Source organism: Mesoplodon mirus, assembly GCF_964341445.2.
Source record: "Mesoplodon mirus genome assembly, chromosome: 16".
Classification (NCBI taxonomy): domain Eukaryota; kingdom Metazoa; phylum Chordata; class Mammalia; order Artiodactyla; family Ziphiidae; genus Mesoplodon; species Mesoplodon mirus.
Window position 1 is genome coordinate 77,319,514 of NC_138992.1, and position 71,899 is coordinate 77,391,412.

General features: G+C 49.3%; 1 protein-coding gene across 1 annotated transcript; it reads left to right on the forward strand.

Moving 5' to 3' along the window:
* The first annotated feature begins 37,353 nt into the window (after positions 1-37,353).
* CLXN (calaxin) lies at positions 37,354-47,191 on the forward strand. The gene is made up of 6 exons (XM_082601515.1): positions 37,354-37,502; positions 41,557-41,715; positions 42,656-42,760; positions 43,413-43,558; positions 43,828-43,932; positions 46,579-47,191. Exons 1-6 carry the CDS (start codon positions 37,445-37,447, stop codon positions 46,636-46,638), a joined length of 633 nt encoding a protein of 210 aa, XP_082457641.1. The 5' UTR covers positions 37,354-37,444; the 3' UTR covers positions 46,639-47,191.
* The last annotated feature ends 24,708 nt before the right edge of the window (positions 47,192-71,899 follow it).

Sequence of the window (71,899 nt, forward strand, 5' to 3'; positions counted from 1 at the left end):
GAAGCCGCTAATTACTTTTCAGTAGGCTTCATCGGCATCTCAGGAGACGTTAGCTCGCTACCGAGTGCCTGTCACTCTTCCTCACCCGGCGGGTCTCCCCGCAGGTCCCCGTGCTCCCTGGAAGATGGTCATCCTTCCTTCTCCCCATGCGTGACAGGCTGACTCCAGGGCTGCACCGCTGGCATTGACCTCTGGGCAATTCCACACCGTGCCAGGCTCTCGGGGTTACTGGGGAGCCTGCCTCTGACCCCAGAGGAGCCTAGACCTGGCCTCTAAAGGAGGAAAAGAGAGGCTGCCAGCTCGTCCTACACACAGGACAGAACACCAGGGCTTTTCCACGGGCAGCATTGGTGGCATCGTCTGAGTAGTCTGCCTGCCTGCCTTCCTTCAGTGAAAACTCATTAACTGTTTACACGACGGCAGGTGCCTTCTAACAAAGTCATCACGGCTTGGTATATTCCGAGGAAACTGAGATTCTGCACAAAGACAGGCACACCGTCGCCACATGGGCAAGGGGGTGTGTGCGCAGTGAGGGTGGAATGGACTCGCTGGTGACGGGTGAGGGAGCGGGTAAGTGACCAGGAGAGGAGACGTCGGGGAGGCAGCCTCCCCTCAAGGTGCTGGGGGCAAAGCAGTGAATACAGTAGATGCCAGCCTTGACTCTGGATCATGTGGATTTGACAGACATGATATTTTGAGTTGCGTTGAGGGAAAAAAAATACAGTTTTTTAAAAAGAAAGCAGGATAAATAAAGTTGTATTTAGAGAAATATAATCAGGGTGATTTTTTCAGAGGAAGCAGGAACATAAGGATTTTCACCAAAAGGAGCAGCTTGGGGTCATGGAAGCACATGGAACGGGCATACACAGCCCAGACAGGAAAGCTATAAGGTCAGACCTCTCAGAATCTATAGCACAGGGAGTGATACTCAGTATTTTGCAATAACCTATTATGGAAAAGAATCTGAAAAAAAAATATATATGTATACCTGAATCACTCTGCTATACACCTGGAACTAACACAGCATTGTAAATCAATTCTACTTCAATAAAAACATTTTAATAAAATAAATAAATAAATAAAACTGTCACAATCTGATGAATTTTAGAAAAAGGAAAAGAATATCACGTCCTGGCCTCTGCTTATGACCCTGTTAGAGGGGCAACCAGCACTCCCAGACCTGCCCTAGTCAGCAACACGGAAGGAGAACATAACGGAAACAGGTCTGACGTTTCGCTTTGCCTCCAGTCCAAATCTCCCAGGCAGCCCAACGGCTGGCATCAGTGCTTGGGGGCGGGCTGAACTGGGTGAAAGGGAAGAAAACTGCCCAGCCCTGCAGGAGACCCCTCCCCATTGAATATTCTCGACATCTCTGTCAAACATCAGTTGACATGTACAGGCGGATCCATTCCTGAATTCTCTGTTCTCTTCACTGATCTATTGGTCTACTCTTAAGCCACATGCGCACCACCATGATTAATACAGAGCTATAGGAAAAATCATATCAGACAGTGTTAGCTCTTCCAATGGTTTTCATTTGTCAGCTTTGTGTTGATTTTCTTAGGTGCTTTGTTTTCCCAAATATATTTTAGAATCAGCTGATCTATTTCTTTTGAAAAGTGCCCCCTGAGATTTTGATTGTGATTGTGTGATCGCTACATCAACTTGAGGAAAATCAACAACAGAATGTCCTCCAATCAATGAACATGAGCATTATTCTCCATTTACTTAGGGCTTCTGTCATTTCTCTCAGCGGTGGATTCATGTGTGCCTTTTCCTAAACTTGTTCTTGTGTCGTATTTGGTGTGTTGCTGTTGTACACGGGATATTTGTGTTCTGTTTTCCAGTTCTTTGCTACTGGTATATAATGTAATTGATTTTTGAAAAGCAGGCATTGTGCTCTGCAGCCGCAGAGCACAGGGAGATCAGCTCGGTGCTTTGTGACCGCCTGGAGGGGTGGGATGGGGAGGGTGGGAGGGAGGGAGATGCATGAGGGAAGGGATGTGGGAACAGATGTATATGTATGACTGATTCACTTTGTTATAAAGCAGAAACTAATAAAAAAAATAAAAAATAAAAACAAAAAAAAAAGAAGAAAAGCAGGCATTATCCTGTGACCTTGCTGTATTCACTACGGGTTCCAGAGAAGTTTTAGCATATCTGTGTAAACCACCATCACATCACCTGCAAATGAAATAATTTTACGTCTTCCTTTCCAATCATACGCCTTATGTTTATATTTCTTGCTGCACTGGCTACAACCTCCAATAATATGTTGAATATAAGTAATGAGAGTAGATATCCTCATGTTAGTCTCAATCGTTGGGAGAAGGCGTTTAATGTTTCACCACTAAGTATGGTGTTAGTTGTAGCTTGTTTTTTTTTATGAATTTATTTATTTTATTTATTTTATTTTTGGCTGCATTGGGTCTTCATTGCCGCGCACGGGCTTTCTCTAGTTGCGGCGAGCGGGGGCTACTCTTCTTTGTGGTGCGCGGGCTTATTGCGGTGGCTTCTCTTATTGCAGAGCATGGGCTCTAGGCGCGCAGGCTTCAGCAGTTGTGGCACGTGGGCTCAGTAGCTGTGGCTCACGGGCTCTAGAGCACAGGCTCAGTAGTTGTGGCTCATGGGCTCAGTAGTTGTGGCTCACCGGCTCTAGAGTGCAGGCTCAGTAGTTGCGGCGCACGGGCTTAGTTGCTCCGCGGCATGTGGGATCTTCCAGGACCAGGGCTCGAACCCGTGTCCCCTGTATTGGCAGGCAGATTCTTAACCACTGCACCACCAGGGAAGCCCTGTAGCTTGTTTTTCAGTCGATATTTTTTACAGACTTGAGGGCTAAGACCCACGAGCTGAGGTAGATCTGCCAGGGGCCTGGGAAAGCAAGAGCCTCGGGCCACTGTAATTTGACCCTAATGGTACAACAATCTTATTCATTTGTTCGTTCTTAAATACGTATTGAGCACGATCTACGTGCCTAGCTCTGTGCTAAGTGCCAGAGATACAAGAGAGAGCAAAGCATCCTGCCTTCATGAGACTCGCATGCTAGTAAAATGGCATTATTCGAATAACACGGACCTCAGCGCATCACTGCAAAGTATGATCTGTGCTCTGCAGGAAAGCATCACAGCAGCTCCCGACCAGGCTGGGCAATGGGAGGGGAGGAAGTCTCTGGGGGAACCTGAAGGTGGCAGAGGGTTCGAGGACGCAGACGCCCAGGATGACCGCCAGGCTTGGTGGGGGGCTGCAGGGGTGACGTCCACACGCAGGGGCAGCAGGTGGACGGAGTGAAAGAGGGGCAGCCCGGCCGCTCCTTCCTTCCATCACTCGGTAAGTGTCTCATTCATGCTTGAAGGCATTAAGCCCTGTGCCAGGCAGGCCTCCAGGTCAAACCTTTTCATTCATATTTTAGGTTCCTTTTCATGCATAATCTTGAGATTCCAACAAAAGTAGCACATTTATACAAAGTACACCAGGAAGGCAGTAAAACTGCATCTTTCTAATTTTTGTCGCATGCAGTCAAGCTCAGCAGACGTGCTCTGGGCTAAACGCACAGCAACAGCTCCCTAAGTAACAGGTGGCGTTTTGTTCTCCGTCTGCCTGCTTTTCAGCTTTCTTTTGTTACATGTGTTTTTTGCTTTATTTTGTTTTAATGTCAGAAAGAAGCTGTTCAGCAAACACATAACTTAGAGGGTGTGGGTGTCTTTCTTGAATAACAGTCTCTATGTTTTTTATCCTGTGAGATTCTAGACCCTTGAAAATCATTTAATAAGTAGAACTGTTTTTCTTCCTGCAAATATACCCCCTTAACTGTTTATTCTAGCATAAAAGCTTTCCTATGTCATCAAATAAACACCACAGAAAAATTTCAATTGAAAACATAAATGCTTATGCTTTGTCTCATCCCCACCAGTGACTATATTTATTCATTTCATAAGTCCTTCTGAAGTGGTTCCTGTATGGTGAGGCAGACACTCTGATAACTTAGCTAAACAACTTTTACTGCCTTCAATTTATAAACGTGATTAGAAGATTCTTCTTCCTTGAAATTACACGCATGCAGATATTAACTCTATATACATACATGTACATATGTGCAACTATGCAGTTATAGACGATCACTTGTAGATTCTTAAAAAGTAATTACTTATTACACTGCATAGGATCTTCAATGAGTCTAGATAAGAGATGCAAGCGCTTTAGCAAGAAAAAGAACATAGTATCTGTTTTGCATATTGTATAATAAATTATCTCATGGAACTTTTACATGTGTTTCCCCTGAATTAAATCCACAATGTGAAAAAGCAGGAAAAAATACTGGGGAGAAAAGCGAAATCAATGTCTGAGCAGACTTTTCTCCCAGCCTGAGCTCCATGGTCCCATGGCTGGGAGACGGCGGCAGGTCACAGGGACTCAGTCCCTCTCCACCATGGCTGCTGCCATCTGCCAGGCTGGACTCGTTTTCTCATCACTGGCTTCTTAGGTTTGTGCCCTTTCGGTGGCTTCAGCCAAGAGTCCAGTCCAGCCCAGGTCTGAGAAGTGATCGCTAGTGAGCAGGGCACAAGAGGCCAGCCCATCGGGTCTCTCCACCTGCCCTGCCAAGGGCTGCCTGTCTGCCTTAGCCCCCACTGGAACCAGGTGAAATAATGAACCAACAACGAAATACCGCTGCCGCACAGGTGGCGGACAGGTAGAGGGAGAGTGAGCACCTGGGATGAATCCGGCTTCCCTGCCTGAGTCCACCTAAAACCAGAGCCCTCAGCCGGCGCCAAGTAAACCCCTGTGATACTCTCCAAGTCAGAGGCCTTTCCGGCAGCTCCCTCCGTGGCTATGAAAGCGATTTGCTTGTCTTGAAACGTTATGAGGAGCTTTGAACAAAGTCTGCCTTAGTGACTGAAAGAAATGGTTCCCTCAAAAATGTATAAAGAGCTTTGAGAAAATATATTTATGGAGACTCTTTCTTAAATGTTTGACCTGAAGTTTCTCAGACCTGGAGATTTTCAGGTTTTCTCTCCCGACGAGAAAGAGACGCTGCTCCAGGGCTACGAGCTGCACTTGAAGCAGGAGCGCACCACAGCGACGGTAAATGCGCCAGGTTTGCACACGCTCTCCTTTTCTAACATGATTTATTTGAGAAACACTAGAAACATCTGAGGAACAAAAGAGTAAGCCTGAAGAAAGTTCATAAAACTTGAATCAGGCAGGAAAGTACAACGTATTGCATGCGAAAGTAACAATGCACCACAGAGCGAAAGAGAGACTGCACGTGACATAGCAAAGTACAATCATCTCTGCCTGGGTCACTCTGGAGGCACCTTTTGGAAAAAAGAAAACAAGACCCTGGAAATGTGGTGATATTGAAGGAGGAAGGTGATGAACTTGTTTTCTTACAGCACCATAAAGCCTGTGAGCAGCTGAACTTCCATGAAGTCAGGGGATTATTGCAAATAATTTTAAGAAAAAAGGATTTGTTTTAATGGCTCAGGCAGCAAAAAGGCCAGAAGGGAATCTTCCAGTTCCATTCATTTGACCTCTGTTCATTCTTCTGGGTCCTAATTCCAAAAGTCACATGTCAGCAGTGTCTTTCTGTGACAAGGGGAGAAAATTTGCCTCTTTTTTTAAGTCTCCATAGAGAAGAAAACTGCTTTTGTAGCACCCCCCGCCCTGAGCGAGAAGATTCACGCACACCTGTCCTGGGATACAGGTTGAGGCTGCGATGCTGCCTTCCCTGGCCGAGAGCCTGAATTCACACTCAGAACGTGCAGGTCACATTTTCAACCCAGGCCCCCAGCCTCTGCCCATGTCATGGCTGTGACGTGCATGCTGTTTTCCTTATGACAATCCAGATCAGCTGCTTTCTCCTTTGCACATGTCCTTTGACTTTTAAATTTTCGAGTGCATGTTCCAAGGAGGATGTTGCTTTAAAACTAGCAGAACAAATATGAAGCAGGATGGATGGTCAACACACAGTGACTTGGAAGAGAGCCCTGGCATGAAAGCAACTCAGGGTTACGCTTACGATGCACACACTGCTGCCAGGCATTGCGTCCTTGAACGCTGCAAAGCCCTAAGTATGTGTCTATATCTGGGAAACAAGTAAAGTCTTCATTAATTTCTCTTGCCTCTTCCTGAAGACCGATTGTCTATGATTAGGACAGAAAATGTGGTATTTCGAAGATTATCTGGCTCTTTGGGCAAAAGAATAGTCTTTGTGTAAGCGGGAGTTTGTCAAATGAGAAATCTGGAGAGAACGCATAAGTCAACACATGATTCTGTGCGCAACTGCACTCCAGGCGCCAACACGCTAGGGAGGGATGGCCACGATTACATCAGGTCATTGCGAAAAGTCTCTGCGGACAGTAAGATGAGAAATCCTGAGCGTGAAATAAATGTGCTTCCCACTGTAAGAGGACTCGCCAGGCAAACCCCTAACTGTACGTTTCCTTTCTAGCTGAGATGCTTGTCCCCTCGAGCTGGCGAATCCTTTGGGCCCTGCTCCCGGAGCAGCAGAGCTGCCTTCCATCCAGGCCTCCACTCCCTTTGCTGTTTCACCTTCGAAGGACAGACATCGTGGCTCGGGAAAGGCCACAACTGCATGACTTAACCGAGCTCCTGGACCCCTTACCTTCCCTGGCAGCTGGGTCCCCCGGGGAGGTGGGGGCTTGGAGAAAAAGCGGGACCTGCTGCCCTCTTTCCCTGACCTCAGGGGGTTGGCAGCCTCCTTCACGCCCCGTAGCCACAGCCCAGCCCTCAGCGCCTCTGGCACCTGCCAGTACCATCCCGTCCACCAAACTGCCAGACTCCACAGCGCCTGGAGTCTCCTTATCCACCACCTGGAAAATCCAGACTACACTGAGAGCCACCCATCACCTCAGCAGATCTAATCTCAGCAAGAAAGCAGACCATCGGATTATTCCAAATGCGTACGTTCACTGTAAGAAAAGAGGCAGATGGACCGAATTACCAGGAACTCTGCCTGCTCCGGTGGTCAGGGCGGTGCTCCCAGCATCCTCCACGTGGGGCACTTTGGCTGCAGGGGCAGGGGCGCAGCTCCGCGGGACCAGGGGACCCCAGGCGGCCCGGCACAGCGTGGCCTGGGGAAGCCATGCCAGCTCGGAGCCGGAGCACAGCTGCAGGGAGCGGGCGGGCTGGGCAGGGGGAGCTTCCGAAGGGGACCCTGGGGGCTCCTGCCAGGCGCAGCAGTGGCAGCGCCAGGTGTGGGGTGTGGCCATGGGGAGCTTTTCTGATTTTGAGAGAGCAGCGGCTGTGAGGACGGCGGCTCCCAGGGCTCCCAGGGCCCCCTGGATTCATTCCAGGATTGAGAAAATGCAGGAGAAACTGTTCTGGGGGCGGCGGTGGCGACCGTAGAGGCCAGGGTGCCCGCTGCCGCAAGACAGGGCAGATGCGCAAAGGCGCACGGATACATGGAAAACTGGGAAGGGGCTCAGAGCCTCGGACAGCACTGTGACGCGCCCAAGCTCCCCCGGCAGAGACTCCATCCCCACCCCAGCTAGAGGGGAAACAGAGCCCCGAAGTGAAGACTTGGAATAGAAGAAAACAGTGGCCACATTTTACAAAACAGCTCAAAATTCTTGTTGAACTGATTGTATTACACAGAATAAACACATCAACTCCGTGGCTACGCTCCATGGCTCTTATTTTATGTTTCCCTTGCCGGAGACGGGATTCTGACCCAACAAACAGACCGTTATGAAATAGTGATCCACACCCTTTGTGGTTGAATAAGAGGAACGGTTAGACACAGTTTCCATTTCATAGTCCCCCCAAAACTAGACGTGAATTTTCCAGTATTTCTTCTGCCGCGTAGTAGAAGAGGTATATCTGAGGGCCCAGGCATTAAACACTGCCGCAGGAGCCCCGCCCGGGGCCACTCCTCAGCCGTTACAGGGGAACATTACATAGCATTTGAAAGATAAATGTCCATTTCCTTCAGTGCCTTGCAGACCACATGCCACTTAGACGGACTACGTTTTGAAAAACCAATCTATTGATTAATTTAAATTACATAAATTCAATTATAGTAACTGCACCTTAAACTTTTAAGGTAACAACAGAGTAGATTATGTTTTGAGGGTTTTTTTTAAATGAAAGATGCAAAATAACGTATCTGTGTTCTTTCTTCGAGTTCCTAGATTCTTGTTCCCAAGTCCAGGAGACAAAGGTCAACAGCAAAAAAAGCACAGAAGGTGACAAATTGTGGGAACTTGGTGAACTTGAGAAGGAAGGACACAGGGTTTAAAGTATTTACTGTAGCACTTGAAGAAAGAGAGAGAGGGTGACAGAGGTGAGAGAAACCAAAGTTTCCCGTGAATCTTGGGACCGAGCCGTGTCCAGGGAAGGCCTTCTCCTCCAGCCAGTCCCCAGGGCTGGTCTGTTCCCTGGTGCTCTTTACCGTGGTCGGTCCAGAGGACAGAGTTTTGAAACAAAGAGCAAAAACAACAAAGAAGACAATTTTTGGAATAATTGAAAGAGATGCCCCCTGCTTTAGCTGATGTTTACGAGCCATTCTGTAAAGTGAGGATCTCATGTAAAACATTGATTCTTTGAAGGAGCTTCAATACTGCTCATCTCTCTTTTGATGTTTAAACTTGTCTTTTTTAAAATTTCAGCTTTATTGAGGTACAATTAATACACTTGTAAGGTATTGAAAGTGTACACTGTGGTGATTTGATACACGTGTACACTGTGAAAGGACTTCCAGCACATGGTTAACCAACAAGCGTCACCTCATGTTTATCTTCGTGTGTGAGGACTTTTAGGTTCTGCTCTCTCAGCAAATTTCAATGATACAAAACCGTGATCAACGGTAGTCACCACACTTTACATTCAATCCTCAGAAATTATTCTGCTTGTAGCTGGAAGTTTATGCCCTTTACCAGCCTCTCTCTGTTCCCCTACTTTCCTGGTCCCTAGTAACCACCATTCTAGCTCTGTTTCTATGATAAACTCAAGTCTAAAATGGAAAGAAAATAACCCACAAAATGTAAACAACTTAAATGCTTGTCTTAAGACAAAGTATCTACAAGAAGCAGTTATACTTAGAGAGACCTGGTTATTAATAAAATCAAAAGTTCTCTTTACTAATAACGAACCACTCTAACTTTATGTATTATTATTATTATTTTTGGAATAGCCAGCCTTCATTTGATACTCCAGACCCTGTAAATTTCGGATGGGCTGGTAAATGCAATCCACCAGCTAAAACAATTATAATAATATAAACATTTCGTTGTATTTAGAAGTGACAGAGGCAGGATTTGAACCTGGATCTGATGCCCCAGCCTTTGCTGATTCCAGTAGAACCAGCTGTTTTTCTTAGCTGAGATGTTGAAACAAATTGATATACTCCAGTTACAATTTTCAAACTGTGCATTTCCTTGGTGCATTGCCCTGGGACCCTGGTAGGTTATGCTGGGGACCCTGGTGGGTCGCCCTGGGCCCCTGGAGGCCCTCAGTCCCTGCCCAGCTCAGCCCCACTGCCCACTTGCCCACCAGGAAGACACCCAGGCACTGAGAGCCCACGTCCTCGCCCTGCTGCTCTCAGGAGTGAAAAATTCTCCAGGCATGTTCTCAGCAACGGTCTGTGTAATAACCAGCCAGCACACAACCTTCTAAAGTAAATCAAGATCAAATGAAAGGCACTTTTAATGCTTATTGCCAGCTTTGCATTTTGCCTATATTATATTCATGAAATGTATTGTGAAAAATTAAAAATAGAACTACCATGTGATCTAGCAATCCCACTCCTGGGCATATATCTGGAGAAAACCATAATTCGAAATGATACATGCACCCCAATGTCCATAGCAGCACTATTTACAATAGCCAAGGCATGGAAGCAACCTAAATTTCCATCAACAGATGAATGGATAAAGAAGATATGGTACACATATACAATGGAATATTATTCACCCATAAAATAGAACGAAATAATGCCATTTGCAGCAACATGGATGGACCTAGAGATTATCATACTAAGTGAAGTAAAAAGAGAAAGACAAATATATGATATCACTTATATGTGGAATCTAAAAAAAAATGGTACAAATGAACTTATTTACAAAACATAAATCAAGTCACAGATGTAGAAAACAAACTTATGGTTACCAAAGGTGAAACGGGGTAGGGAAAAATAAGGAGATTGGGATTAACATATACACACTACTATATATAAAATAGGTAACTAATAAGGACCTACTGTAAAGCACAGGGAACTCTATTCAATACTCTGTAATAACCTACATGGGAAAAGAATCTAAAAAAGAATGGATATATGTTTATGTATAACTGACTCACTTTGCTGTACACCTGAAACTAACACAACATTGTAAATCAACTAAACTCCAATAAATAAATAAATAAATACTTACCAGCAAGGAAGAAAAAAGAAATGTGTTGTAAATTTGGGTGCAAAATAATTCCTTTAGAAACTAGTAATAAATTGCTGGTTAAAAACAATATTTAAGAGACATTATAAAAACAGACATGATGCTATTGATTAGCTTAATATGAAATTAACTGCATCAAATTAACTAAATTAAATGTTTGCTGTTGTGGACCACAGTGACAACATGTGAAATGAAAGGCTGGATGCTGGCTTTCCAGCCAAGTCAACGGCAAGAAAAATGGCAAAACATACCCAAAGATGGGAGGAAAAATACCTAGTCCTCGAGGCAATTTGTATTTTGAAAGTTTGCAAAATAGTTCCAGGGTATCTGCCTGGGGTATGTAAAAAGTTTTTAAAACACTTTTTTAATGTGCAAAGAAGACATGGCTTAATATTATCGAAAATGTATACAAAATTCAAACCTCGTCAAAATGAGTTTGTAGGATTGTTCAGATTGGCTGCATAGCCCTTAAGAAAGAAATGAGCAGGTTATAAAGAGCTTATTAAAGCTTCTACTGGGATGTTGTAATGAGTATAATGATGGATCAGATGGCTTACAAATGCAGTCAGAGTTCTGAAAAATCCAAAAGTTATAACACCTGTTGAGTTAGTTTGAGGTTTAAGCTCATGTGACATCTTTACAATTCAAAAGGGCACACACACACAGATGTCTCCTTCCTGGCATTTTTATACAAATTCACACACACACAAACCTGAATATGCATTATTTTGCTAAACTTCTGACATACATACAAGAGAAGAAACAATTTTAAGAATTTATGGTAATTTAGAAAACATCATCTATAAGTTGACAAAAACGTAGCTGATGAAGCCACATTAGGAAGAAACTAGTTATGGGTCCTATTAAAACCTCTAGGAAAATTGAGTTCTCTGTATATAGAAAGATATTTTAAACACTGACTGTTAAAATGATAGCATCTTTCGAAACTATTGAATAATGACATACAAATTGTCGTTTTTATTGGCTATGGTCTTTCAATTTCATACTTTTCCGTGTGTAATGTTTTTGTTTGGCAATAAAGAGGCTACTGATGCTGAGAAGTTTGAAAACGTTTAGAACTTGAATTGCATTATCTCTGGAATGGAATGTCACCGCCTGAAGCATTTCTTTTCGAGGTGAGCTGAGAGCCTCCAGGAGCGATGGGCTGTGTGTCAGTCACTCACTGGGCTCCAGGTCCTGTGCTGGTCACTCCGTGAGTGACCCCAAGTCTGAGGAGCTCCCCTGCTCTGCAGCTGAGGACTCGGGCAGGGAAGCTTCCACAGCAGCTCAGCCTTCCCGATGACAGAGGGCTCTGTGTGTCACAGCAGAAAAGCAGGCGGAACACAAGCAGGTGGGAGCCACTGGTGGCACAGATTCCCAGGTACTGGGTGGACGGGGCGGGCTGTGGACGGAAGCTGGTCACCTGGGCTCAGGCGGCAACTGAAGCCCAGGCTGTGCTCTGGGTGCAATGTGGGCCTTTTCAATAAATGCCCCTACGGTAGAAGTGACAGCTCTTAGGACAAAGTCAGGGACTCGGTATTCTACACAGAGGGTAGCAGACCTGAGGAAGTCAGGGTCCTGGCAGGTGCAGGTGGACACAGTCCCAGCGGCCGCCCCCTCAGGGCTGGTGCGGGTTTGACCTTCTACAAGTTACATGACATCACGCTGCCCACACTCTGTATTTGTAAAATGGAACCACTGTCCTTTTATAGATTAATTTAAAATTATTTTTAAATCTTAAAAACAATCACGTGTCTTTGAAAATACATACACATACCTTTTCTATTCTTTGACTAGAAACACTTCTTTGTGTAAAATTAGTCTTAGGCCACGATCCTGAAGTGTTTGAAGTGTTTGTCGTTCCTTGGTTTGCCTCAAGAATTACGCCCTGACAAGTCCCTTCCTGATAACACTGCTGGTTCTCATTTAAATAATTAAGGTGCTGATAAGAACCAACAGGACAAAGACAAAGGCCCCTGTGTGTTAACCTGAGAAGGAAGGAGAGGAGTGAAAAGATGAGAGAATCAGGCACATCGCCTGACCTGTAGCTTTGAAACGAGAAACAAGTTTTGAGGAGGGTGAAAATACTATTCAATGCCCATCAACAACATAGACACTTCACAGAGTGCACCATTTATTAAGAATCTTCTCCCACCATGAAATAACCCTCAGAGAAACACACTGGGCCTTCTTAGGAATTAGCCCAGTGCCTGAGGTCCCTGGAGCTATGAAATTCAAAACAAATAAATAAAACTGAAGAAATATATAATATGCTGGGCAACCTGGCTCAGCCTTAAACAACTTTTCCTTGTATGAAAACTTTCAGAAAGAAACTGCTGTGAAGTTGACGTGAGCGTTCGCCCTCTGGGTCGTGCTGTGATATTTGAATCACTAGGTACACGGAATGGTGACTGATCCAACGACAGAAAGTCTCGGGGCTGTCCTTTCCGCCCCTGCCTCAGGTGCACGCATGCACGCACAAGCTCACACACACACATGCACACGCACGTTATATTTATTTTTTAAAAACTGAAATGTATTTAGACACTGATGAGAATTTAGAAGCATCTCTCCTGCTCCTCTTGTATTTGAAGCTCTGATGCATGTTTTAAACCTACAATAGGCCCTGTTTAGGCTGGGCTGGCAGAGACCCACAGGGATTGGGGGCCCTGCCTGCAAACCTAAGATGGGGGAGAATTACAGATAAAATACGATTTCATCCAAACCCTTTCCCATAACAGATGCTGATGCCAAACCAGAACTGCTTTGAAGAGCATAATAAGAGAAAACTGGGTTAACTTTGGGTTTTGCTGCTTTTAAATGATGGTTAGTCTGCAGTGTCTGCACTTCTGAGTCCCCATAATAACTAGGTGCCATAAGAAAAATGCCAGGCCCACCCCCAAGCTGCCTGGCAAACATTTATTGAGTGCCTACTGCATACCATGAAAAAACCAACCGACCAGCAACTCCTCGGGGATCTCTAAGACAGGTAATGCTTGGGATACAGGTGGAATAAAATGCAATATTCTGCTTAACATGCAGTGTAAGGAAATGATTTTCACCACATTTCCCATGCTTCCCAGTTTTCTTTCTCTCTTACAGACAGGGGTCCTACAGCTTGGCATTCTTCTTTGAGAAATCTGTGACCACAGTTATAAATAACTAGCTATTTGCCCACAAAGGGACTTCTTTGTGGGAATCCGTGGGTGGTCAGGGCCCTGCCCACAAATCTCAAAGACCATGAGGGAAATGGAGATTCTGCAGAGCAGGTAGCCCCGGCCAGACTCCTGCCCCCGTGTCCATGCTACCGGGCTACTCACGGGCCAGAGGACAAGCCTGGGTTCAGAACAGCTGAGCGTCCCAGGACCCGGCCAGGCATCTGAACGCCATCCCAACTCCAGAGCAAGTAGTCCCACTGGCTGAAAGCCTTACCTTCCGTTAAATAATAAGTAACAAACAAACTAATTAATATAATAAAACAGCTACTTGGACAGTGCAGATCCACAAAATAACCCCTGTCAAAAGTGAAGCTTTTGAAAGCAAAGACGGTTCTGCTTTTAAATTCTCTTCAGACCCCAGCCCTGCACTCACTGGCCCCAGGAGGCTGTTGCATTACCCATGGTGACACTCACTCTCCTCCCTAAACTGGGCGGTCCACCTGCTCACCCACGAAGCTGCTGCAGGCCCAAAGGCAAGGCACTTCGCGCGCACAGGGGCCATGGCCGGGGAAGGCCCCTCTCTAGTCAAGCTCCTCCTTGGCCTACCCAGGAGGCACTTCTGACATCCACCCTCCTTCACACGGCCGCTGGCCTAATCCGGCAAGGGCTCGTGACCCCATAGCGGCCACTGGGTGGAGGTCGGGGGCAGCTTCTGGAAACAGAAGTTTGTCTCCTAAGAGAAAGACAAGGAGAGGGGGTATCAGCCCTCGACTCCCTCGGACCTGACAGCTCAGGAGGGACGCTGTCACATGGATGCTGAGAACGATCAGGGAGAAGGAAACAGCCTGGATACTGGTACACCTGCAGTGTCAGTGCAGCTGACCTCTGGAATGCTTATCGCATGAGGGTTGAATCAAGGGTTAACTTGCACACAAAAGCTCCCTAATGACTCAGAAAACATGCACTGTCCCTGCGGCCAAGGTCCCTGCACCGGACACGTGAGTCCAAGCTTCTCCAGAAGGCAGAGTTTGAAGGACTGGCACCGATCAGAATACCAGTTTTTGACTAAATGCCAATATTTATTTTGAAATAGGTGTCGATTCACAAGCAGTTCTGAGGAATAACGTGGAGGTTCTCATGCACCTTTAGGCAGTCGCTCCAATGCAACATCTTGGAAAACCAAAGCACAAAACCACCACTTTTTTCTAAATATATCAACTAATATATCACGTGATTTTCCTTCTTTAACCTGTTAATATGGTGTATAATCCAGATCTATTTTTGAATACTGAACCAGCTTTGCCTCTCCACTATGTTACGGTGTAAAATTCATTTTATGTAATTCTGATATTATTTACTACAATTTTGTTAAGGATTTTTGAGTCTGTATCCAAGAAGGATATGGGTCTGTAGTTTCCTTTTGTTGTACTGTTTTGTCTGGTTTTGATTTAAGTATGATGAATTGGGAAGAATTTTTTCCTCCTCTATTTTCCAGAATAGAGTTTAAACAATTAATGTTAATTCTTCTCTAAAGGTTTGGTAGCATTCCTCAGGGAAACTATTTATGCCTGAAGATTACCTTTTGGGGATGCTTTTAGTTAGAAATTGGATTTCTTTAATAGTTGAAAGGCTATTCAGATTCCGTATGTCATAAAGGGTAAGTTGTGGTCGTTTGTGCTTTTCAAGGAATCAGTCCATTCATCTACGTTGTCACATTTATGTGTGTAGACTTGTCCATGTTACTCCCTTATTATCATCCTGATGTCTGCAGGATCTGTAGTAATACCCCCATTTCATGCCTGATATTGGTAATTTGTGCCCTCTCTCTCTCTCTCTCTCTCTCTCTCTCTCTCTCTCTCTTTTTGGTAAGACTTATTAGAGGTTTGTCAGGATTCTTGATCTTTTCAAAGAAAAACCTTCTCATTTCATGGGTTTTCTTTATTGTTTTCGTGCTTCTAATTTCATTGGTTTCTGTCCTTTTCCTTCCATTTGCTTAGTTTACTTTGCCAGGTTCTCGAGGTGGAAGCTTAGATCATTGACTTGGAAATTTCCCTCTTTTCTGAGGTAAGCATTTAGTGCTATGAATGTCCCTCCCAGCGCTGCTTTAGCCACACCCCACACATTTTATTATGTGGCATTTTCATGCAGTTCAATGGACATTTTATTTCTCCTGAGACTTCCTCTTTGACCCATGGACTATTTGAAAGTACACTGGTTAGTTTCCAAGTGTTTGGAGGTTATTTTCCATTTTGGATTTCTAGTTTGGCTCCATTGTGGGCAGCAAGCATTCTGTATGATTTTAATTCTGTTAGATTTGTTGATTTTGTTTTCTGACCAAGATATGGTCTCTCTTGATGTGCTGAGTAGATCCTGTAGGTTGATGGTGCTGCTGAGTACTTCCATATTCTTGGTGGTTTTCTGAATAGCTGTTCCATCAAGTGCAGAGAGAGGCATGTTGAAGTCTCCAAATACAGTTGTGGGGTTGCTGTTTCTCCCTTCAGTTCTATCAGGTTTGTTTCACAAATTATGCAGCCCTGTTGTTTTGTGCTTACACGTTTGGAATTGCTGTGTCTTCTTGGTGGCCTGACCCTTTTATCATAGTGCACTATCTCTCTCTGTCACTGGTCATTTTCTTTGCTCTGACATCTCCATTAACTGATATGAATATAGCTTTGATAGCTCCTTTTGATTAATGTTTGCATGATACATCTTTTTTTCTTTCTATTTACCTATATCACCCATTTGAAATGAGTTTCTTGCAGGGATTATATAATTAGATCATTTAAAAATCACTGTGCCAGTCTCTTTTAATTCATGCACTTAGATCATTTAAATTGAATGCAATTATTGAATTGTTAAGCCTTAAGCCTGTCATTTTATTTCTTTCAGTTTATTCTGTTTTTCTTTTCTCTTTTTTCCCTTTTCTGCCTTCCTGTAGGTCACTTAAACCTAATTTTAGAATTCCAATGGGAGTGTATCCCTTTGTATGTCCTTCAGTGGTGGGCATATAGAAATTCCCGCAGTCTCCCGGGGTAGATGTTTTACTTTTGAGTGACGTGTAAAAAGGTCACATCATTTTTATATCCCCTTTCCTCCCTCACTAAAAATATAATCATCTTAAATATTTCTTCTTCTCACATTTAATGCCATATCCAGAAGTTTTATAACTTTTGCTTAGACTGTCAAATACAATTTGGAGAACTCAATAAGAGAAGGAAAACACACTGTATTTTCACATTTTCACTCTTTCTCCTCCATCCTGCCCTGCTTCCCAGTCCTCCTGGGACTTTGATGACTCAGAACTGGCCCCTCCAACTGGACACCCTCTTCAGCGTTTGCTGGTGTGTGTGAGTGTGGGCGGAATCAGTGGTTGTCCTCTAAAAGCTGTCTGTTCTGCAAGGCTCTCATCCCTGATCCTCATCTGCATCTCAGGTTCTGGATTATTCTGCCCCAGGTCTGGGATACAAGGAGAAGGGAAACCAGGGGCCCCTGCTCCGTGATGCTCTCAAGACTTGATGCCAAGTCCCTATCTGTCCACCCGCCTGTCTCCAACTTTCAGTCTCCCTTCATGTGTTAGACATTTAAAGCCCATCGATTTCAGCTGTATTTTGTGGGAGGAACAGGAAAAGTGTGTCTAATTTATCCTGAAAGCAAAAGCGCCTCCTCCTCTCTCCACACTTCTCCTCTGGTCACAATCAGGGCAGGTTTTTTTGATTGTTTGGTTTAGTTTGTTCTTTTGCAAACAAGAATCACAGCATTTCTGAGAAGTAAAGACTTAATATTTTCCCAGTTTCAGAATGAATTCCCAATTTTCTGAGTGAAGCAGAGAGGCATCATATAAATAAGCTAATAATTCAACCAATCTATCCCTAAATAAATAATTCGAATTCATTATTAGCTCAGCCCAACTCCCCTAAACAAACAAGTCACATAAGCAATACGCAAATAAACAAAGAGAAAATGAATAAATAAGTGAAACACTTGAGCCAAGATGCCCTAGGTCTAGGGTCCCCACGTACCAGTGGGCCTCACCAGTAACATGCCTGGTCAGGGCCACCTTTTCTGCCTCTTTTATTTTTGCCTGGGCATTCAAGGGCAGGTATAAATGACTCTGTTTCCCACTAAAATTTGACCAGTGAACATCATATGTGCTTATTCACATCCAACAACGAGGCTCCTGCCCAAGACACAACCTCATCTCCACGTGCAGGTAAGAGAAACATCCAGCACATGTGACGTGGGTGCCTCCCCAGAGCATGCGTGAATGAGATTAGGGGAAGAACTCAATTTAACAAAGGGGTTTTCAACACTCAAGGTGTCAGGCTCTGCAGAGAATTTTGGAATTTAGGTCTCTCAGGCTGGCAGGATAAAGACTCCTTGGGGTGCACTGTTAGCTGAGCCACGAAGGTGCTCAGCTCTCATGCTGAGGGTCCTGCCTCTGGTTCCTCCTCCGGCCTCAGGTCCAGACAGAGAGGGTCCCGTGGGAACGAAGGTCACACCCCGTGGGGCTCCGGTGTCGTCACAAGTAGGAAGACACAAGGCTGGACTCAGTATTCTTCTTCTGGCCCTTTCCTTCCCAGTCACCCATGTATCAGAGCCACACAGAACACTAGAATTCACCAAATAAATGCTTCCAGAACCACACCTGGAGTTTTCAAGACATGCCCTTCCCGAGGCTTCCCCAGCACCAGTGAGAGGCAGCTCCTGCCGGGTCAGGGCTTGGGGGCCTTGACGGTTCTAAGGAGCAAGGTAGGCTCTGATGCAGGTCCCACCAGCTCCTTAGAATCCGGGGAGCTGCCAGCTAAGCACCAGTGGCAGATCAGAGTCACAGCCATCGGGGTTGAGGTCAAGTCCCAGAGCTGGGCATCTGCAGAGGGGCTGGCGGGGCTTCATCGCCAGCCCCAGGCATGGAGATGGAGCAGGGCCACGTTCAGGGCCCACATCCCCGCATCCTTGTATCCCCCTATCCCCACAGCCCTGCATCCCTGCATCCATGCATCCCCGCATCCATGCATCCCCGCATCCTCACGCAGGTGGCCAGCCCTGGAAACCAGGCCGAGGCTCCGGGGTGGACCGTGCAGACCGAAGGTGAACAAGGCCCCACCGGCGCCCAGAGCCCCCAGCGAGGACAAGGCACGCGCACATTCCCCCAGCCACGGCCCCGCCTCTGGGTTCTGCTTCCACAGGCAGCTGGTTCAGGAGGAAGGCCCGCTGCTCCATCACTGCTCGGAGAGCCGTCAGGGAAGCACGCGTCCAGGGGCCGGGCTGCGTGTCCAATCAGGGAGGGAGTGAAAGCCCCTTTCTTCCTGCTCTGGGCTCACGAGTTGCCAGTTCAGCTCCCTAGCCAAGCAGGAGGGGCCTGGCAGCTGGGCCGGAGCAGCAGGAACTCCCCACGCAGACAGCCAGTCTGCGGCTGGTGGCCCACAGAAGGCCACTCTGTTCCCGGCCCCCAAGAGCACCCGCGCTGCACAGGCCGCAGGAGGAGGAGACTCTGAAAGGAGTGTTTTTTTCCTAGAATACACAGTGCTCTTATTTCCTTGGTGGGGGCGGGGTGGGCAGTAAAACTGAGCCACGACCAGGTTGCCAAATGCAGGGGGAGTCAGCAAGGACATATATCTCCTGGGCTGGAGTGGCTGGGACCCATCGCCAGGACAAACTTTGAACGCTTCAATAAATCATAATGAAATTAAAATAAGAAAGCATTTGCTAAACATGTCTGGTAGGAGGCTTTCATGCCGCTCTTTTTTTCCTACCAACTGCTGCTCGGAGAATCCACTGGGCTGTTGGAATTCAACAGAAGATGTGTATTTGTTTGAAGTGGGGAGGAAGAAAAGCAGTTCGTGCTCAGAGTCTTGGTTTACGTGGGTTTTTGAGGTCAAAGAAGATTCAACTGGTAAATCTCAGAGCATATGTTAAGTATAAAAAACAACAATTAAAAAAACCAACCAAGAATATATCTCCAGGATATGTGAATTCTTAACACGAAGGTCTATTGAAATGTACCATATCATTTGTTTTCTCTTTCATTAAAATGTAAGAATCGATTTCCTTAAAAATCTGTGAAAAGAAGCCATCATTCTTTCATGAAACAGTCTCGTGAGCGCTGCTGGACGGGCAAGGACTCCAGAAGCCCTCGCCGTAGTGCGGACACCCCCTGGGGGCTCAGCTCCCTTCTCTGGAGGTTAGAAGTCGTGGTTTGTTTGGAGCAGGAAGTGGAACCAAGTGAGAGCAGAGGCCCCTTCCAGCCTGAAATTCGCCCCTTCGTGACGACGGCCCGGCCTCCCTCGAGCCCCGGCCCTGACGGTCACCTCCGCCAGGAGCCTGTCTGCAGCCCGGGCCTGGCCGCCGCGTCCAGGTCAGGAGCAGTGGGCGGGCTGGGCTGAGGCTTTCCCTGTGCTGTCTGTGTTCCAGGCTCCCGTCAGGGGCCGAAGGGGGTGCCCTGGACACTCAGTGCTGAAGTCCTGACCCCAGGACCTCAAAGGGGATGACCTGGAGACGGGCCTTTGAAGAGATGATTAAGGTAGAGTGGGGTCACCGGGGTGGGTCCCGACACAACATGAACCGTGTCCTTGTAAGAAGACGAGATTCGGACCCAGACACACGGAGGGAGACGTGTGAACATGCAGGAGGACACGGCCGGCCACGAGCCCAGGAGAAACCTGCCCTGCCAACCCTTTATCTCAGACTCCCGCCTCCGGAACTGCGAGAAAACACACGTCTGTGACAATTGGTACAGCCTCCCGGCAAACAAACAGCCTCTCACGCTCCGTGATAACCAGCTCCTAGCTCGGGCAAAGGAGGACTCAAAATTTGCTTGTTGGTGACTCAGTTTGCTATACATAATACACAATAATGTAAATATATGTAATGGCATATATATTACATAAAATACATATAGATTATATAAAGTAATACAGCTATGTATTATATAATTAATGTATAACATATTATAATTATATATTATGTATTATAATGTATATAATACATTAAATTTATGTAATACATATAGAATAATACATTATGTAATATAATACTATATGCATTACATAGCATGATATTAAATATACACACAGAGGAAATATGGGTGTGAAAAAGAGAGCTGCCATTTTATGAAAACCACACAAATATACTGAGTCCTAAAAACTTTCTATAAGTAAGATGCTTGTAAAATTTTTAAAATAGAAACTAAAAGTCTAGCAGCCTTCCATTGGACTTCTGCTTCCAGAAAGATGTAATAGACATGTTTTTCCCTTTTCTTCCTGCTAAGTACAAATAAAAATAAACAGTATATACAACACAAACCTAAAGGTAGAGAGGAGAAAGTGGGCCGCTCAAGAACTCAGGACCCAAGGGAAACGGTGGCGAATTCCATGGGTTTCCTTTTTGCCTTGTATCCCAGCCCTGGAGCTGAAGAACCGGCCACCCAGAAGTGTGAACAGGCACAAACCACAAAAGCCCCAAGAAAAGCCTGCCATCTCCAGCCAAGGGGCTGGAAAAGGGGCAGCCTGTCAATAAGGAAAGTGTCTAGACAAGTGCTCCACTCTTGCCAAATGCCAGAGGAAAACTGTGGCCCCAACCCCACCAGTAAAGGCACAGGGAGGGGCCTGCTCCCCGTTCCATCCAAGTGTAATGAGATGCCCTAGACACCTTGCCACGGTGTGTCACAAAAGGCCGAGTAATGAGTGGGCTGGGAATTGCATCCTGAATGGGGGTATGAAGACCCCCCCACTCCCTAGTAGGGTGATGCCAGTGTAGCCAAGTGAGGAGCAGTAACAAGGTATCCTCAGCATCCAGGCCAGGCTGGTGTCGCTGGAGGCCTAGTGGGAGCCAGACTCCCACATTTAACCAGCTGTACAAGGAGCCCTTCCTCCCTTGGTGCCAGTGAAGGTGCCAGTGAAGGCCAAGGGGGGACACTGAACTTCTACCCTCATCTGGCAGGACCCAGGCAGAGGCCCCTTCCCCCTGTTGGAGTGATGCAGAGGAAGTCAGCTAAAATGGAAGGTTTAAATAAAATTCAGATCTCATAACATAATACCCAAAATGTCCAAATTTCAGTTGAAAATCACTCATTATACCAAGAATCAAGAAAATTTCAACCTGAAAAAAAAAGACAGTCAACAGACACCAACACCAACATGCCAAGATGTTAGAATTATCTGACAAAGATTTTTAAGCAGCCACCATAAACATGCTTCAATGAGCAAGTACAAACACACTGGAAACAAATGAAAGAACAGAAAGTCTTAGCAAATAGAAGATACAAAGTAAAACAAAAGGGAAATTTAGAAGAGAAAAATACAATAACTGAAAAAAAAATTTAACTCAGCACATGGACCCAACAACATGAGGACAAAGGAAGAATCCATTAACTGGACAGTAAACAACAGAAATTACCCAATCTGAACAATACCAAAAAAAGTAGAAAAAAGAAAAGAAAAAGATAAAAGAAAGATGAACAAAGTCACAGGGAACTGTAGGTGGATTTAAAAGAAAATTCTCACATTCATGGCATGAGTCCCTGAAAGAAAGGGGGAAGAAAGTGTCTGGAAAACTATTCAATGAAATAATGACTCCAAAATCTCCAAATTTGGCAAAAGACATAATCCTACAGATTCAAGAAGCTGAGAAAATCCCAAACAGGATAAGCCTTAAGTCATCCATTCCAAGAAACATCATATTCACATTACTAAAATGTGAAGACAAATTTAAAAATCTTGAAAATAGCAGGAGAAAGAACACTTTTTCTCTAGGGGAAAAACAATTTGAATGAGAGTGAAGTTCTCTCCAGAAATTAGAGTCCACAATATTTTTTAAGATGTAAAAGAACTATCAACCTAGATTCCTACACTCATAAAATACCCTTCAAGAATGAAGGGAATTCAAAGACGTTCTCAGAGGAAGAAAAAAATTGCTGCTAGCAGAACTAACCCAACAGAATAGCTAAGTGAAGTTCTCTAGACAGAAAGGAATTTCTGAAAGAGGGAAACTTGGAAGAGCAGGAAATGAGAACAATGCAAAGAGTAAAAATATGTATCTAGACAATACATATCCTTCTCCTACTGAGTTTTCTAAATTACCCTTGATGGTTAAAACAAAAAGTTCTAATACTTTCTGATGTGGCTCTAAAAGTATGTAGAGAAAATATATAATACAATTGTATTTTAAACGAGGTTATAAATGGATATAAAGGGAGGTAAAGTTTCCAAACTTTATTCAAACTGGAAAATATTGACACCAGTAGGCAGGGATTAAAACAACAATAACAACGACTTACAGAAAGCAATACATTTAAAAACACTGAGATAAACCAAAATGGAGCTCCAAAACGTGTTCAACCAACCCAGAGAAAGCCAGAAAAAATGACACAGAGAAAAGGAAAAATATACATAAGTAGAAAAGAAAAATGAAATGGTAGCTTTAAACCATAACAATTAATAATTACATTAAGTGAAATGATGTAAATATAGCACTTAAGAGGCAAAGTTTGGCCCAGTGGATTGAAAATTGTGACACAACTATATATTGCCTTCAAGAAACGATATAGAAAAAGATGTATCATGCAAACATTAATCAAAAGAAAGGAGCTATCAAAAGCTATATTCATATCAGCTAATGGAGATGTCAGAGCAAAGAAAATGACCAGTGACAGAGAGGAATAGTGCAATATGATAAAGGGGTCAGGCCTCCAAGAAGACACAGCAATCCCAAATGTGTATGCACCAAACAACAGGACTGCATAATTTGTGAAACAAACCTGATAGAACTGAAAGGAGAAAGAGCAAACCCACAACAGTATTTGGAGACTTCAACATGCCTCTCTCTGCACTTGATGGAACAGCTATTCAGAAAACCACCAAGAATATGGAAGTACTCAGCAGCACCATCAACCTACAGGATCTACTCAGCACATCAAGAGAGACCATATCTTGGTCAGAAAACAAAATCAACAAATCTAACAGAATTAAAATCATACAGAATGCTTGCTGCCCACAATGGAGCCAAACTAGAAATCCAAAATGGAAAATAACCTCCAAACACTTGGAAACTAACCAATGCACTTTTAAATAGTCCATGGGTCAAAGAGGAAGTCTCAGGAGAAATAAAATGTCCATTGAACTGCATGAAAATGCCACATAATAAAATGCGTGGGGTGTGGCTAAAGCAGCACTGGGAGGGACATTCATCGCACTAAATGCTTACCTCAGAAAAGAGGGAAATTTCCAAGTCAATGATCTAAGCTTCCACCTCGAGAACCTGGCAAAGTAAACTAAGCAAACGGAAGGAAAAGGACAGAAACCAATGAAATTAGAAGCACGAAAACAATAGAGAACACCCATGAAATAAGAAGTTTTTTTTTTTTAAAAAAAAGATCAACAACCCTGACAAACCTCCTATAAGACTTACAAAAAATAAAAGAGAGAGAGAGAGGTCACAAGTTACCAATCAGGCATGAAATGGGGATGTTACTACAGATCCTGCAGACATGAAAATGATAATAAGGGAGTAACATGGACAAGTCTACACACATAAATGTGACAACTTAGATGAGTGGACTGATTCCTTGAAAAGCACAAACGACCACAACTTACACTTTATGACATATGGAATTTGAGTAGCTTTTTAAGGAAACTATTCCTTAACTATTAAGGAAATCCAATTTGTAACTAAAAGCATCCCCAAAAGTTAATCTTCAGGCACAGATAGTTTCCCTGAGGAATGCTACCAAACCTTTATAGAAGAATTAACATAGATTGTATAAAATCTATTCTGGAAAATAGAAGCACCAAATTACACCTCCAGGCAGAATGAATAGCCAAGTCTGAGCAACTGCCACGGGCCAAGAAGATGCAGGATCCCTGAGTCCCCCAGCATCTGGAAGGACAGTTCAAGGCCTTTTGAATAACTGCCAGAATCACAGTGTTTATGAGAAAGCAGATAAAGAAGAAAATAATTAATACAGAATCTGATACGCATTCCAAAGCAGGCATATGAAGGGCACTGATGAGGCCACAGGCAGGGGTAAGATACAAAACACAAACATTTTGGATTATAATAAACTTTAAAGCGCCTTCCTGTCAGATCTTTCAGGAACTGCACAGGTAGTAATGTGAACCATTAAAAGGTTGGAGGATATTAATGGAGAACTAAGTCTGTGCTGTAATCAGCACATAGATTTGCACGTAAAGCATAACTGAGCACAGAAACGCATCTATGTAGCCCCAAGCCTTCGGTGTGTTATTCATTTTAAGCAAATAATTCTTCATATCTTTAGAAATTTAAATTGTAACTGCATAGGATATGTGACATGGGGCAGCCTGACTCGATGAGGTTTTGCTATAAACACCAATGAATTTTTGATCTGTTTGAAAAAAGAGGATTCCTTGCAATGAAGTGAGGTCAAGTCTAAGACATCATATAAAATGTGATAAAGCATACAAAGTAATCAACTATGCTCATGTACCCTCACAAATAGATGTTTACGTTTCAGATTCTGGTCTTTGCCTTGAACTTCTCTGGCAGGAAGGAGTCTGCTTGACAAGGCATATAATAACATAAACTAAATCTGCCCTCGGCCGAGAAGTCAAAGCCTCTACAGCGCAGCCTTGCAGCAGGACCCGAGCTGCATTGCGAGCTCCCACGCTGGAAACACTCCACAGTGCATCCTGTGGAGGCGGCATTCTCTACCCAGAAGGCACCATCCACCACGTCCGTCTTCCAGGGGAAAGGCTTTCCAGAGACCCCAGGCCAATAAGAAATGGCAAGTGACACACGAGGCCCCAGCGTCAGGGAACAAGTGGCCCCTGGGGACGGGAAATCCAGTGACACTGTGACTGCAGTCGTGCCGGCATATGCGTGCCCATCAAAAACATCGTACAAGTGTGCATCACGCACACACACACGCATCCACGTGCACACATGCACAGGTACAGGCGCGTGTGCACAGGAACAGCCACCAGTGCACTTGCAAAGGACTCAAAGCCACTGTGAGGTGAAGCTCACCCTTTGCCCCCAGCGTGAAGCAACCACACCTCTCCGGGCCTCAGCTTCCTCCAGTGCAGCTCAGAGGGGAAAACAACCTACCGCCCAGGGCTCACCTGAGGTCGGATGCTGTAAAACAGATAAAATGCCAAGAGTGCTGTCTGGCACACGGTCAGTACTGAATAACCGTGGCTTGTTCTTGAAAGCAAGATGTAGATGTTTCCTGCCACCTTTCTGGTGCTTACCCTCCACCTCCAGGCTTCTACCTGTTAAAACACGCTTCCCTGGTTATAAGTGCTGGAAAACTCCGATTAGTCAAGCTCAGAATTTGTTCTCAGGAAATCTTTATCCTTAACCGACTTGTCCAGGCCCTTGGCTGTGTTTCCAGATGCTCAACACCCTTGATTCCACCTCCAGGAGAGGAAGGGCTCTCCCTTCCTGCTGGTCCCTGTCCCCTGCCCCAGGCACAAATATCTGGGCAGCGCAGGGCAGGACCGAGGCAGCCCGGCCGGCCGCAGGAGCGATGCCTCACAGGCGAAGGGGACCGCTCTGCACCAAGGCTCCTCCTGGAAAAGCACCAGCTATTTTTGAAACAAAGTACTTCCTCAAGCCCGAGAAAGTCCACATTGGTAAAAGCACGGGGACCGCCTGCCGGCTCTCCCTCCGTGACCTCCCTCCCGGTTATTTTCAGCAGTTCCTCTCTCCGCACCAGCCCACAGAGGGAGGAACTGAGCATGTCCCCAGGGCGACGGTGTGACCTCACGGATCCTGCAGCCATACGGTCCCAGGGGGTCCCAGGGTGGCGTGGGAATCAGTCTCGCGCCCGGTGAGCGGGTCTGCGCCCCGGGACGCGGCCGAAAGGGTCTCAGCCCTGAACACGGTCCTGGGGAGGGCAGCCGCCCAGCGCCCCGTATGTAAGAGTCACCCAGGCCGCCTAGCGCCCCTCGCCCTCGGGGGTTTCCTAACGTGCGTGGCCGAGCCCCACGGGACCACATCCCGCGGGGTCCCTGGAAGCCACCAGCCTGCCTCCTCCCTCCCCGCAGGGCCAAGTCCCCTGGAAAGAGGTGCCACTTCTCCTCCGGGTCTGTGCTGTCGCGGACCTGCTGTGACAGGGTGGCCGGAGCTGGGGGTCGGGCCACGGCCTGGGGGCAGCGGTGCCCATTCCGGCTCTTCCGAACGAGGGAGGGTGCTGAGCTGAGCCGAGCCCAGATCACCAAACGCAGACCTGGGAGCTGACAGCTGGCTGTGGCTCTCAGCCATGGCGACGTGGGCAAGGTGTCGTGGGCACAGCTGGCCCAGCCCTGTTGTCACCCACGGCCCCCGGGCAGCGCTCCCTAGAGGCCTGGGCCTCGGCCGCTGCTGTCCCTCTCTGCAGTGTCCTCCAGATGCCTTCCCTGTTCCCTGGGGCCTCTTTTCCCAGGAGGCCTCTCCCCTGACCCCTGGTGCCCGTCAGGCTCTCACACGGCGCACGTGTGACTCGTGGCTGGTCTCCTGCAGGTCTTAGGGCACCACCCGCACGCTGAGCTGGCAGAGACCCAGAAACAACCCGCCGGGTTAAATCAGACACGGTGGCTTCCCTCGGATCCGAGGTGATATCCCAGCCGCGGGCAGCCCTGCTCCACGGGACCCTTCAGAGACTGAGACCCTCCGTCTGAATTCCCCTCCGTCCCCACAGAGCTGGGTCCGGGCAACAGGAAGACTCTCCATCCCAGCTCCTAGAAAAGGACACATGAACCCCCCGGGGCATCTTATGTCACAGACCCTGGGGCGACACAAATACGGCCGTTCCCACCCACAGGGGAGGCCGAGGCCTGGGGCTGGCCAGCAGCCTTGTGAGTTGCAAGCCTGTCACCATGGGGATGTCTCGAAGAGACCTGACCCCAATAGGAGACTCCGTCAGAGATGGACTGATTTCTCAGGAGTCATTCTTGAGGAACTTGTATCAAAATAACTGACGTCAGAACCAACAGTAAAGAGGAGAGACGGGTGCTGTGCATGCACCACTTTCTGGGGGGCCTCCCAGGCTCAGCTGAGCCGTGAAGGAGTGGCTGATGGGTCCACACCACCCAGGGGCCAGCTGAGGTCAGCAGAGGGGACGCGAGCCTCCGACCTTGCGTCCGGCAGGAAGTCGGGATGACAGAGCTGTGGCCCGAGGGACAGCAGAACGGATGCAGAGCAGTCCTGGCTCAGGTCCGACCCTGCCTCCGGTTGGCTGGTTTGTGCATTATTCTGATCATGGGCTTCTCCCCCCAGAAGATCAGGAAATGCTTCCGAGGGTACCGCTGAGGAGGGAATAAAGTAATGACTGGGAAGCAGACTGGGGTCCAGAGGCTGTAGGAACGTGGCTGTGACCCGGGCCAGACAAAGGAGGCACCAAGCCCCAGCTCAGGGCACACGGGTTGGGGGAAATCTGCGCTTCTCTGAGTGAGCCAAGCAGAAAAATAAACCTAGGCATTTCGTGACCATCTTAGAGGCAACATTGGGACTGTTTCACAGTTTCTCTCTTTCCAACGCTGCTGTAAATGTAAACACATCTGTGCGATGCCTCACAAAGACCCAGCAAGCTCAGAAGGCTGCGGCCTCAGAGGAAAAGGACCAGGGCCCGCGTCCAAGCAGTTCTGTCCCAGAGCTGACCCAGCAAGTCAGAGGTGGCAGGGGAAGGGGGGACCAGCCAGGTTCAACCCACCGCCCACTTGGAAGGAAAGCCGGGGCCCTGTCACGAGAGGGAGACGGTGAGGGCGCCCAGGGCCAGCTGGAGAGGACACCCCCTGGTGGGAGCGGAGACTGCCCTTTGCGGTTCTCATCAAAGGGCAAGTTTTCAGCAACTCTTAAGAGAATAACTCCGAAAGCGCCTCAAAATAGATGTGTTTATATGAAACTCACAGTTCTCCTACTAGAGCTGGCATTGTCTTCGCGGCAAAGCCTCACACCAGACCTTCTGCAAAGTCGGGACCAGGACCCTGGCATCACCAAGGGCGTTTCCGAGTCCCTTCCCTGCACTGCATTTCTCCATGACCTAGAGCTTTGCTCATAAAAAGGAAGTGGGGAAATGAACCATTTTTAAATCTAAATAAGGACTGACTTGACCCTCTATTACTGGATTATGTGGACACACACACGTAATGATAAACATCCACGACTGAAACAAGACTTTGAAACAGAGACATTTAAGAACTTGATTTCCAGAACAAGAAGAAACACTTCAGCATTGAATCAATGTACAAGGCTCTGCAAGCTGGCTCACTTTTGTTTATATGCAAGGTTCTCTGACCACTGAAGAGAGGCCACATCTCAGTCCTCAGGCTGAATGAGAAATGAATGTGCCAGAGCCCGGCCGATCCCTGAGGACCTCTTACTGAGCAGCCCTCCACCAACCGCAAGGAGACAACCTGAATCGCTCTCTTTCTTCTGAGATTGACGTCTCCTCTCATCTCCCCAGTTCCTGCTGGTCCCATCCCATCCCTAATCTCAGCAGCATCCACACTTCCAGCCACAAAGCCGGCTTCTCAAAGGCAGCATTGCCTTCCTCAGAAAACCAGTCCATCAGTGCCACGGTGATGATAAGACAATGCTGCTTAGTCGGGGATTTAGCCTGTCTCTCCTAAGACAGTCGTCTCATTGACCGCATGCTCTAAGATCAGTGTTAGTCACACTTCGTTTCCTAGGCTCCCAGGTCTGAACTGAATGGTTCTGTTTCAGGGGAATCCAAAAAGGTACAACAGTCGTGAAGTCTCACTGACATGGAGTCAGTTGATAGGCGAATGCTGGAGACTCTGGGGAAAAGGAGCAGAAGCAACACCAGGCTTGGTCCTTGAGCCCTTTGCCTACAGCGAGTCCCAAACAGTCGCGTGAGCTCCAGGAGACCTGCCGGGGCAGAACTTGACCTCAGTCAGGAGCTGATTTCACCAGGGACGAACAAAGGAGAAGGAGGAGGAGAAGGGTGTATTTGATTCCTCCTAAGCGCTCCCTGAACAAAGTGGATTCAAATGTGTAAAATCTTATTAAAGGAAAGAATCCGTTGGCTCTAACCCTCCGAGTGTAGCCAACTGTGCTATTTCTACTCGGTGTAAAACCCACTGTGGGATGTAAAAGAGAAAGTGAAGGTTCTTCTCATCTTGAGGCTGAACGCCACTGAGCCCTAAAAAGTGATGACGAACAGCCAGAAAATTGTAGGAAACTAATTATCTACAAACTCGAACCAAACTCTGACATGTCGAATGATGTCATTATAACTGAAGCTCTAGCTGGGACTCTTTATTGTTTAAGTGGATCACTCTTCAGCACAGGATGTGATATCACCTCACAGAATACAATACGGTTCAAGGTAGGCAGATGCTCAAAAACAATGGGGATGAAAAAAATAGAAAACCTATTTCCAAAGTTTCAAGGATGTCATTGAAAAGGACACGTGAGTTTAAGCTAAAAAAACTGAAGGGAATTTGGTGTGCTTTTTGGAAACATTATAAAGATTCCTCTTCTTGTTCGAGAGAAAACACTTCCTCTGCTGACACAGGAAGGAAGGGTAGGTGGACTCCCTGACGGTCGCTGGGGAAGAGGTGAAAATTTAGAAGGTTCGTGAAGGATGACCTCTGTTTTCTGTCTGAAGTAACAGGCGAGGCCACATGCTCAGGTGTGACACTCAGAGCATCGAGAGGAACAAAGAAAAGTAGCAGCAGCTCTCACAAATCACTGAGAGAAACAACTGTCTCACCGTGAGTTATTATTAGAATGAGTTTTTGTTGCTGTTGTTTAAGTGACAACGTGTATTCCAGGGCAGGCTCTCAAGGCCATGTGCTCTCCTGTTTGGAGGACAGTCACATGCGTGTCCTAAGAGCAGTATTCTGAGATGTGCGGGAGAGGATGTGACCCTTTATTCGTTTCTCTGCTTCCAGAGTGTCATGGGCATTGCCCTTAAACGTGTGCCTGGTTAAGCGGAGTTTGGGATGAAATTCTCTGGTTTTGACTGAACTAGCCCTGAAAGGAAGGACAAGTAGGTTGAAATCGTTCCTTCGCAGAAACCCCGATTTGAGGGTAACAGTACCACAAAAGGCACAAGCCACGAGCAGGGAACAGAGGAGCCCGGCCCCTCCCGTGGAGTTCTCCCACCGAGGGTAGGACCGTCTAGTCAGACCTGCAAGAAGCTGGCCACAAAGAAACACACATTTATAAACTAGAAAGATGATCCCATTTATGAGATGACAAATGAATCACTGGAGAGGAAGCTTGAACTGAGAGTGCACTGTGATTTACAATATAAACTAATGACAGCATGAGCAGTAAGACAATTAAAAATAAGCACGTACCATGGAGAGAATAATATTTACAATTTTTTAAGATACTTAAGGGTCGGGAATACTCAACATAGTACTTTATTTTTAATTAACTTAATGAGAAATATTTGTAAATCTCACTTGGGGTCTATTGCTTCATAGTAAGAGAAAAAAAGCCAAATAGCTTTGGGGCAACACTTGCTCTTTCTGGAGACAGTATGTCAAGATTATAAATCATTCATTCTTCAGCAAACGCAACTGGAAGATGCACATAAAATAGCTATGTTCGTTTGAGGCATTAAAGACAGAGTGTACCCTGTTCCAGTCGGGGGACTGGCTGCCCCACTTTGCTGGATGGTATGTATTGCTCAGGGTAGGCGATCTGTAACATGCGACCCCAAGCTCCAATGCTATAGAGCAGTGAAGATCTTCCACTCACTCAGTGTCCACACAAGGTGCCCCTGACCAGGACGCTCTAAGGAGTGTCTGTCCTCCAAGCATTTACCGCGGAGCCCCAGGCTCCTGCAACGTGTACCCCACCCCCTGCCCAGCTGCTCGAAGGGGACCACGCAGAGATCAGTGGTGTGGCCAGGCCGGGCCAGCCCCTCTCACTTCTGCCCGCATCCCGCTGGCCAGGACCCAGTGATATGGTCCTGTCTTGATGCGAAGGGCTGAGGAGGGTGGTCTCCCCACAGGACCAGGAGGAATATTAAGGGTACGCTGCTAACCATCACCCTGTATGTCTAACACGTCTAAGCTTATGGTGCTTGATCAACTGTGTTTCAAGAGCAAAATGCTGAGTCCCTAAATAATAGAGATGCCAAAGAAAGTATATTCTCACACAAAAGGAAGTAATAAATAAAAAGACTGTTCTACTGAAAATAAAGTGTGAAGCTGTGAAGCTCTGACCACAGTGAAAAAACAAAACAAAAACCCCTGAGTAAGGCTATAGAGATAGCACCAGACAATTAAGTAAGTCATTTGTAGGCTTCAGTGAGGAAGTTAATTCAAAGTGATCAAAGTCAGTAGTGTAGTCAACTCTATAAAAACGGAGACTTAAAATGCTATGGAACTTTGACAATAATTCACAACGAGGGAGGGTGGGGACACGTGGACCCTTTTGTGCTGCACTGATGCTTACTGTTCAGAACACCGCAGAGAATGCAAACACTCTCAAGGCCCAGGATGAGCTGTGAGTCATCTATTTTCCTCAAAGACAGGCATTCCAGCTTTGCCTGCATTTTCTGTGATGTGCAGCTCAACTAACAGATGCTGGTGCCACTTCCGGCAGGGGGAGGGGTGGATGAGCAGTAAAAACTCAACAACCCACTGACGACAAACACGCTCAGGAAATTTGGAATGGATGGCCGCTTCCTAATCTGATGTAGGACATCTGTGAGAAATCGACAGCAAACAGCACGTGTGATGAGAAACAATGGGCACCTTCCCTCCAACACAGGAAGCAAAGCAAGGGTCCGCTCTCCCCACTGCCCTTCAGCTTCACGCTGGAAGGGGGCAAAAGCAGGACCTTGCTTTGTTCCCTGGGCTGGAGGGAACGTGCCCGATACTGATTTTAAGAGGCATACAGATGGGAAAAGAAGAAGTAAAAATCCCTTTATTTGTAGAGAACACGATCATCAAGGTAGAAAATCTTAAATAATCTAGAAAAAATCTAGTAGAAGAATATATGAGTGTAGCATGTTTCCAGCATACAAGATCAGTGTACAAATATCAATTATATTTTATGTACTATCAAAGAACAATTGCAATATTAACCATTGCATTTATATTAACATCAAAAGTACTATGAATACATGTACACATGCTCCGAGGTGTACACTTAAAACCCCAAAACAATGCTGAGAGAAACTAATGAAGACCTACATAAACGGAGAGATGTACCATGCCCATGGATCAGAAAAATCAATACCTTAGTGCAGACGTCAATTCTACCCAAAAGTACTATGAATACATGTACACACGCTCCGAGGTGTACACTTAAAACCTCAAAACAATGCTGAGAGAAACTAATGAAGACCTACATAAATGGAGAGATGTACCATGCCCATGGATCAGAAAAATCAATACCTTAGTGAAGACGTCAATTCTACCCAAAAATACTATGAATACATGTACACACGCTCCGAGGTGTACACTTAAAACCCCAAAACAATGCTGAGAGAAACTAATGAAGACCTACGTAAATGGAGAGATGTACCATGCCCATGGATCAGAAAAATCAATACCTTAGTGCAGACGTCAATTCTACCCAAATTGCTATATAGATGTGATGCAACCCCTCAGCAGGATTTTGTTTCTTTGGAAATTGACAAGCTGATTCTAAAAGTCATATGAAAGGAAAACAATGTTAATTAATCAAAACAATTTTGAAAAAGAACAACATTACAGAATTTACACCACCTGATGTGAAGATTCACTATAAAATTACAGAAATAAACACAGTGTGATACTGGCAAAAGAACAGCCACAGTGATCAATGGAACAGAATAGATAGTCCAAAACTAAGCCCACACTATATAACTATTTGACAAAAATGCCAGAATAATTCAATGGAAAATGAATAGCCTTTTATATAAATCAGATACCCATATGAAAAATAAGGAACACTAACCCTTACCTCAGACACATACAAAAATTAACTGAAGGAAACCAGCGGTCTAAATGTAAGAGATAAAACCATAAACCACGTAAAAAATACAGGAAAAAAAGTCTTTATGGCTCTTTGGATTAGGAAAATATTTTAAGTAGCACACAAAAAGCATGAACCATAAAATTAAATTGTGGTAGATTGAACTTCATCAAAACTCAAAACTTTTGCTTTTCAAAGGCCACTAGTAAAAGAATAAAAGTCACAGACTTTATTCTGATAACAGTATTCCATTCCTAATACATAAAGAATACTTACAACCTAATATTAAAAAGAAATTCAATTCAGGAGTCATAAGGAAACGCAAATGAAAATCACAAGGAGTCTGCATTATACACCCACTAATGACCAAACTCAAGAAGGATGACAATCCTGAGTGCTGGGAGGACTGGGTGCACGGGAGCCCTGGGCAGGTCCCAAGTCCCTGGGGACAGCACAGTGGCCAGAGCCAGGCTCTGGGCCCGGGACCCAACGGGCCACAGGAGGGAGCCCAGTGGGTTCCTCAGGACGTCATGGGCAGCTCCAAGAGGCTTGGAGGGTCAGCTCCCTTACTCAACCTGCTGACTGATTACTGCTGTCAGAGTAATTACTTACCACAGGCCACTCCGTAGCTTCCAGCATCAGAAGCATATGTAAGACGTGAGGGCCCCAACCTCAGCAGACCTCGGGTATCTGCCTTCCCCACCAGTCACTTGCTTAAGGTTCCCAAAAATTACCTAGAGATGTGTTAAGAGCAGTGAGTGTTTGGTGTGGATACTCAGAAAATGTCTTCTTCACTCCCCAGCCCTTTAAAGGCCCTGCTGTGCATTCACAGGGGTCTCCAGGACGGGGGCTGCGGAGGAAGGGGCTCTGGGTTCCTCCCGCTCAGGCGACTTCTCTCCCTGAGTGTGGACCACGGAGCCTGGGCTGTGCTGGCAAACGCAGAAGGACGACAGACAGGTGACAGACAGAGGGATTCAGAGATAAAACAGACACAAATACGGGGAGAGAGGGATCATGTAATTCACAGTCCAGTGGGGAGGAGAGATCAGAGAAAGAGAGTCATCGCTCGTCGTGGCAAGCGCTGGAAGGGCAGTCCCGAGGCAAAGGAGGAGGACAGGGGCAGGAGGGATGTGGCCTCTGAAGAGGTGCCTCAGGGCACGGGGTGAAGGCCTGGCAGCAGTCCTGGAGGGAGACGCCCCGTGCTGTCAGGGGGGCTGGGGGAGCGGCGCAGGGAGAGAAAGCGGTGAGAGACCAGAGGAGGGTCACCTGCCCGAAAGGTTGGCTCAAGTCCCCACAGAACTTCCCATTACTCGCCCTATAACATAAAACTGGTACAAATGAATATAAATTATGTAGATAACTAACCTTTATATTTTCCTTTCATTAAAATAATTTCATAATAGACTTGTAACATACTTGGAAATCAATTCTGTGATGTCATTTCCCACAGCTTCCAAACACCTCCATCATAAAAGGTCCACATTGAAGGAAACACTTTCATCAATTCAACGTCCAAGCTCTTTATTATGGCAAAATTCCAATTAATTGTGAGTCTAAAAGAAAACTGTTTGCACACAAAATTAAAGGAAGCAGTTATAGCTTTCATAGTCACTTTAACGTACTTTTGTATTCACAAAAGCATCCATCTCAAAGCTGCTTGAACTCTGGAAAGTTCTATAATCACTTCACGCACAGCACAAACTCAGCCCAGTTTTTGATTATTCTATTACTGATTGATTTGATATGAGGTAACTGTTGAGGCCTAATTGCCTCTCTTGGAAAAAGCCCTTGGAACGCAATGCTGCATCTCCTCCACACAAGCAACTAAACCTATGGACAGAAACTACAACCGGCTCTGAGATGCACTCAGCAGACTCTGTCAGGCCCACAGCTCATTCTAAGGTCTAAAAATATTAAGTTCAGAATGTCACAAGAATGTAGAGAACGCTCTGAGGTTTGCCAGTATGTGGACAAAAGACGCCCCTAGTAAATACCTGCTTTCCCTGAGAAAGGTTTGCAAGACCGTATGGTGAGGCCAGTTCCACAATGCTCTCAGAGACACAAGAGAGATGCTATGGTAAATTTGTAAAGTTTTGGCTAAAAGAATAACATAGAAGAAAGACCTGGGGGAAGGGGGGCTGGGAATAGGACGCGTCACCAAGGTCTCCCGGCAGGTGCAGGATCTCTGCTGCTAGAACAGACCTGACTCTTAATCAGCCTTCTGTGGCACTGCCCTTTCATTAGCTTTTCCACTTTAAGGGAACACAGATGGCGGGGCCCAGGCCTGAAGCTTATGAAGAACGGATTTGCTCCCCAAAGGTGCTCGAGAAGCTTCCAGTGCATGAGGTCTGCCCAGACGCCTGAACTCGCCCAGCGAGGTGCTCCTACCCGTGGAGGCTGCTCCCCAGACACGCCAGCAGGGAGTCTGTTCAGCACACCTGGTAGGGACAGGAGTGGCCCATGGCTCCTCTTCTTAGCCCCTGACAGCCACGCTTTTGGCTGCTTGTCTTTATAACGAGCACCCCAACAATCTCTAAGGGCTAAATATTTGCCACGGCTCTGGCATCTGACAAATCACTAAGGTCTCGCAGTGCATGTATCAGAATACATCCATCCCCATTTGTTCCCTACAGTCCTATTAGAAACGCCGCACCTGCCGGACAAGGGCACGAACAGGAATACCACTTAACCGCTAACTGTTGCAATCTCACATTCACTATCACTTCATATTAGTTAACAGTTCTCAGGGAATTTGCTTCAGGATAATACAGTGCCTGCCCGCCTTCCCCAAGCATCCTCGACCCTGGATTCAAACGGCGTCCCAGTCCTCCATTCAACAAACAAATGAAACAAGGAAAGAGAATCAGAGACCTCATGTGAGGTTGTTACATACGGTTGGCAGAATTTTTCTGCTTTCAGTTTAACAATGACAGTACACACACTATAGAATAATTTGTATTCAAAAGTATTTTGCCTTCGGAAGCGAAACAAGTGACATGTTGGAGAATATTGTAGGTTTTTTGCTCCTGGCTGAACTAACGCATGTTATCGCTGTCTTAATTCAAAGAGGGTGTTTCATCTGTGTTAAGAGCAGAAAGTCCTCTCATAGTAAAGATGTAAGGACTAGCCTTTGTTTGCAGTCAAAGAACCTGTCTCTCAAATAAGTAGAATATCCATTTTACTGGGATATTTTCCAGAAAAGCAAGGTCAGGCTGTACCCCAGAGCTAGTGTCAGCTGTCAGCTCGTCTTTATTGGGGAGGTTGCCTCTTTAACCAGCTTAAAAGTTGCCAGGGGCTCTCCCCAGACTCCACAGACAGCCTCCAGCCCCGCCTCAAGAATGAATGGGGGGGCGGGGAGTAGTCCAAGCGCCTCTTGTTCTCTGTAACATCACCAAAAACTTGAAGATATCCTGTGGCAGACTCCCTCCTGGCAAAAGGACTGGCAACCTGAGAGCGAGCCCCTCACCCTCCCGCACCCGAAAAGCCGTCGTCTGGACCACACGTGCTCATTCCCGCAACCCCCGAGTTCCCAGACCTCCCTGAGGATCTGAAGCCTCTCCGGTGTCGCGCTCACCACCCAAGACATCCCCACAGAATTCAGCCCTGAGGACTCACGGTGCATCTCATTAAAGGGGCTGTGAACTCGAGCCAGCCACACCTGGAGGGTCACCCGCCGACGTCACAGTCGGAACGCGGTCCCAGCGCGCCTGGCCGGCCCTCCCAGGGAGACAGTGCCGGCCCGGGAGCCAATCAGCTGCCGCCCAGGCGTTGCCATGGCCACGCCGCAGGTTAGGACCTCGCCCGCCTCAGCCAGGCAGCCAATCGGCAGCCGCCTAGCCGTTGCCATGGCCACGTCGCGTGTTAGGACCTGCGCACGCGCACAGGGGAGACTCGCCGGCAGCCCCAGGCCCAGACCTCGCGAGGGTCCCGGCAGCCTCCCCACTGGACACGGGCCGCGGCCCGGTTCCCTGAGCGGCCGGCATGAACCGCAAGAAGCTTCAGAAGCTGACGGACTCCTTAACTAAAAATTGCAAGCATTGTAAGTAAGAATCAGGTGCCGGGTGTGCAGGGACTCCTGGGCCAGGTCCTGTCCTGCCCGGGGCTAGTGTCCCGCCTGCAGAGCCTGGGCGCAGTCGGAGCCCTCTCCACGGCCGACCCTAAAGAGAAGTCTGGAGGGGAGCACCAGCATCAACTCCTTGGGGCGGGCGCCCCCGGCACCCATGATCTTAAGTCGCATTTCCAGGTATCCAGGTATCTAGTGCTGTACCCGCACACATGCACATACTTGCTTCTCAAACCTTCTCTTAACTTACCCTTACGTTATAGAAACGTGATTTATATACCCTGGAGACACATGTGGATTTAGCTTCAGACACAGGTGGAAAACAAGCACTAAAAACCACCGAACTCAAGAAAAGTAGCCCAACCAACAGCTCTTCTTAGAGCAAATCAACTGACAAGGTCCAAGTTTGGGGAATTACCAAGAGACCTATAAGGGAAAATGGTTATCAGTGGTTGAACATCCTTAGGACAGATACGGTGAAGTGGCACAGAAACCTGTATCTCAGAGCAAGGAAATGTGCCTGGAAACCAAGGAGCTCAACAAAGCTAGAAACATGGTAAAGAATCTGTTCCCAACTCTAGACCCAACTTTCCAGCAAAGTAAAGGATTGGACTTGGCAGGTGGCAAGATGGACACCTATTGAAGACATCTGCTCCCATCTCACACATATTCTGAAAAGTGGTCCTAGAATTTCACAGGTAACTTTAAAATTATATTCGGACTGAAAAACAGGACTGCTTGGGCAAGGACGCTATGGATATGGCTTAGATGAGGGAGATATCTGATGAGCAATCTTAGAAGTTGAGTGCTGATTGCAAAACTACTGCCCCTTTGAAAAAATTAGAAGCCATAATCCCAAGACGACTCCCACTGTGCAAAGAAAGAACAAACATGTTTGGATGTAGTTCTAGAGATTATGAGATCTAGTGCCTTCTAATCATACTTAGTATCTAATATGATGAGTGGTAGGAAATCCTGTCAGGATGGTGCTGGAAATAAAAGTTAGGCTGTGAATAAGCATCTTAAACATCTAAGGTCATTCTATAAGATATTATTTCGGTTATTATAATCTGATGAGAGTTTTGTCCTGTTGTTTTTCTTAAAATACTTTCATTTCTGGGAAAAGGCCAGATCTTAAACATCTAGTAAACATTTTAAATAAACAATGCAATAACTGCTATACACAACGAACACTGAATTTGATTTAGTTCCTGTTCAAGTGAGTTTTCAATGTATTGCAGATATTCTGTGAACATATTAAAAGGTAAGTGAGGGCTTCCCTGGTGGCTCAGTGGTTAAGAATCCGCCTGCCAATGCAGGCGACACTGGTTTGAGCCCTGGTCCGGGAAGATACCACATGTGGAGCAACTAAGCCCGTGCACCACAACTACTGAGCCTGTGCTCTAGAGCCTGCGAGCCACAACTAACTGAGCCCTCGCGCCATGACTACTGAAGCCCACGCACCTAGAGCCCACACACCTAGAGCCCGCGCACCTACAGCCCGTGCTCCACAACAAGAGAAGCCACTGAAATGAGAAGCCTGTGCACTGCAACGAAGAGTAGCCCCTGCTCGCTGCAACTAGAGAAAGCCTGCACACAGCAATGAAGACCCAATGCAGCCAAAAATAAAATAAATAAAATAAATTTATAAAAGGAAAAGATAAGTGAAAACATGGCAAGAAAACCAGTCAACTCTTTTGATTTTTGTCCTACATAAAATTTTTAAAGTGAGCCGTAAGAACCTTGATGATTACTAGTTAAATTCTATAGAAATAGTGACTAATCATGGGCGTTATAATAATTTTAAGTTTCTTTAAACAGAGGACCTTTCTTCTAAAGTCAGATTTCCTTTTAGTTGCCAGGTGATAATCCCACCAAGATGAAATGGATAGAGTTTGTAGAATCAAAGAAGAAAGTATCTTAAATGGTTGTCTAGTTAATCCACCATTCTGCAGATCTGATCTGCGCAGCAGACTTACACCAATCCAAAAAGATGAAAATCTATTCTCAAATTTCCTTAATTTCATTTAGTATTGTATTCTTTTTTTGTTCAGTATTTATTTATTTATTTGGCTGCGCTGGGTCTTAGTTGCGGCACGTGGATCTTTTAGTTGTGGCATGATATAAGAAACATTTCAGCAAGAGAATTTTTCCTATGGAAAAATTACCCATCTTGGATCTTTTGGGGAATAAATTAAGCTAATACTCTTTCATTTTTATTTCAGCTGAGAAAGAAAAATGGCTAATCAGCATCCCCGCAGCTAGCATTTCATATATGTGATCAGACTGCGTCATTCTTCATGCACGTTTTTCTTCCCCAACCATTCACATCGCTTTTTATTTTTAGAGTTTTTTATTGTGGTTCAATGTACATAACATGAACTTTACCACTTTAATTGTGTTCAGTGCACCGCTCAGTGGCACCAAGGACATTCACATGGTGCAGCTGTCACCACCATCCACGTCCAGAACTTTCTCATCTCTCCACCTGAGACTCTGTCCCCATTAAACTGTTGCTCCCCACGTCTCCCTCCCACAGCCCCTGGCACCCACTGTCTACTTTTTGTCTCTATGAATTTCACCACTCTGGGCACATCATATAAGTGAAATCATATAATATTTGTCCTTTTTCATCTGGCTTGTTTCACTCAGCATGATGTAGTCAAGAGTCAGGCAAGTTGTAGCATGAGTCACAATTTCCTCCCTTTTTAAAGCTGAATCATAGTCCATTGTATGGATGGACCACATCTTATTCATCCACTCATCCACCCATGGACACCTGGATTGCTCCCACATTCTGGCTGTTGTGACGACTGCTGCTATGAATAATGGTGTACAAGTATCAGAGTCCCTGCTTTCAATCCTTTGGGGCAAATACCCAGAAGTGGAATCACTGGATTATGTAGTATTTCTGTGTGTAATTTTTTGAAGAAGAAGTGACATACCATTCATACCGTTTTCTGTGGCAAGTAAAGGCTCTTTTTAAAATTATAGCCATTACATTATTTTCTACTATTTATCAATTTATTTACGAAATCATTTGTTTTCCAACGTTTTGAATGTTTGTCTTAAATTGTGGCACCCCAAACTGGAAATCGCCCTCAAGCCTATCCTGGCCTGCAAGCTGAGGTGGGATTTATCCATTTCTTTGGGCTGTTTTCCCTTAAATCACACAGCTTCCATCCTGGTTTTTAAAAATACTCAACCTTAATTTTGTCTTGTTTTGAAATAAGATTTTCCCCATCTTCCACCTTTACTTCATATTTAAACTCACCTTTATGTTCTTAATGCCAGACACTAATCCTTCTACCTACACACCTTGGACAGCCGATGGGGACACAATTAGCTCAGTGTTTACAGCACCGCCCTCTATGCAGTCGTGTGTATGCAAGCATGCATGTGTGTGCACACCCTTTAGACAAAAAAGTCCTCCCTCCAAAGTGCTGCAGCATGGATGCCTGTTCATTTCCATCCCTCACAGCGAGAACCTTACTGGGTGCTAGAATATGCTTAAATCCTTCTTTATTGGAAAATAGGCGACTCTGATTTCCAAAATCTGGCTCACGGCTTCACGAAGGCTAATGTGAGATGAAAGTTATTGCCTGGTTTGGGGGAGGCTGGTATCTATTTCCAGGGAAAAGTTAAACTGTAAATCTTACGAATGCCTATAATCAAAATGCTGGGGGAAAGTTACCATTTTTAACATCACCATGGTTACTTAGAATCAGACCCCACAATCCGCATTCAGGTGACCTGGCTAATGTTATTGTCCTTTTTCTACATGTGACTCTGCACCTACATCTGTTTGGAGGGAAGGCTGCTGCCCTTACTTCAGTGGGAACTTCTGGGTAGTGACCACCCTCTGTTAACTTGAGGGTCACGAATCTCAAAGGAGGATCGTCTGCTGTTGACAGCTGCCCATTGATGATTCCAGTGTTGTTTGTCTACAAAACTCATTTGTGCAAAGTTTAAGTTGGACATTAAAGATTCAAAGGCGTTTTTGTTATATCTCAATTTCATTCTTTCACAGTTAATAAATTGGAAGTGAAATGCCTTATCAATCTTTTCTATCACTTGGTGGGTGATGTGACAGAGCGGCAGGGCGTGGTCGTCGGGCTGGATCGGAGCGCCTTTCGGAACATCCTGCACGTGACATTTGGGATGACGGACGACATGATCATGGACAGAGGTGAGCGACGTCAGTGTCTAGACGGGCCAAATCCAGCAATAACTGGGAAAATCAGTTTGGAGTTTGGACAAACTCTGGGTGGGAAGCTTCATGTTCTGTGTTCCCAAATCCATTTGAACATAAAAATTTAATTTTTATATTCATAGGGAAGCATGGTAGGGAAGAAGATAGAGACCACTCTTTTTGTGTATTTAGGAAGAGGACAAAGTCAACTTGAATAACTAGGTTTCCTTTCTTTACATCAGAAAACCAAAACTATTTATATTTCTACTTAGTAAATAGAATAATAAATAATAGTTTTAAAAGGACATTTAAATTTCCTTACATCATCAAGAGTATTCCAATAAAAATTAAGATATAGGGCTTCCCTGGTGGCGCAGTAGTTGAGACTCCGCCTGCCGATGCAGGGGACGCGGGTTCGTGCCCCCGTCCGGGAGGATCCCACATGCCGCGGAGTGGCTGGGCCCGTGAGCCATGGCCGCTGAGCCTGTGCGTCTGGAGCCTGTGCTCCACGACGGGAGAGGCCACAACAGTGAGAGGCCCGTGTACCACACACACACACAAAAAAGATATAGTCTTATCTATCATGTAATAGCAGTACTTTTCTTGGGTAACAAAATATAAAATTATATGTTTTATGTTCATATATCAACAAATTTAATGTACCTATATGTGTATATGTTCGTTGTTGATTCATGTATTTAGATATTCAGAATTTACTTGTTCCCACAAAGTATAAAGGGAAAATGTGAAAGCTTAAGTAAAAGAGTTTTCCAATGTTATGACATCTTAGTTTCCTCCTTCATCAACTGAGTACGTGGGACCATATGGTCGTGAAGTTTGGCCTAAAGTTCAGAAGTGTGTAGTGCCCGTGCGGGTCCATCACTGAGAATAGAAACGCAGCACAAGTGTCATGTTTCACTTCTCTCTTGTTTTTTAGTATTCCGAGGGTTTGACAAAGACAATGATGGTCGCATAACTGTATCAGAGTGGGTTTATGGATTATCAGTGTTTCTTCGAGGAACTCTGGAAGAAAAAATGAAATGTAAGACTTCACCTTATCCTATTGGTTTATACGTTATGATAAGTACATCTAAAGAATGTAAATCAATGTCCTCCAGCCCAGCCAGTGGCTGGGTTTGTCTGTTGTTTGCTTGGTGTGAATTCCCATCAGCCTCTTTTATGGAGCAAGTTCAGGTCAATAATAAGGGTTGAAAAAAATTAATAAAAAGGCAAATCAGGAAATTCTGAGGCGGAATCCATGCCAAGCAAGACCACACAGGCGTGTAGTGCACATGCTGACCACGTACACATGTGTTTAGGTATTAAGTGTTTTACATATTTTGTTACTCAAATTGTCATCATACAGCATCGATTCAAGTTTCTGATTCTTAGCTAATTCCTAATTCATCCCAATGAACTCTGTTTAAGAGGCACATTTCAATCCGTTTTCCAAGGTTTTCACGATGAGAATGGTAAGTTGTTGTCCCTTGGCCTGCTCTTTGAAGCTAAGTGTAGGAAACTTTCTGAGGATTGTTGAGTCTATTCAGTAAGCAGACATCAGGCGTTTATTAGGGGAATTGATTGCACTGAGGCCCGAGGCTTGATAAAAACACCACTGGAGCCCTGGGCCTTGAACACCATCAGAGCCAAGGCTGCCTTCCTGGCCGCAGCACATTCGTACTTCTTTCTTGAAGATTGCTTTGACGTGTTTGACTTGAACGGCGACGGCTTCATCTCGAAGGAGGAGATGTTCCACATGCTGAAGAATAACCTCCTGAAGCAGCCGTCCGAGGAGGACGAAGGAATCAAAGACTTGGTGGAAATAACCCTGAAGAAAATGGTACGATGGGTAATTTAGAGTTTTCTCGTGAAATCCACAGATATGGGGTAGAAATAAGAATTCAAATTAGAGTAACTCTCAGTTTCCTGCCTGGTGAAAGACAGCACTCGGACTGTGCTCCTTTATCATAATATGACAGTTTCTTTCAATTTCAGTACTTAGCCTCATACTTTTCTGACGTCTTCTTTGTGAACACTGGGCCATGAGAAGACAGTGTGTGTTTGTGTTGTGTTTTCCATGTTAACTGCGGTGTGGCCGGTCGCCCCCAGGACCACGACCACGACGGGAAGCTGTCCTTCGCAGACTATGAACAGGCTGTGAGGGAGGAGACTCTTCTGCTGGAAGCGTTTGGACCGTGTCTTCCTGACCCAAAGGTAACGGCACTACGTTCACAGAACAGTGACCAAAATGTCATGTAGGAGCCACAGCCCAGGACTTCTTGGTTTGGCAAGTGGTCAGATGACTCACGTTCGCCCGCAGAGAACAGCTTCTAAAAAGAGAAAGGCCGCCTAGGAAAAGGGGCTGGTTCATGTCATTGTACTAGTGTAGCCAGGTGCGACTTTTTCATTCACTGACTTGTTTTTTCCTGTAAGAAACGATTATTGAAGCGTAATGTGGGCCAGAAACCCGGATGAAAAGCTCCAGGGCTGCACTCAAGAGCAGGGAAAAGCCAACATGAAACTAATCACACAACAGTGTGATAACCGTTGTTATTACACTGGTTAGTGCCTGGAGCAATGCTCCATCTCTGCCAGCAGTGCCAAAAGCGCTGTGCCTGTGTGGTTTCACTCCATCGCCTGACAACCTTAGGAAGTAGGCAGTACTACTGTCGTCATTGTACAAATGAGGAAACCGAGGCCAGGAGGGTTTAGGCAACTTGTCCTAGTTCACCGGGGCCCTGGTGCTGGAGCTCAGGGAGGTATGTGTAGTCAAGAAGGAGCATGGAAACCGGCTGCAGGGAGATGGGGCGATCACTGGAGGGACAAGGAAGTGTCCCTGGGTCTTTGCGGACACAGCGGTCGGCCAGATGCACAAGGGGGAGAAGGGCCCAAGCAGAGAGAATGACATGCATGAGCGAGGGAAGGGGGGGCAGGATACAAAGGAACCTGTATTAGAAGAGCCTCTGGGGTCACGAGACTGGTGATGAGGCTGGAAGACACAGAGGGCCACGTCTGTGGAGCTCGGAGCTGGTTTCTCTTGAAGGTCGTGAGGAGTTGTTGGAAGATTTTAGGCAGATGGAGTGATGCGATATATAAATATTACCCTATACCCACCCACCCCAATCTCCAGTCTGTCTCTCCAGCTGCCTTCTTAACATACAGAGTAGATGATCTCAATAAACTCTGGATTTCCCCCCAAACTTGCCCCTCCCCCAGCCTCCCCTAACTCAGTAAGTGACACCCCACACACTCAGGTGTTCAGTCAAAACCCTAGGAGTCATCCTTAACCTCTCTCTTGTAACACTTTCCGCTACTCTTTCAAAATAAGCCCTTGAATATAATCTCTTCTCCCACGTCTGTTGGCCACCACCCTCCATCAAGTCGCTGTCATCAGTCACCCAGCCCAGGTCATGCTTCCACTGCTGTTCCCCTACTGACTGTCCTCCACAATATCCAGTACATGTAAGAACACAAAGGCTCTCATGCCCTTCTTGGGCTCGAGCCCCTCCCCAGTGGGCCCTGAAGTCTGCACGAGGCCCCTTTCTCTCTTTCCAGCCACGTCTCCTGCTGTGTCCTGTCCTCTCTTCCCCTGGAGCGCCCCCGGCCACCTACCCTGCCTCCCTGGTGCCCTTGTGCTCACTGTGACTGCTGCCCAGAACGTTTCCCCCAGACCTCGCCTCGTTCAGTCTCTGCTCAGAGGCTGTTGGTCATCTTCACTTCTCCTCCATCCCCGACCCTGCTTCCTTTTCTTCATAGTTCTTATCATCACACAGAATGTATTTACTCACTATTGTCTGTCTCGACGTGTAGATGTAGGTCCCTAAGGCAGGAACTTGGAGGGTTTTCACCATATTTCCTCACATGTACTGTGTAGCACATGGTGGGTCCCTAGTAAATGTTGAGTGGATGGATGGGTGGATGGATGGGTGGGTGGATGGATGTGTGGGTGGGTGCATGGGTAGATGGGTGGACAGGTGGGTGGGTGGATGGATGGGTGGATGGGTGGACGGGTGGACGGGTGGATGGACAGGTGGAGAGATGGGTGGGTGGGTGGAGAGATCTCAGAAGTGCCTGATGGAGAGTCCTGGATCTATGTCCTTCCATCTCCTCAGAAACTCTATCATTTACCTTCATCTTTACCCTACATCTTCAACCTCCTTCCTCACTACTAAAACCTTCCCACCAGAATTTAAAGACCTAAACCTGTCACATCTGACAAACAAAAGGGAAGGAATGGAGGGAGGGAGGGAAGAAAAGGAGAGAACTTCCCCTAATTCCACACCTGCTTTCATTTCCTGTCCAAGGCTTGTTTTGTCACAGCCAAATATGGACGAATTGTCCATATTTATGACCTACACGACCATCGCTTCTTCCCGCCCCCTCTTGCAACAGCTCTTGCCGAGGTCACCCCCGCCTTGTTGAGAAAGCCCAGGTGGTAGGCCCTTGGGTTCTTGTCTTACTCGACCTCGTCCCTCCCCCACCCCCAGCTCTCCGTCCAGAGCCTCCCGCTCCAGGAGGCATCTCCCTCGCCGTGCTGAGCCCCCCTGGACCCCCGACGCGCACGCACTCCTGCAGCCCCCACTGCAGTGAGCTGAGCTCCCAGCTTCTGGCCAAGAGCCTAAGCTCATGGCGGGGGCTCCTGGGAGCCAGGCCATGTGGTCTCGCCCACCCTGCGGGCCCAGAGCCAGCGCTGGGCTGGAGCGGAGTCCTCGCCTGCGGGTGAACACGCAGCCCCCCCAGGTCCCCGACCCCACTCCTCCTCGGTCACTGCCTGTCTCTTCGGATGTTAGGAGGCCTAAGGAACATTTTTTGTTTATTTTTTTGAAAGTCTGTACTAATTTGAGCACTTTCATTTTGCAGAGCCAGAAAGAATTTGAAGCCCAAGTATTCAAAGATCCAAATGAATTCAATGAGGTGTGAATTCCTAAATGTCTTGTTGTCTCAAGTGAGTAGAAAAAGAGGCTCATCCGTATTGTGTATTTTTCCTGCTTAGCTCAGAAGGTGATGGTGAATTGCGTGTTTGGTGAGAGGGGTCAGGGCTGACTGACATATATCATTCAACTTTGGTGTAAGATGCCACTAAGCTAGACGAAGACAAGGAGTTCCTTATTAGCTGTGGTTGGGTTTGGCCAGACGAGTGAACACTGCAGAGACAGGTTATCACCTAGACTGTCTGTTGACACATAACTGTCATAAAATGTTTGTATGAATGAAATGAATAGAGAGACTATATCATCATGAGTTATTTTCCTCACGTCAGAAAGATGCTGGGCACACATTTAAAAATCACTGAAACTCTTGTCTCTTCCTCCCACCCTCCCTATCCCACGGGGATATATGTATGCATATAGCTGATTCACTTTGTTATAAAGCAGAAACTAACACACCATTGTAAAGCAATTATACTCCAATAAAGATGTTAAATAAAAAAATCACCGAAACTACTGAATTTCCTTTGGAGCAGTAAATAATCAAGATGGCATCCAGAGCACAATGATTCTGGCATTTAGCATTGAAACGTCTTTCTGCTGGGCCCTGAGGGAGATTCAGAGACACGGAACCTGTCTTCATACGATCTGTGCTACTGTTGGAGGCGTCTGAGGGCACAGCCCGCTGCCCAGAGCGGCCCTGGGTAAACATCAGGGATGGACAGTACCACGAGACACCAGGAGGCGAACCCATCTGTGGGTGGGCAGAGGCGGGACGTGCTCTTCCCTGGATCTGAGGGCCGAGGCCTGGGTGCAGCTCTCAGCTTCCCTCTGGAGTCAGCCGGGTGCCTCCCTTGCCGGCACATGCGGAGCTCCCTCTCTGCCTGGCTCTGCTGTGTCTCCACCTGGACCCCATTCTTGGTCCCCATCCCCCGCCCTGCCCCTCAGTGCATTCCCCCCACACCTGGGACTCCCCTTGTGCAGCCCCTCGTCTGGGGTCACATCACTCTGCGCCCACTGGCCAGGAAGCCCTGAAGACAGCCCTGCCTTCCCCCTGCCCCCCACTCTCCAGCGGGTGCCCCTGGGCATCAGGTGGCAGCTTGAGAGAGAAGGGCTTGTGAGGCTCTTTCCCTGCCGTTCGCATTTGGATATTCCCATATTTTTGCTGTTACAAATACTTCCCGAAATGAACTGTCCTTGTAGATAAATCTCTTCACATGCATCATCGCTTACTTACTTGGGATAACTTTGTAGAAGTAGGAATGCTGGCTTTCAGGCCTGCATCATTTTGAGATTTCCAGCTCATGTGACCTCACACCCTCCGGGAAGGCCGGCTGGGCCAACGCAGACCCCGTCCCTGTGCCGCACTGTCTGTTAACTTCTTTGCCAACGCGTGGGCCCTAACTGACCGTGATTTGAACTCCTGATGCAAAGAACTAATGCTTTGCGTCTGTCCCTAAACGTCTTGTTGTAGGTTGGGTACAAATTGACTTCCACGTGGATAACCCTGTTTTATTACTTTATTTAAAACTAAAAAAACCTTTAAAACAATTCTCCGTAATTGCGGTGGAACTGAAGAGGGTGCCAGCACCTGGGGGAGAAGCCACAGCCTCCCGGGCAGCTCAGCGCACGCCCTGCCCCCTGCCCCTCTTCCAGACCTGCCCCAGCCGCCTCCGCCTGCACCTTGCTCGAGAGTCCCGGCCTCTCTTCATGCCACCACTGTGGTGACTCAGAAGACTTTAGCACCAAGGAGTCACTCGACTCCAGGGCAGCTCATCCGAGTACCCGCGTCCCTCTGAGGACCCCTGTGTCCTCGTGCTCCGCGCTGGGCCCCACTGCCGACCTCCGCCCAGGCTCAGCCCGTCCTGCCCGCTCGGCACTGCGCCTGCCTCGGGGCGGCGGGGTCGGGCTGCGGGAAGCGGTCATAACCTGGAGAGTTGAACGCAGCCTTCCTCTCACTGGCTCCTCTAAGAGGGGCTTCCCTCCCCTCTCGCCCACCCCCCCGCGCCCTGGGAGGCCCCTCTGGGGGGCTGCGTGGCCTCCACGCAGCACAGAGAGATTCTGTTTGGGAAACAATCCTTTTGTTTTTCAACTACAGGATTTGAAAGCTATCACTGAAAACTGGTAGTCCTGCATTCTTAACCTGCAAATATCTTTGGGAACAAGACTGCACTTGTGAGAAGCCAAGCCTGCAATTGCCTGCATTATAAAATCATCCAAAACATTCATGAGTCCCACCTCGGGCTAAGCCGGGAAGGGGGGTGGTAACCCAGCCTAAGTCTAAGTCAGCCCCTGGCCTCGCCTGGTCCGCAATGTGGATGAGGGCTCCGCGCCCTGCGATGCCCCTGCCGTCCCCCCAGCACCGGGCATCCCTGTGACGGCCCCTCCCCCCGGCCCAGCAAGAGTTATGTCACTCTGAATGAAAGGAGACTGTTCAAGGGAATCCCCATCGCATACTCTCGGAAACTGTAAGGACAGCCGTGTCTAGAGAAGGTTCCTCCAGGTGCACCTTCCCTGATGTGTTTTCTCACCGCCCCAGCCCTCCCAGTTGCCGGGGTTCACATGGGGCTGCTATAGAAGATACATAACGGACTAGACTTGTCCCCAACTGGCGTTCGTTACGGTGCATTGACTGTGCAATCGCCCGGCGATGCCCAGAAAGGGCAGAAGTCGCGTGCGTCCCCCACCTCAGGGGCGGCGCTCCATCCAGGTGGAGCACAGGACCTCCTGAAGTGCCGCCAGTCTCGGTCTCCACTGAAGGAGGAGCCGTCCCCAAACACACCTGAGAGCTTCCCAGCAAGAGGAGGGGCGGCCGGGCTGGGGACAGCCTGGAGACTCCACGTCGCCTCCCCACAGGCGTGCACTGCTCAAGGTCCCCGCGTCCTAAGCGTGGCTTCCTGTGCCCTGTGCCGCCCACCGAATCCACCAGGAAAACGCTCCTCCCCCGAGACCCGCATCCCCTGTCTGTCTCCACTTCCTGCTGCCTGGCCAGACTCGGCACCCCTGCGGGAGAGGCTGTCCACCCAGAGGGCGTTTGACAAAACTGGGTGGCATCCAGGTCATCCTGCCCCGGGCCTTGCGCACCCGTTTCCTGTCCCCACCCCCAAGTCTGGTGTGGAAGAGGGCACAGTGGCTCAGAGCCCAGGGCGGCGAGCAGGGACAGATCAGGCAGAGGGATGGGCACGACCTCTCTCCAGTGGCAGCAGGGGCCGAGCCACCACCTCCTCGGGGGAGCGGTCAGCCTGGAGCTCAGGCCTGTCCAGAGACTAATGACAACCATCTGGTCCCTAATAACCTTTAGATACAACGGAGTCAGAAGAGGAATAAGACAGTCCCTGTGACCTCAGTGACACACCATACAAAACCCCAACAAGCACTTTTGCTTGAGGCGTCACGCTAAATGCTGCGCGATCACCCCACGCTTCCCACTCGGTCCTGGGGGCAACCAAGGGCATGACCTCTCATCTCATCCGAGATCCACTGTCCCTCCAATGGAGGAAGTCAGGGTTTAGGGAAGTCAAGAAACTTCCTCCACGCGCCAAAGTGGTACAGAGCCAGGCCACACGCAGCCCTTGCCTGGTTCTAACGGTAAAGGCCTTTCCTCACGGTCGTGGACGGGGACATCTAGTCTTCTTGCCGCTCAGGGTGACCGAGGACAGCTCCCTGCAGAGGCTTCCTGGCGGCCGGGCCGCCACGTGGTTTAGGCGCACAGGTGGGACCGCTGAGCCTCTCCAGGGCTCTTCATGTCAGAAACACCTGGGAATGTTCTTTCTTTCATGGAATTTCCAATTTGCATGTAAAGGCGCCCGTTTCCGGAACCAGGAGCAGTCAGGACACTAGGCTGGGCCCCTCCCAGCCACGAGGGCAGCCACACACACAGGGGGGTGGGAGGAGAGGTGAGGCCACTGCGGGCTGCTGGGGGGTTGGCAGAAGTCCTCTGGGATGGGGAGGGCTGGACCCCTCACCGAGGCCAGGGCAGCGTCAGAGAGATTTCCATGTGGAGAAGCAGATGCCAAGGAGCCGAGGACACGGGATCCAGCAGCAAACGCAGAAGTGGTGACGGGGCTCTCGCCAAGTGCCAGGAAGCAGCCCAAGGACCCCAGCCGTGGGGAAGGGCAGGTTTGCGCCAGGCCCCGACTGCGGTCCTGCTCTGACGGCCCGACACGGGCCACGTGGACTTGAACGTCTGACAGAAGTGCAGAGTGATTTGTGGACGGTGGGGGCCAGAGTGTGCACCGTGCATCGAGATTGAGAGGGGAAGCTGTGGTCCCCTCAGGCCAATGCGATCGGGGCTGTCCTGGCAAAGCTGGGCCTACGGTCACCCTGCGCACAGGCTACAGATTACCCCACAAGTGCAGCTCACATAAAGTGGGAAAAGCGCCTACTCTCTCTGCCTCCATTTCACCTCACAGGGTCTTTGAGAATGAGTAAGAATAAGCCTACGGTGCCGTTTGGTAAACTGTAAAGTGTGATATGAATACGAGATTAATAAAGGTATGTGGTGGACATGAGGGCCAGTGTTCTCACCAGGGGCTCGTAGGTGATGAATAAATAAGAACACAGGCAGGGCTTCCCTGATGGCGCAGTGGTTAAGAATCCGCCTGCCAACGCAGGGGACACGGGTCCTAGTCCTGGTCTGGGAGGATCCCACATACCGCGGAGCAACTAAGCCCCTGCGCCACAGCTACTGAGCCTGCGCTCTAGAGCCCACGATGCACAACTACTGTGCCTGCGTGCCACAAGTACTGAGCCTGTGAGCCACAACTACTGAAGCCCGCGTGCCTAGAGCCCATGCTCCGCAACAAGAGGAGCCACTGCAATGAGAAGGCTGTGCACCGCAACGAAGAGTAGCCCCTACTCACCACAAGGAGAGAAAGCCCACGCGCAGCAACAAAGACCCAACACAGCCAAAAATCAAATCAAATAAATAAATAAATTTATATAAAAAAATACAGGCAGCCTTGACTTGAAGAACCCAGCTCTGGGCCCTCCCTGTGGACAAATGTGGGGCCTCACTTAAGTGATGAAGCCAAAGGTAGATGAAGGATGTCTCTAGAAATACCTTCAATAATCTAATGTATTTAGAGAAATGAATCTCATGAAGCCAGGATAAAACTCCAGTGGAAGCATCACTATGATTTTCATTAACATGACACTCTTGGAGTCTTGTTTTAACGAAATTGCCCCCCTGTTAACACACACACACACACACCACCCTCATCACAGACTCACAGAAACATACAGTAGTTTATTCCCTTCAAGAGGAACATTCGAGTCCCTTGAATTTTCCTCTCACCCCAAGATGCCACTAACCCCAAAGCAGTCAGCACCGTGCGGCTAACGTCTCTTCCTGACAAACCACACTCAGAGCTCAATGTGCTTCTTGTGCTGTCTCTAAGGTGCTGAAATATTACAGAGGAATTAACAGGGTGTAGGGTTTGCATGAAAGCACAAGAGCCTAAAAGCCCACTGAGTAAACATGAGCTTGCGTCCAAGTTATGGGAGCTCGAACCAGCCAAGTTCATACCTGGGTCTGCTTGCCATGTTCCTAAACGGGACAGTGTAAATTTGACTAAGTGCAGAACAGGCTTCTTGCCTCCTTGAATTTCTATATATGACTTGGTGCTGATTTTGACTCGTAAAATTCAGGAAGGAACACAGCAGCCCTAGAAACTAGGGTCAGTCATCAGCGGGGAAGTGGATGCACCTCCTTCTTGCCAAGGACTCTGAAAACCCTCCTGCTGATTTGTGCACGGTGCCCCAGGTCCGGTGTCTGCAGACCACAAGCCAGGTGAGAAGAGTCCCACTGCCCCACCTGCAGGGAGCACAGAGTCCAGGAAATCGGAGCCGCTGTTGTCTCGGAAAGAAGGAGGTGGGGAGGGGGCGATGGAGGGAGAGGAGGGCCGGGAGGAGGGCATTCCCGGACTGGGAGCACCGTTTTCACAGTGAGAATTTGTTTTAAAGAAAGCAGGTAAGATGGAGAGTTAAGGGGCAGCACGTCCCCCCCTCGCCGTGCCGGGTAGGAAATCCTGGCCGTGCAGTCTCGCCACCGCGGGCAGAGCAGGATGCAGAGCAGGCCGGGGCCTGCAGCCCAGCGCCAGGTATGCGGCCCCGCGGCAGGCGCACCCACGGCAGGTGCAACGCAGCCAGTGCCGCGGCCCCGGGACGGGAGCCCTGCAGGTGCGGTCGGGACACGTCCCGGGTCTGCAGGAAAGCCACGCGGCTGCCGAACAGCCAAGCACCCTCTGCCCGCAGTCCCGGGGTGCAGCAGGGGTGACGCCCGCGGCGGCTCCCGGACGGGGCACGGGCGGAGGGGGCCCCGGGGCTCCTCTCAGCAGAGGCCTCTCCGGACCCCCGGCGCTGCCCGCCCAGCCCTCGCACCGGCACCCTCCCGTCCACCTTGGGCACGCGGCTCCCCCAGCATCCTGGCCCCGTGCTCAGAAGCCCCATAGCCTCCAGCTGCCACCCGAGTCCCCTTGGCGGGCCCAGGAACCACCGCGCGTTCACACCCACCCACCCACCCCGGGGGGGACTCGTGGTTCTTTGTTGAAGGGCCGCTCAGCCCCGATCCAGACCTGTAATCAGAGGCCGTTTTGCAAATAAGCAACTACCGAGTACAGCTGGGGACAGGAGGCAGAAATGGAGGCGCGGGACGTCTTCAGGCTCCCAGCGCTTGGTAGGGGGGCTCCCAGCCCCGGGGTGAGGCTGCTAGACGCTAGGGGCGGGGTGCGGGCATGGCCACGGCACCTTACACTGTTTAAAATCCCACGGGGCTCTGAGGCTGCGGAATTGCTCCAGGGCTGGGTCCAGGGCCCCGGCAGGACGGAGTGGCTGGTAAGGGAGGTGTGGGCTCAAAGAAGACAGCGCCCAAAGGCAGCGAGTGAGGACGAGGCGGCCAGAGCCGCCGGGCCTTCAAACCACCCGAGTGGCCCAGCTCGGGGCCGCCGAGCCCTGTGCCCGCCGTGTCGGGAGAGGCCCAGGACAGGGGCAGGCATGGCGGGCAGAGGGGGCAGCAGGCGGGCTGGGCAGAGCCGGCCCCTCACAGGCCCCGCGCCCTGTGGCCTGCGGGCCGCGGAGGCCTCGCGCTCTTCTTGTGTCTCTCCTCTGACGCCACGCCTCCCCTGAGCTCCCAGCGGCGGACCGCACCTGGGCAGGTGGGCAGAGGGGCACCCACGCAGGGCGGGGGTGGTGGGCGGCATCCCCGTCGGGTGACCGTCTCCCGGCAGCCCCACCCGCCCCCTGTGATCCTGGTGCCCGCGGTCCACCCGGGGCGGCTGCTCCAAGCGAGCCATGTCGGGACCTGCTGCTGCGGGGGAGGAATGCCAGGCGGTCACGTCCCTCAGGTACAGATGGGGTGAGTAGTCACAGAAAATCTGAATCGGGACGATTCTGGGACCCCAGGATCCAGAGGTTGTGATCTGAGGTTTTTCTCCCAGAGTACACGGAGCTGCAGGCGGTGCATCCCTGCGCCTGGGCCTGGGCGGGGGGCGCAGGTGAGCTGGAGGGGCCCTGAGCCCCCGCCCTGCCAGCCCTGGGGCTCCCCTGCGTCCCCAGGGTCAGCAGATGCGCTTCTGGTCAGGCACCGGGCAGGAGCCCCTCTGCGCACCCGGTCCCAGGGCCCCAGGTCCCTCTGGGCCTCACTTCACCCCATGCACACAGTGGGGGCCACAGGGATGCCTGCCCGCAGGGCGTGGGTACCCAGGTAGGGGGAAGACAGGGTGCACACGGAGGGCACCGGGCACAGGACAGACACTCCGTCCAGGTCGGCCCTGGACTCAGCTGCACAGAAAACTTCCCATGAAGGAAGGTTTGGTGCTTTGGCTGCGTGTCAGGGACTTGGACCCGCCGGGCTCTCGGGAGGGGCAGTGAGGCTGAGGCTCCTCGGTCACCCTCAGCAGGCAGACCCACTCGCAGGGGCCCCTCCAGGGGTGGGCGTCTCGGGGGGCTGCCTGGAGGAGCCAGTGTTGGGGGAAGTGGCGTCCTCGGACAGGAGGGAAAATGCCTTCCCCGCGTGTGACTCAGCGACACGGTGATACGCTCTCCTTCCCCAAGCTCCCTCCTCAGCACTGTCGTGTCCCAGGAGCACACAGGTGACAGGTGACGTCCAGGGACAGCCTCCTGCGCCTGCCGTTGACCTCCGAGCCTGTCACTGCTGAGCGGGTCTGAGCGCTTGTCTCTGGTCCCAGTGTGAGCTGTGGTCTTGCGTATGCATGTGTGCATATGTGTCTGTGTGTACGTGGTCTGCGTGTCACGTGTGTCTGTGTGTGTAGGCATGCCTGTTCACGCACATGCACCTGCACTCCCCCAGCAGGCCTCCTCCCTCAGACGCTGGCACCCTCGCCCTCGGTCCCGCCTGCTGTGCCCTCACCTGGCATCCTGGTGGCATCTCCAGGTGTGAGTAGAGTCATCCCCTCCCGCCTTTCTCCATGTCCCCCCAGGAGAGGGTGAGGGCGCGGGGCACATAGCCTTGGGGGCTGGGGCTCAGCCTCCACCCTCGAGGCCATCCCGTAGAAGCGGCTCTACCCCTGGGTGGAGGTGCTGCCCTGCGAGGACCCGGGGCTGCCGACCTCAGAGAGGATGGACAAGCCAAGCCCGTGCGGCGAGGCTGACAAACAACAGGGTCGTCCTGAGCTGGTCCCTTGAATTCCTCTGCTTGGAAGAATCCTCAACCCTGAAAAGTGTGAACAGGTCGGGGGCGGGGGGGCACAGCCGTCCTCCAGAGCCCACGGGGGGCAGGCTGAATGGGGGAGGGGGAGGCAGGAGGGAAGGACTGAGTGACGAGAACAGGGGAGGGACCGCAGGAGCCGCCAGGCAGGTGGGGACATGCGTGTCCCGGGGGACATGAAGGAGCAACTGAGCACAGGCTCCGGGGAGCAGGGCGGGGCCGCCTGGCTCAGTGGGGTCCAGGCCCCCCACCCCGGGCGCACCTCTCGTAACCCAGGGCAGGCGGCACAGAGCTCTCGGGCGGACGTGCCCCTCCCTCGGCGCCAGCAGGAGTGACAGGCAGTGGCCCAGGTGAGCACGACAGAGCGCCTGGCCGTGGGGGGAGCCATGTGCGGGGCCCGGGGGCTCATCCAGGGTCCAGCGAACGCCGGTCTGAGGGAGGCGGCCCCTCTGCCTGCAAGGGGAATGAGGCTGCGCAGCATCTGCACGGCCCCCGGTGCGGCCACAGCTCAGGAAGCTGCTTAGGATGCAGACGCGCAGCTGCACGCGCCGGGCTGGTCCCACAGTGACGCACGAGGCGTGGGCAGCTCGCTCGGCTTCACGCCTGGAGACCAGTGGGGCCCCGGGGGGATTTCACAACACGCCACAGGCAGCAAAAGGAATCGCGTATTTGGCCTGGAAAAGTGAAAACTGAGGTTTGATTTGATTGCAGGGGCCCTAAAAGAACAGCAACAAGAAAATGTGGGCGGGGGACAGTCATCCAGATGTTAACCTAATTTTACGCACACATAAAGGCATTTTTTACAAAGCAAAACGGCATCGACTGCAGCCAGAAATTACTTGTCAAGACACAGTGAAGGGACTTCCCTGCACAGTGGTTAAGAATCCTCCTGCCAATGCAGGGGACACGGGTTTGAGCCCTGGTCCAGGAAGATCCCACATGCCGTGGAGCAACTAAGCCCATGCGCCACAACAACTGAGCCTGCACTCTAGAGCCCATGAGCCACAACTACTGAGCCCGCGAGCCACAACTACTAAAGCCTGTGAGCCTAGAGCCCGTGCTCCGCAACAAGAGAGGCCACCTCAATGAGAAGCCCACTCACTGCAACAAAGAGTAGCCCCCGCTCACCGCAACTAGAGAAAGCCCGTGCACAGCAACAAAGACCCAACGCAGCCAAAAATAAAGACACAGCGAAGAGGATGGTCCTGATAGACTGGAAGGTGGGGGGATGGGGGCTTATGACGGGGGAGGGTGGAGCTGCTATGCCCTCGAGGGGCTGCCAGTAAACCCGACACTGGGAGGTTTCACCCCAATAGAGTGCCACATGGACGAGGTGGCCCAGTGGCCACTCACCCACAGGTGCAGCCACAAATGAGCAGATGCCGGGGGCCTCCGCAGACGCCCCAGAAGCCCCTCGTGTGTCTGCACATCCCCACACCGTCCCGACCTCCCGTGGGAGCCCAGCAACAGGGCCCTGCGCTTGCTGTGTCCTCCGGCCGAGATTTAATCCCGCAAGAAAATGCTCCTCCCCCAAGACACGCATCATGGTGTCAACCTTCACCCCCTCCGGCCTCGTCGGCCTGCATGGCCCCCAGCACATGGCCCAGCCACACGCGTGCGCACACACACAGCACGCACACACGCAAACACACACATGTACACACACAGGGTCCCTGTGGGAGGGGGTCCCAGCAAGAGGACGTTTGGAGAAAGGGGTGAAATAGGACGCTTCCTCCACAGCTCCGCCCCGGTTCCCGCCCCCACCCCCACCGCGGGGTCCAGCGCCCGGCAGCCCCAACAAATCCACCGAGCGCGAAGGACGTACAAACGCCTACATGAAACATTCCAACCAGGAAACGCGCTGTTAAACTCCCGCCGCCGGCGAACACTCTGGGCACGTCGGCCACTGCTGTGGTCGGAAGAGCTAGTGGCCGGTGCACTGTCATCAGCAGAAAGCCTTCCCGCTGCCCTGTCACTGGTGGCACATCACAGAAGCAGGACGATGGAAAACCCTGCAGCCAAATCCTGGTCCATGAGGCAGGCGGTGGATGGCGCTCGGAGTGGCCTCGGAGCCTCAGCGGAGTCCCCGCTCCCCTCCCGTCCCTGCACGCTGCCCCCGGGTGTGTGCTGTTCTTGCTTCTCAGCATCCCTCTCCCCATCGCCCTGAGCAAGCCCATCCCTGGAGATCTCTCTCGAAGCCCAGAAAAATTACCAAAATGTTCAAGGTCCAGGAGCAAAGAGCACTTGACTTTACATAAAGCTTGTGTGTTGCTTCTGGTAGGAAAGCAGGACTAGCTGCCCCCAAAGAGCCTCAGCAAAGCCCTGTTTCCCTGACAGTTGGAGTCCCCTCCTCCAGGGCCACCCCTAGGGTCTGAGCAGTTAGAGCCAACGGGCATCGTCATCAGTTTGGTCTTGAGAAGCCGCGATAAGCAGAGGGGCTGACAGCAGCAGAAAGACGACGGCGAGGTCACGAGGGCCGTGCAGGGGGGAGGCAGAGGGGGAGCCCCCCCTCGGCGTGCCGGGTAGGAAATCCTGGCCGTGCAGTCTCGCCACCGCGGGCAGAGCAGGATGCAGAGCAGGCCGGGGCCTGCAGCCCAGCGCCAGGTATGCGGCCCCGCGGCAGGCGCACCCACGGCAGGTGCAGGGCAGCCAGTGCCGCGGCCCCGGGACGGGAGCCCTGCAGGTGCGGTCGGGACACGTCCCGGGTCTGCAGGAAAGCCACGCGGCTGCCGAACAGCCAAGCACCCTCTGCCCGCAGTCCCGGGGTGCAGCAGGGGTGACGCCCGCGGCGGCTCCCGGACGGGGCACGGGCGGAGGGGGCCCCGGGGCTCCTCTCAGCAGAGGCGTCTCTGGACCCCCAGCGCTGCCCGCCCAGCCCTCGCACCGGCACCCTCCCGTCCACCCTCGGCCATCCCCGGGCACGCGGCTCCCCCAGCATCCCAGCCCTGTGCTCAGAAGCCCCAGAGCCTCCAGCTGCCACCCAAGTCCCCTTGGCGGGCCCAGGAGCCACCGCGCGTTCACACCCACCCACCCACCCTGCAGGGGGCTCGTGGTTCTTTGTTGAAGGGCCGCTCAGCCCTCGGGGAGGGCTCTCCTCTCCCTGATGTGACATCCGAAAGCAGACAGAGACCCCTGTTCCTGACGCACGTGCTCATCCAGCCCCCTGCTGCCTCCAAAAGGCCTTGATCCTCAGACAGGATTTACCATTTCTATCAGTTATGCTGTGAGAAAATGGGAGACGGAGCGCTAAGTAGAGGGATGAAAACCTAGAAGGCAGTGTCCCACCAGCCACCTCGTGGCTGCAGCTGCACTGGTTACTAACCCCCCTCGGCACCCCCGAAGGGAAGCCAGGGCTTAGCGCGCCGCACAGCACCGCACTGCCCGTCTCTGCTTTTCTCTAATTTCCTATTTAATTATCTTATGTTTTTTTTCATTCTACAAGAATGTAGGTCCATGAACACACAGATCTCACAAGTCTTATTCACTCTTGTCCTCCTGGCTTTTCAGAGAGTTGGCACTTAATAAATATTTGCTGAATGAGTCGATGACTGAATCCCAAGGCCTGTGCTGTTGGAAAACCTCTTTCTGTGTGAGTTTGTGTGCCCAGGGTGACGCTGAGTCCTGAGAAAGTCGTTGGGACACCAGTACGTACCCAACAGCATAAAGTAGGGCAGAATTATCTCCTTGAGGTCCAAGGCAGCCCTGACAGCCCACAACTCACTGGAGATCAGGAGCAGAGGTCAGTGGTTAATTCTGCCCATCATTTCAGGGGTGTCAGCAGTGACCTTTCATGGTGGTCACCAAACAAAACTAAAAATGGTCACTCATGGACTTCCCTGGTGGCACAGTGGTTAAGAATCCACCTGCCGATGCAGGGGACACGGGTTCTATCTCTGGTCTGGGAAGATCCCACATGCCACGGAGCAACTAAGCCCATGCACCACAACTACTGAGCCTGCACTCTAGAGCCCGCAAGCCACAACTACTGAGACCGTGTGCCACAACTACTGAAGCCCACGCACCTACAGCCCGTGCTCCACGACAAGAGAAGCCACCGTAATGAGCAGCCCACACACCTCAACGAAGAGTAGCCCCCGCTCGCTGCAACTAGAGAAAGCCCGCGTGCAGCAACAAAGACCCAATGCAGCCATAAATAAATAAATAATTTTTTTAAAAATCTATTAAAAAATGGTCCCTCAGAGACAAAAAGCAGTAAACCAGGGACACTTGGGTACCTGGAAAATTCACTAGGATGAGTACGTATGTCTTTGCCCAGAGAAGAATACTAGCTGATTCAGTGCCTTTATTTGACCTTCACAGTGTAAGATTATTACATGGAATATATCTTCAAAAATGGAGCAAAAGTAAATAGACTTCAATTAAAGTACATAGTAAGTATGATTTGAGCGCAATAAAGATTATTCTATGGACTAGAACAACCTAGGACAATCTGCTAAGAAACTAACATCCTTATGAAACTTAAACGCTGAGCCCCTGGCGGGAGGGCCCTGCAGGATTTATTCCGCCAGGGCGACGATCCCACTGATCTTCAGGCCCCGGGTAAAGTTATAAGGTCAAGGGCTTCAAACTCACAAGTTTTCGGCATGCGGCTAGCCACAAAATCTTAACTTTTAAAGGCAGAGAATGTGCAGGTCCACAAGATAGGAAATCGCCTGGTAAAAGTCACACGTCCTGAGAACAGCCTCCCTTTTTGGCGGGTGTGTTACTCTCTCAGAAACAGGCACTGTTGTGGCCGGTTAGAAGGTGCTCTGGCAACTTGGTGCCCCCGAGAGGCCGCCCGGCAGGACTTTGCCAGGACGAGGGGCCCCTGGAGCTGTCACCCCTGGGGGCCTGCGGGGCCTCACACCTCCTCGCCTCCCTTCCCTGTGGAGCTCCCCGGTCTCTGCAGAGGGGTCAGCCCCGAGCCGCTGCCTGGCCCACTCCTCAGCTTTGCCCTCATCTGCCAGCTGACTTCCCTGGGCCCGTAATTCATGGCAGCGTCCTCACCTGGAGGGTGACCAGCCCCAGTGACGTGACGGATGCGTGAAGACTGTTCTCAGACCAAACTCGCGGACCCCGGGGGACTCTAACGTTTCCCCCAATGTTCCCAGAATCCAGACCTCCTGCCCCAAGAATGACAGCTGTTCGTGTGGACGGTCCGTCTCTGCCAGCCTCTCGCCCTCTCGGGGAGCAGCGCCACCCCCCCTCCTCCGGAGTCTTCACCTCGCCTGTTCCAACCTCCGCACGCGGCCTCCCGAGAGCCTGCCTCTCCGACCGCGCCCCATCGCACGTCACCTGCCACGCCGCGCAGACCTCTGCCACCGCATCCTACTGCCGCCTGTGCTCCCAGGTCACCAGCTGGGTCTGACCTTGCTGTCCACTCTCTTCCCGCCTCGCCCTTGCTCCACCTGGGTCACTCCACTCCCCAGACCTGCTTCTGGCCGGGTCTCTCGGGAGACTCCGGGGGCCCCCATTACCCCGTCACCTGCAACCCGTCAGAGTTCAAGTTCCTGCCGGTGTGTGTCCACACTCGACCAAAGACAGGCTCCCCAAGGACAAAATGTAACCCCTGCAACGCCATGCCGGTAAGTGACTGTTAGTTAATCTCTCACCTGGTATGAAGGTTCTAGAAGCAGCCTGGCAGGGCTTGCAGAGGGTAGTGAGTTGTCTGGATCCTCGGTAAGTCGGAGCACCCAGAGTATTGCTATGATCTAAAGAAAACCAAACCCATTTGGGTCCTTCCCTACAGGCTTCAAACTCCAAATGGGAGAACCAGCCACATCTTCATTCAGGAGCTGATGCGTGTGAGGAAGTCACCTCCACCACGTCCACCTGCAGTGCAAGGCGGCCACCAGCTCCCTGAAGACCACGTTGCATCTAAGGTTGATCTGGGGTTTTCCTACAATGACAGTCAACACGCATGCGCATCCCAGGTACTATGGGTACAGAGCACACTGCAAAACGATAGGGCGTCCTGGGCACACCCCGAAGTGTGACTCACATCGGCACTGGCAGTGAGCCATCCTCCAGGCTCACCCACCTTCCCTCTGTCCGCGGAGGGTCAAGCCGTCCGCGATGCTATGCGTCAAATACGATCCCCGACCCTAGAGGCATCAATAAGAACCAAAACTGAAAGTGACAGTGAGCAGGGATCCCTGACTCCACGTCTGCCCTGACCCCCAATTTGGCGCTGCCTGGTGGACGCAGGGCTGTGAGGGGCTGGTATTCACCAGTTTCAGCACCGCCAGGCACCTGCCGTCCAGGTAACAGGCGTCCAGCGTGTGTTGGTGAGGAGGGCGCACCGACCACTGGTCTGAGGACGCTGACGTCCCAAGCACCCAGGACCTACGTTCCTTACACAGGTCCCTCGGCAGCAGGAAACAAAGCCTGTTCCCCGAAGTGTTCGCTGAGGCTCCACACGCTCGGTCACCGTCGGCGGGGCTGGTTCCCTGACCCCGTGCCCTGACCCCAGCACCTGCGGGATTTTTATTATTTGAGTGGCATTTTTATACTTTGCAAATCACTTTTACACCCACGACTTCGTGTGATCTTACAGCCTTCCCAGAAGTGGATGGGCAGACGGGATGATTAATGGTGAGTAAACCGAGGCACGGACAGGTCAGACCTCAGCTGCAAGGCCCACGCGGGGAGACGCCCATGGACAGGGTCCCAGCGCTGGCCTGGAGTCACTGCAGCTTCGTAAGATCGACAACATTCACAGTCAACCACGTGGGAGCGTGGACGGCCACTGGGAGGGGTCCGGCTCAAGGGCAAGAGACACAGAGCTTCCCAAGCGCTGCAGCTTCTGGGGTGGCCGGGGCTTGGAAACGTGCGCTGGGTCATTAGGTGTGTTTTAATGGTGCAGCGTGTACTCTGGTACAAAGGCTTAATTATTCCAGCGCAGCCATTAGTTCCCACCCGGCAAAGATGACACCAGATGTTACAAAGTCATGTCTCCCGGCCATCGGCCCACCAGGCCTGGCCACAAGGACACGTCAAAAGCAGCAGCAGCTCCTGCCAGGAGCACTCCCCATGTGTCCTAGGACATCAGAGCCCAGGTGACTGGAGGTGTCTGGGAGGCGGGGCAGCAAGGCAGAGAGCGCCCGCTCCCAGCTCCCGGACGGACCAGGCAGAGCTGGCCCCCGGATCAGAGGGATGGGCTGCCCAGCCTCACACAGATGGACAGCTCCCATCCAGACCCAGAGCCGGCGTCGGGAACTTCCTGCAAACCTACAGGGCTGGAAGGGAATCATTCATTTGACTGAGAGCAAGATGGACCCAGAAACCCGTCCAGCTTCTTGCTGCCGCCACCAGGAAAACCACAGAGAAGGGTCTGCGCAGCGTGGCTGCCATTGCACAGACCTCAGCGCCCGGAGCAGGCACCAGCCTGCCCGCATTCTTCTCTCCCGCCCGGCGAGGAGCAGCCAGGAAGACACAAAGGGCTGTGGAGAGTTCAAAGGCTGAGAAACTGGCTGCATCATTATTACCGGCACTTAGACACTGGGAGCTGAAAAAATCCGCCGGAGAGGTAATCAGAGGTCACTTTCTCTCGGCACCAAGCACAGCAAGGAGGTTTCCTGGAAGCGGCGTCTCCAAGGCTTAGTTTGTTTCCTATACACGTGCACACACATACACGCACATGCCTGTACAGGTGCACACGCACACACACACCTGTCTCTTTAATAAGCAACCTGCTGGAAAGAGAGGCCTGGAAAGATGAGGCTTCTCTGCAGAAACCGTCCTCCTGACAAAGTCCCTGCCTGCTTGCTCACAGCAGCTTCCCCAGCTTCTCTTCTCACCGCCGCCAACGCAGAGGGAGCATCTCCCACAAAACTGCAGCGAACGCTTCTCGGGCTTTTTTAAGTGAAAAAAACCCTGCCATAATCACGAGGGGAGCGCAGATTCTGTTTGAACAGAGCTGAGACCCGCTGCCACGCGGGGCACCCGGGAGTGGACGGGGGATGGGGGTCGCTCCACAGCAGCACGTCATGGAGAATCAGACTTAGTGAGGGGTTCCTGGCTTCCATGCTTTGCTCTTTTTTTCCATGTGGAGACGTAAAAGAAAATCTAGGCAGGAATGGAGTCCAAGACCTGGTTCTTAGCTCAGGAAGAGGGACAGGAACTTGAGAAAACCTGCAGAACTCAAGAAGACTCTGGAAGTACATTGATTAAAAAATTAGCAAACACAATTAAAAAAATTAAATAACCATCAAAATATGAACAACCAGCAGGTTGGCAGGGGGCCAGCTCTGCACCAGAGGACGGTCTGTTGTAGCCCCTTCCTGAGGACAGAAAGAAGGTGACACACCTGGAAAGAGCCTTGAAACAGCTGCCCGGGCCCAAGGCGGCGTGTCCAGGACCCCCCCTCCGCCCGCATCTCCTCTCCCCCCAGGGCCTCCACCTTGGGGAAGATGGAATTGAGCTGCCAGGATTGTTTTCTGGGGAGAGTCAGTGATACACGCGGTTTGGTGTGTCCTCAGCACAGCGCCTCATCTGTGTTACCACTGATGTTAGCAGTGTGTCTTTTTCTGAGAGCATTTTCTCTGCTCTGTTTTAGTTCCTTTGACACTGTTTTTATACCTTCATGCTGTTTTCATGGGAAGGTTTTTAATTCTACGTTTGGCCCGAGTTTAAGGAATCAAACTTTCTTTTTATTAGTCCCACCTAAAAACCACAGTCATTGAATGAAATGTGTTGAAATGTGGCCACTGTCCCATGAGATGACCCTGGAGGGCCTCGGAGACCTGCGCGTGCTGGGTGCCCGAGCTTGGTGCCAGTGTTTAGATTTGTGGGTTTTGTCTCAGGCTGAAGGGGAGGTTGGCAGTCGGGCCCAGAGCAAGGAGTCGCTTGCTGTGGAACGGGACGTCATTCCTGCAAAGGTTCCACGTTTCCTTCCCGTGACAGGCACTGGAGTGTGTGCTTATGTGCATGTGCAGACCCAGGAAAGGAGGCTGTGATTTCCTGGAAGGACGCAGAAGCCCTGTATCCTGTGGACGGGGCAGTGGGCTTCTCGGGGATGGAGCTGCAAGCGGACAGTGCCTCGGACTCAATAACCGTCCACGGTGCACATTGTCCCCTGTGTCAACTCCTCGGGTTCAAAGGGAACAGTTCCCGGGTCCCAGCTCTTCCCAACAGACCAACTAGCCCAGGGAAAACCTGCCCGGTGCTTTCCACACTGCTGGTAAAGGTGAGACCCAATTTTATAAATACAAGTGGATTGTGTGGGGAAAAAAGAGATTTAAGTTAGGGAGAAAATTCTTTACCTTTGCCTAAAAAGTCAGGTAGGTATTTAAATCTCACTGTGCAGGACCTTTGCACAGCCGACCGGGTGGTCACGTGGTGAAGGAGTGACGCCCCATCCATGCTCCAGACGTGGGCTCCCGAGGGCGCGGAGCCCGCCCGGCCCCGGCCAGGTTGGTGGGGAGTTCTGCCCCAGACACGGGGCTCCCCTTTGTCTCTCCTCCAGCCACACCTCCAGTGGTCCATCTGCTTTGTACACTTTACCTATTCACTCTTTACTCCCTGTCTTCTGGAAAGTCACACAAATGTGTGCCAGCCAGCTGTGCCACCCACAAGGGAGCACATGGTCCTAGCTCAGGATCTGGGAGCAAAGTTCTTTAAGGGAGCAGAACGAAAAGCAGGTATTGAAAGAACTATTTTCTGTTGGCTTCACTTGAATCATTAGAGAATCCCCTAGACACTTTTAAAAGTAACCTAGAGGCTCAAAGATTTCACACTCATTACATTTTCTGTCTTGCCTTCACATCTGAATTCATCCAGTGACTGGTATTTATTCAATAATTGTGGGTCCAAGTTCTACTTTATATATTAACCCCAGGATTGGTTTTACCTTTGTTACATGGTTTAAGTCTGGGTAACACAGTATCTTGATGATAGACTATCATCCTTTTAGACAGAAATGATCAGAATAATACTGGTTACTTTACAAGAATTTAGAGCGGCCCAGTCCCCAGACCCGTGGATTCACTGTCCACATTTTGAGTAATTCCATGCTCACTGTCAATATGCAATTCACAATGTCCAACATTAGTAACTCGGTCAATCAACTGGCTCACCATTGCAACATGTATACTGGTTTTGCTATATTTCAATAAAAGTCACCACAGACATCATGAGTTTCAAAGGTGATTCCATGAAAGGGATGTAAGGGGCTGATCTTGTCAGGAGACACTGCAAATAAAATATTTCCATTCTAAAAGGCTTTTCTAAACCCGTACTTACACTTAATTTTAATTGTTGAGCCAGTCACCAGACTCAGCTGGGTGACTAACCATATCCGTGGAAAGCACACACCTTGCCAGGAGCAGTGGAGGGCTCGGACCAGCTCAGGGAGACTCGCAGGGAACTCGTGTTAGATCTTCAGGAGATTTTAGCTGCTTGTTAAGTTTTACCACGATTGAAGTTCTTAAGTTATATAAACGTACACCTGAATAAATTATATTCAATGCAACAATAATAAGAACTCGAAAAATCATCACTTCCTAAATATTTTATTCCGTTTCACTGCGCCCGGCGTGCCTGAGGCCGCGTGTGGATCACAGCAGGTGGCGGGTGGCAGGCCAGCGGCTCCCGGGCTCAGAGTCCAGCTCTGAGCTCACTCGCGTCTCGTGGGTGAATGGGCTGCTCCGAGCTGGGGCGTTCACACCACGGACAGCAGCAAACATCACAGAGCAGGGCTTGAGTCCCAGGTGAAGAAAAGGAGGAAGAAAGCATTTATGATGCAAACGAGACCTGAAAGCACGTGTCTGACAAGCAGGACACGTGGAGGGCCTGCTCCTCCCATGTCCACCTGCTGTCCAGTCTGGAGAGAAGCCACATCGCCGCCCAAGAACAGGTGAAGTCATGCTCCCCCGCCATCACTCCCCTCGGCCGCCCGAGCCAGCGCCAGTAGGAAGACGCCAGCCCACGGTCACATCTGTCCACAGATGCCAGATCCCAGGAAAAGTCAGCAAAAGCAATCTTTGAGAGGGGGTTTGTGATCAGGAGTGTTGCCTGTTACTGTCTGGGGAGTGCTCTCAGCCTGAGAGGCAGGTGACCGGGGTCCCCGCGACCTCACCGGGGCTCCCGGGGCCGCACGGGGGGACGAGGGCCCAGGGCCACCCGACGTGTGGGGAGCTGCCCCGTCCCACCCGTCATCACGAGAGCAGCTCTGAGCAGTGTGTTTCCATCCCCTCGCTTTATCTTTAACTCCATCTGAGTGTGCTTTTCTAAATCAATAAAACCCTCAATAAGGAATGGGAAAGTGAGGTCAGGACAAGGATATCACCATGATGTCTGCCTGGTGCAGATGTGGCCTCACCGCCAGGGTGACCCACCCCCCACAGGAATCCACCAATAAAGGGGCACCCAGGGCGCTCCATCCAGTTTAATAATGATATTTGATGCAGGTGACTTCCCATACACTCAATTAGTTATGCTATTCTACTTCTAAAATATAGCGGGGCTGTGTGCAGACTGCGTCAGGAAAGCTTCCGCATCAGAGGCCAGAGGGTCAAACGTTCAGACAAAAACTAAAGGTGCCTTTTTCTTTAATAATGAAAAATACAGTATCGAGATTAACTCAAGCACACCACAAGACATCTATTAATACGATAAAACTTTGAGGAATATAAAGAATGCCTTGACCAAGCCTCAAGGAAAAACATTTTCCTGTTCCTGAGATGCAGGAGAAGTTGAAAAGGTTCATCTACATAAAATATGACTCTCCGAGTCTGCCGAGGTCAGCGAGACCCAGAACGGCCAGCGTGATCTGAAGCGCGTTTGCACTGGTTCCTCCCTTCTTGTACCTCTGCGTCTTTCTTTTACTTCCCCTCCGTCCCTCCAACTTCACCCCCAAGAGGCACACACCACCCACAGTGAGGGCGGCATGGTCAGGGTCCAGCGCTGAGTTCTTGCCTCCTGATTGGACCCACTGTCTTCGTCTCCTGGTGGCCCAACTCTCAGGGCAGTGGGAGGACAGACGCAAGTTAGCTCAAACCATCAGACTCACTTTGCTACAGATTAGTCACAGGTTCCCTCACCACGTCTTGTCTTTCCGAGTTCCTATTCCCCTTGGAATTTTTTACAAGCCAGCATCTCTCCACAGGTAAGATGCTGACACACATGCTCACTGGCAGGTTATGGAGAACATGAGTTTGACTACAGTTTAAAATTATATGCTCAGGGGACTTCCCTGGTGGGCCAGTGGTTAAGACTCCATGCTCCCAGTTCAGGGGGCCCCGGTTCGATCCCCGGTCCGGGAACTAGATCCTGCAGGTCGCAACTGAAAAAAAAAAAAAAAAAAAAAGATCCCACATGCCGCAACTAAGACCCAGCGCAGCCAAATAAATAAATAAATAAATATTTTAAAAATAATAATAATAAAATTATATGTTCAGGAAGGAGGAAATAATATCTAAGGCTTTTAGTGAATTAATAGATTTGAAAACCTACTGGCAAATATTAAGGTAGTTTAAGCTTCAAATCCTCTCCCAAAACAAACAATAATTGCTTCCTAAGTGTGCAATTGAAAACACTGTACAACTTTCAGAAATACTGGTACTTTTTTAAAAAACATCTTATGTAGTCATGAAAACAGGAATATGGTGAGAAGAAAGAGATTTTTTTCAAGTCTTTTCATATAAAGTAAAACAGAGTTTCAAGCCAGAAACAAATGATCACAGACTAGTTTCTGATGACCAAAATCACAAAAGCAAAAACTGCAAAAGGATAAATCAGCATTATTATGGTACTGCCGGGAAGAGAATGTTATAAAGTTGCATAAATATTTTCACCCTAAATCCCATTTATCATCTTCCTTCATGTATAATTTTCTGAAAAACAAAGCATTTTCCCTGAAAACTTTCCATGCTATGATTTTCTCCTTCTCCAGGGGTCACTTATTTACATTTTGGAAAAATCTGAGTAACATCCGTTCAAGGGCTTTGGCTTTTAGGGAGGAAAGAAGTGGAGTGAGCACAAGATAATATACTTGTCCCTAAAAACTATTGATTCATTGTAACTTCAGATCCCTAACCGGTAAAGAAAAACAGTGACTTCTTCACATGCCTCGACAAGAAAGGCAATTATGTAAAGTAATTGAGCCTAAATGGAAACGTATTTGTATGAGACCTTGAGTTTTTCTCCTTACATGTTATACTCTTTGTAAGTCACTCCCCAGCACCACGTGCCAGGCGCTCTGTCTTGTCCCTGTTTCTTTAGTCAAAGGTGGTCTGTGAATCCCCTGGGACAGATGCTGAGAGCCAGCTGTTCAGCCTCAGTGTAACCTTAGGCCAGCCTGGATCTGGACGGCTCTCTGTCCCCTGATGGCTCCTCATCCACTCACCTTCTGTCACGGCCCCGGTGCCTGGGTGAGCCCAGCAGCACCCGAGGTTGGAGGGTGGCCACCCACCCAGCCCAGGAAGCTGGTGAGAGCAGGACACAACACTGGCCAGAGTCTCTCTTGCCCTGAAACTTCCACATCCATATCCATTGAATGTCTATGCAATCTTTCTCCAACATTGAGCTATTTTATTATCTTTTTTTCTTCAGAACTTAATATCTGACATTAAAGTTTTTTTAAAAAAGAAAATGTTATGAGATATTGAAATTGTGGATGATTTCTGTATATTTTAAGGTAGGTATTTTGTTTTAAATTTTGTTATCAATTTTTTAAATGTTTACAAACTAAGCAAGAGTTTACTTTTGTGGCACTCCTTGGACAAACTCAAAGCAGTTCAGACCGCACACCTTATTCATCTGAGTGTCCCCATCATAACCCAGCGAGCGCTGTTGTCAGAACAGGGTAGGGAAGGGGAGTATTTACCAGAGACCTTTCCTCGTGCTCGCCAGGGCCGCCTTCTGGCCACTGGCCATTTGATGATGGAGAGAAATCAACAAACAGTGCATCGTCTTTGTTTCCGCCCAGGACTTGATGTGACAGCCCAGGAGCCATGCAGGGGGAAGCGCCCTCTGTTTCTGTAGGAAACGGCACCAACGGCAGGAAGTGAGCCCTGGGATCAGCTTCCCTCCTCAGCTAACAGGTACTTGGCAGTTTTCCAGCTTTTATGACTCGGGTAAGAAAAGTGTACTTTTCCACTATTACTAATGTAACTGTGGTTGTGTCTTCAAACCACCAAATACTTATCATCGCCTGTGACCCTCATGTAAGAAAACTGTATTTGTTCTTCTGGAAAAAATATTTAACCAAAAACTATCTTCAAATTCTAGTATTGGAACAGACCTCAGAATGGCCTCATTAGAATGATAAACCATCGCGTATCTTCTCTTCTTATGGCCCAGGTTGAAGATTCCACTAGATTTTCTTAAACAATCTGTTTTAATTTTTGATCTGTTCTTCTCTCTTTTAATCTGCTTTCTGCAAAAAATAGATTACTTTGTTATCCATATATTTGAAAACAACCTTAGCCTTTCCTCCTTTAGGTTAAAACAACTCCAATTAGCTCAACCTACATTCCAATATTCAGATTACTAATATTCAAATTACCTTATGATTTTCTTTGATAATCTTCTCTACTTTTTACATATCATTCATAAAACTTGAAGATCAATACTGGATTTCTATTCTAAGAACCAGGGCCTGAGATGTTACAAAGAGGCTATCTATCTGGAGACATAGGCAGACTTCAAGGGGAAAAAAATTCAATTCTTACAGTAGATCAGGATCAACAGTGATTAAAAATCCCATCCTTTGTTTAACTACCTTACTGAGCACCTTACATATGCCAAGCACCATTCTGGGCAAAGAGTTAATTAAGCAGTTTCTACCCAGAAAAAGCCTCAATTTTCTCATGTAAAAAATGAGATAAAAAGTCCCACCCGGGAGAGGAGCTTCAAGATGGCGGAAGAGTAAGACACGGAGATCGCCTTCCTCCCCACAGATATACCAGAAATACATCTACACGTGGAACAACCCCTACAGAACACCCACTGAATGCTGGCAGAAGACCTCAGACCTCCCGAAAGGCAAGAAACTCCCCACGTACCTGGGTAGGGCAAAAGAAAACAGAATAAACAGAAACAAAAGGATAGGGCCGGGACCTGCACCAGGGGGAGGGAGCCGTGAAGGAGGAAAGGTTTCCACACACTAGGAGCCCCTTCATGGGGAGAGACTGCGAGTGGCGGAGGCGGGGAAGCTTCGGAGCCGTGGGGGAGAGCGCAGCCACAGGGGTGCGGAGGGCAAAGCAGAGAGATTCCCGCACAGAGGATCGGTGCCGACCGGCACTCACCAGCCCGAGAGGCTTGTCTGCTCGGCCGCCGGGGCGGGCGCGGCTGGGAGCTGAGGCTTGGGCTTTGGTCAGAGCGCGCTGGTGGTGTGAACACAGCCTGAAGGGGGTTAGTGCGCCACGGCTGGCCAGGAGGGAGTCCGGGGAAAAGTCTGGAGCTGCCGAAGAGGCAAGAGACTTTTCCTTCCCTCTTTGTTTCCTGGTGCGCGAGGAGAGGGGCTTCAGAGCGCTGCTTAAAGGAGCTCCAGAGACGGGCGCGAGCCGCAGCTGAAAGCGCGGACCCCAGAGACGGGCGTGGGACGCTGGGGCTGCTGCTGCCGCCACCAAGAAGCCTATGTGCGAGCGCAGGTCACGGTCCATGCCCCCCTTCTGGGAGCCTGTGCAGCCCATCGCTGCCGGGGTCCCGGGATCCAGGGACAGCTTCCCCAGGAGAACGCACGGTGCACCTCGGGCTGCTGCAACGTCACGCTGGCCTCTGCCGCTGCAGGCTCGCCCCGCATCCGTACCCAACCTCCCCCCGGCCTGAGTGAGCCAGAGCCCCCTAATCAGCTGCTCCCTTAACCCCATCCTGTCTGAGTGAAGAACAGAGGCCCTCAGGTAACGTACACACATAAACAAAATTGATCAACCATTAGCCAGACTCATCAAGCAAAAAAGGGAGAAGACTCAAATCAATAGAATTAGAAATGAAAAAGGAGAAGTAACAACTGACACTGCAGAAATACAAAGGATCATGAGAGATTACTACAAGCAACTATATGCCAATAAAATGGACAACCTGGAAAAAATAGACAAATTCTTAGAAATGCACAACCTTCTGAGATGGAACCAGGAAGAAATAGAAAATATGAGCAGACGAATCACAAGCACTGAAATTGAAACTGTGATTAAAAATCTTCCAACAAACAAAAGCCCAGGACCAGATGGCCTCACAGGCAAATTCTATCAAACATTTAGAGAAGAGCTAACACCTATCCTTCTCAAACTCTTTCAAAATATAGCAGAGGGAGGAACACTCCCAAACTCATTCTATGAGGCCACCATCACCTTGATACCAAAACCAGACAAAGATGTCACAAAGAAAGAAAACTACAGACCAATATCACTGATGAACATAGATGCAAAAATCCTCAACAAAATGCTAGCAAACAGAATCCAACAACACATTAAAAGGATCATACACCATGATCAAGTGGGGTTTATTCCAGGAATGCAAGGATTCATCAATATATGCAAGTCAATCAATGTGATACACCATATTAACAAATTGAAGGAGAAAAACCATATGATCATCTCAGTAGATGCAGAGAAAGCTTTTGACAAAATTCAACACCGCTTTATTA

Bases quoted from the DNA above. Each gene is read 5' to 3' on its own strand.
- CLXN (XM_082601515.1), top strand. From the start codon at position 37,445: ATGAACCGCAAGAAGCTTCAGAAGCTGACGGACTCCTTAACTAAAAAT. The intron at 37,503-41,556 runs GTAAGTAAGAAT...ATTCTTTCACAG, and splicing joins AACTAAAAATTGCAAGCATT to TTAATAAATTGGAAGTGAAA. The intron at 41,716-42,655 runs GTGAGCGACGTC...CTTGTTTTTTAG, and splicing joins CGACATGATCATGGACAGAG to TATTCCGAGGGTTTGACAAA.